This window comes from Helianthus annuus, chromosome 2, assembly GCF_002127325.2.
Source record: "Helianthus annuus cultivar XRQ/B chromosome 2, HanXRQr2.0-SUNRISE, whole genome shotgun sequence".
In the NCBI taxonomy this organism is placed as follows: domain Eukaryota; kingdom Viridiplantae; phylum Streptophyta; class Magnoliopsida; order Asterales; family Asteraceae; genus Helianthus; species Helianthus annuus.
Genome location: NC_035434.2, coordinates 107,575,828 through 107,627,648, shown reverse-complemented (window position 1 = coordinate 107,627,648; position 51,821 = coordinate 107,575,828). Strand labels below are relative to the sequence as shown.

General features: G+C 37.4%; 2 protein-coding genes and 4 long non-coding RNA genes across 6 annotated transcripts; 5 read left to right on the top strand and 1 right to left on the bottom strand.

The window, feature by feature from the left end:
- Window positions 1-7,911: 7,911 nt before the first annotated feature.
- LOC110918403 (myosin-4) lies at window positions 7,912-17,379 on the top strand. The gene is made up of 9 exons (XM_022162733.2): window positions 7,912-8,160; window positions 8,739-8,779; window positions 10,718-11,053; window positions 11,149-11,271; window positions 11,951-11,988; window positions 12,280-15,427; window positions 16,039-16,134; window positions 16,689-16,831; window positions 16,893-17,379. The coding sequence occupies exons 3-9, from the start codon at window positions 10,775-10,777 to the stop codon at window positions 17,110-17,112; spliced, it is 4,047 nt and encodes a 1,348-aa protein (XP_022018425.1). The 5' UTR covers window positions 7,912-8,160; window positions 8,739-8,779; window positions 10,718-10,774; the 3' UTR covers window positions 17,113-17,379.
- A 1,875-nt stretch (window positions 17,380-19,254) lies between these two features.
- LOC110918420 lies at window positions 19,255-19,844 on the top strand. The gene is made up of 2 exons (XR_002581299.2): window positions 19,255-19,383; window positions 19,458-19,844. It is a non-coding gene; the product is annotated as an uncharacterized LOC110918420 (long non-coding RNA).
- A 504-nt stretch (window positions 19,845-20,348) lies between these two features.
- Window positions 20,349-20,938, top strand: LOC110918414. The gene is made up of 2 exons (XR_002581291.2): window positions 20,349-20,477; window positions 20,552-20,938. It is a non-coding gene; the product is annotated as an uncharacterized LOC110918414 (long non-coding RNA).
- A 451-nt stretch (window positions 20,939-21,389) lies between these two features.
- Window positions 21,390-22,032, top strand: LOC118488873. Its single transcript, XR_004885349.1, has 2 exons — window positions 21,390-21,571; window positions 21,646-22,032. It is a non-coding gene; the product is annotated as an uncharacterized LOC118488873 (long non-coding RNA).
- Window positions 22,033-30,298: 8,266 nt separating this feature from the next.
- Window positions 30,299-30,730, top strand: LOC110904549. Its single transcript, XR_002572609.1, has 2 exons — window positions 30,299-30,424; window positions 30,499-30,730. It is a non-coding gene; the product is annotated as an uncharacterized LOC110904549 (long non-coding RNA).
- Window positions 30,731-34,126: 3,396 nt separating this feature from the next.
- LOC110918429 (membrane-anchored ubiquitin-fold protein 3) lies at window positions 34,127-38,480 on the bottom strand. Its single transcript, XM_022162748.2, has 3 exons — window positions 38,062-38,480; window positions 36,657-36,827; window positions 34,127-34,457 (listed from the first exon to the last, which is right to left on the bottom strand). Exons 1-3 carry the CDS (start codon window positions 38,189-38,191, stop codon window positions 34,402-34,404), a joined length of 357 nt encoding a protein of 118 aa, XP_022018440.1. The 5' UTR covers window positions 38,192-38,480; the 3' UTR covers window positions 34,127-34,401.
- Between the last annotated feature and the right edge of the window lie 13,341 nt (window positions 38,481-51,821).

The window sequence follows — 51,821 nt, the reverse complement described above, 5'->3', positions numbered from 1 at the left end:
CTCATGTATCGTCACAAAAGGATCATGTTGTAAGTACAGGGACACCACAACATGAAGTAGACCTTTCATATGAAAGTATGTTTAAAAGTCCCTCTCCCAGAGCAATCACTCTTTCTACACCACAACCCTCGCCTCAAGTTCCATCAACAATATTACCTCAGTTTGAAGCAATTGAATTTCAGAAAGAAATCAGTTCCTCTAATGCACACATTACTGAAAGTAGATCGCAACAAATGACTGTGTCTGAACCAATTCAATCTCCTATCCTACAAACAGTTGAGGAGGTTATCCCTGTTGAGTATTACGAAACTCTTGGTGGTAGTTCAAGTGGAGTAGCCACTACAACTGTTGAACCCATTGGTGATAAGTTGGACAGTGGTTACATCATTAAGACTCCCTTGAAGGCAACTACTGATGAGGTTACAACTGTAAGCTCTGCTTCAGTGGGAAGTCCCCAGAACGAAGAAAAAGGGGCATCTGTTTCTGATGATATGGAGACTTCTCCTATTATCAAAACAAATACAACCACTACAGGTGGGAATTCAGATGATCCTATTAAAGTGTGTGATGAATTAACTTATAAGAATTTGACGGTTAGAGTGTCTACCATTGAAACAGATGTTGCTTATATGAAAGAATTGATTAAGCAGATGATAGAGCTTTTTAAAAGTTAACTTACCAGACAGGAAATTGCCAATGAGCTTTGAAATTCTATACAACCCATCCTTCAAGCTCAGAGGAATTTTGCTGAAAGTAACCGCAATTTCAGTTTGGAATTTATCAGAAATTTGGTTGATGCCAGGTATAAAGACACACAAGCAGACATTATGAACATTAAAGAACATCTGTTGGAACTTACTAGCTCTACCTCTACATAAATCTTTGAGAAAGATGATGATGATGATAATGATGCCAAAAAGGGGGAGAAAGATTCATTGAGAAAGTTGCCACCAGATTCAAAAGCTAATCCTACAGAAATTGTATCGCCTGCTCAACCTAAATCCCAAGCTTCTCCAAGAAAAAAAACACTACAAAAGAAGGAGAAAATACCTTCCACACCATCATCACCCATTTTGTCAATAGATGTTGGGAACACAAAAGTATCAGCAGATGTTTACCAAACAGCTGCTGAGACACCAGTTGTTTCAGCAGAAGTTTCTCAAACATCTGCCATGATCATTTTCACTACACCAACCACAATCCAATCATATCCAACGTCACAAAGATTTCCCATACATTCATCTTCACTACCAAAACATTCTCCTTCACCAGAAATCATCTCCACACGTAAGAGAAAAACTCATATCGATAGAATCACAAAAATGAACAATGATCCTCTGGTAAAGCCAACTCAACCTAATTGGAAGAAAGTCAAAACAGTGGATTCAGATGAGGTATTGAAGTTTAAAAGAATAAGAGCAGAGCTTGTGGCTGCTGATTATGGTCCACTTAGATCCATTTCCAGATGGTCTAAACTGAAGATAGTTGAGACCTACAAAAAGCTGGAAGAAGTTAGAGCTGAACATTCAAATGTTCTTCAAAACTCAGTCTATCCTACAACTGCTGCTCTGTCTCCAAAAATCGATACTCCGAAAAACCTTCTCTCATCCCGGTGGTTGGGACAGTCTTTGGGTATCCCTGAGAGGGATTGGCTTTGGGTAAATCATGGGTATTCCTGCGAGGAATATGTCTTTTGGGTAAAATGGAATGTTGGATAATATACTCATCCTATCACCATTAAAGTCCCTCCGTGTTGTTTGGTTACCTGAGAGGTAACAAGGTATTAGTTGGTAGCGCTACTTAGGTTTGGCACCCTCACCCCGTACCTGAGAGGACGGGTGTGAACTAATGACCTAGTCATGACCAATGCTTTGATAGGAGCATTAGAGAAATGGCAATGTAAATCACGAGCCGTCTTGTATTCGGGGTATTATCAACATTAAATTCAAGGGATTAAACTAAACACTTGGTAACCAACGTTTTCGTAAAACTATGAACTCACCAGCGTTGTCTGATACACTTGTTGCATGCTCGCAGGTCGGTAGGTACTTTGGATGGGAACTTGCTATCTGGATGGCTGGAGTGGTCATGGGTCGCAGTGCTTGGCTACGCGTGTCTTGTTTACTGAATTCTTATACATTGGGTTTTGAAACATTTAGACAATGAATTGTTATTTGCTTCCGCTGTCACTATTTAACTTGGATTATATTCTATGAACGTTTTATTTAATGAATGGAATTTTATTAAACATATTATGTTTAGTTCAATGTGATTAGTGGCTAGATCCTGGTACGTCACACGCCTGGCGGGGATTACCGCATGTGGTATTTTGGGGGTGTGACACTTAAGGTGAAATTATGCTCTGCTGCTGGGTTGCACAACCCCCCCCCCCCCCCCCCCGCGCGGGGGGGGGGGGGGGAGTTGGACGACTCAAGATTTGGTGGAAGGCTGCTGAAAACAGAAGTCTCTTCCTGTGTGTATGTGGAATTTTCTTCTTCATTGTTATGTTCCCATTCTTTATTGATGTTGCGCGGCCCTAGCCGGCTGCTCAGTGGGGGCTTCCTTTGTTGATGAGTATGCTCTTCATAATTACTCTTCGTCTCTCCATAGGTGTCGCGGGTGTCATACGCGCTTTGCCTTCTTAAGGTAGATGACCTTTCATGTTGTTGGGTACGCGCATGCGCGTCCTGTGGAGTTTGGTTGCTCACCTGTCGTGGAGCTGGTGTTACGAAAGGAGACAGTTGAGCTTGCGCTTGGAGGAACGCTTGTTGTGCGCTTAGTTGCGCATATATCAAGTTCAGTGTTGCTTGTGACTTGGTTTACCAGGAAGTGAAAGTTTCTTCTTCTGGTAATCCCAGTAATGCAGAGACATTTGGTTGTGCTGGTGCCGATGGTGCTGATGGGCCAGCACCATGGTTTGCGTTTTGTGTGTCGGGATTCGTCTGTTGGATACCCGGGAAGCACTTTCAAAGAAATTGGGGATTCCAGCGCTTGCGGCCTCTTCTCTGACGGGCTCATCCCTTTGGTGGCCTTGGACGTGCATGTTGTCCACTGCCAGGCCAAACGGAGAGTCTCCTCCGTCGATATGAAAAGAGGGATTTGGTTCAGGCACTGATGAGTGTTGTCATAGAGAAAAGAGATGAAAATGGTTGTAAAAAAATACGGTGGGCGCCAATGATGAAACACTGGTTAATACTAGGTTATCCCAGCTGACTGTCTCGTGAAGTAAAGGTTCAATCTCTTCCTCCACTCATCGTTGGTTGATACCCTGCAAAACGGAATACCGGTGACTCGCCACAAGGAGAGGAATAGGGGGTTTTCCTTGTGACCACCATCCGGCGTGAGAATAAGTACTGCTCTGAGTAGAATAGTGTGTGTTAAGAGTAAAGAGTGAGAAAGCAGAATCCTTAAATCTGAAGGTGGAGTCCTCTATTTATAGCCGAAGGATGAAGGAGGAGGAGGGGACCTGCCAGCTCGCCAGTGGGTGCCAGTTGTCCGACCAAGGGGAATACTCTCTTTGTGCCATCTGTTGTCGTCAGTGTAGTGGATGACGTGGCGCGCGCTTATTTATCCAGCTGGGCGCTCACTGGTACTGCCGTACTGGTTGTCGGCCTGCTCTCTAGAAATCTTGCAATGAAGGCTAACGTCCATCTATAGGTGCCACGTGTCGTCCTTTTTGTCTGAAGGAGCATCTTCTTTGTCACCTACGATTCCTTCCAGAAACTTCTAGAAACTTCTGGATGCACTCGGACGATGTAGACGTCACGCTGGAAAAGTGGTGTAATCCCCGTGCCATGTAAACGCTGATTTGGAACCATACCTCTTCGTCTAGCAAAATAGGAAGTGTTTTAATGTTATAATCCACTTATGTTGTAAATCGTGAGTGATGGTCCTTACCAAGCCAAATGAGAAGATATAATGGAACATTACCAAGCCAAATGAGATAAGAAGAGGTGATCACTATTTTATTAGTGAGATGTCACAACAGTGATATATAAAGACTAGATAGATGTTTTGATGAAGATGAAACTCTTGACAAAAACCCAGAAATGGACAATGATGGATTAGTTAAGATCCATATAAAGCATTATAAGCCATTGTGTTTATTTAGTGATTTCTTTATACTTAACTTTTTACCTATTATTTTCTATATAAGTGAATTACTTTATTAACAAGAGTTTTAAAAGTGCTAACAAAATTAACAATCTATTCACTCCTCTAGGTCAGTAGTGCACCCTTGTAATGCATCATACTAAGTACGAGTAATTAGAAACCCGTGCGTTGCGACGGAACTAGTAAAATAAACCAAACCAAACAAAATAGACGTAAAAAACTAAATCACACATGCGTATTACACTATTAATTCATCAAATTTAGACCGAAACATATTCTTTTCATATTAATTTAGTAAACATAACTTAATGTTAATTTTTCATATTAATTTAGTAAAACTAATTTAATGTTAGGGAAGTAAACATAATTTCATATTAGTGAGATAACTGTTGTTGGGTTTTTTATACAATAGAGAGAGAGAGAAAAAGAGTAGTGGAGTGTGGTGGTATGTGGTCCCCAAGTATGACCAATCACAACCCAAAAAATTGAACAGTACTTTAGTGAGTAGAAGAAAATTTGCAAAATTATATAGGGAAAATTATATAACTGATAAAGTTAAAGTTGAAGTGCGTAATTTTGTGATACATACATAAAAATAATGAGACTTATTTGCTCAGTTGGAATTTTTAGGTTGATTGAATGTGTAACATGGTGTTAAAAGCAAAAATTTATGTTACTGACAGTCTGGACACGGCCCCGTGGGGATCGGGTGTGGCCGTGTGGTAGGAGCTTTAACACGCCACTTTATCGTCATGTCATACATGGGGTTTTAAAGTTTCTTCCTTTAACGTGCATCTAATGGTTTAAAGCGTCCATAATCATTACCTGGTTATTTTTTTATTTATATCCCCATTCGGGGAAGGGATTCGGCGTGTATTCACCGCGTTGAATGGCACGAGTTTTGAGGAACGGTCGATTTTTAAACGGCCGAATTTAAAAAAAAAAATTCACTTTTTAAACAAATATAAATAACCACACCCACCACTAATTTTTTATACTCTCAAACCACACCCACTTCACTCATTTTTTATACTTTCAAACCACACCCACTTCACTAATTTTTTATACTTTCAAACCACACCCACTTCAAACCGAGCAATGGAGAACCAACCCCGCGAAGCCAAGAAAAAAACTAAGGGACGGGGCTCGCAACCGTCTCGTGGTGGTTCGAGCGGTGCAAGTGCACAGCCACAACCCCCTTTCTGATATACTTCACAACCCCCGTTTTTTTTTCCAACAACCTTCACACCCCTCCTTTTACAACACCCAACCACCCAACCTTCAACCCAATTTCGGCTATTTTCAAAATTTGTTATCAATGGATGCTCCTCCTCAATCCCCCGCCTTCGACCCATATGGTTTTCGTTCCCCACAAGTTCCATCTACACGAGGAAATGTTGAACGTCCTCTACCTATTTACGACGACGAGGACGATGAGGTAGTGCCCGAAACTCAAAATTTGGGCGACGAGGACGAGGACGATGAATATAATGCGGATGAAGACGCGGGCAACGAAGAAGATGACGCTCGGGATAAAAAGGGAAAAATGGCGAGCGAAAAATGGACAAAGGTCCAAGAAGAGGCGTTGGCGAAGGCGTGGGTACATTGCTCTACTAACAAAAAGAAGGGCAATCAACAAAACCGCGATAGTTTTTGGCGTAAGATTTTAGATCATTTTAACGCCACCGTTGGTGGAAGTAATCGGACCGTGCATCAAGTACGGTCTAAATGGAACCCGATGCTATCGAAAATAAACTTTTTCAACGGCCTATACCAACAAGCGGTAAAAATTATATTTTTTAACATTGTATATTTTTTAATTTTCTTTACTAAGTTCATATTTTTTTAACACTTATTATTTTATAATATGTAGGATCGCACACGAGGAAACGGATGTAAGGATCTCGACGTGATGAAAGTCGCTTTAAAAGAATTTAAAGAGAGATTTCCGAACGGTTTTCAACATGTCGAGGCGTGGGAGGTCGTTCGAAAACACGACAAATGGGCCCAAGTCCCATTGTTGGGTGAGGAAGGGGAAGGTTCGACACAAAAAAGAAAGCCCGTTGACGTGGACCCTTCCATACCCGATATGAACGAAGACCCCTCGCCACAAAGAACACAACGGCGAGACAAGCGTCAAGCGACATCGTCCGAGGGAAGCTCGGCCGAGTTGGCGGCACATTTTAAAGAGTACACCGCCATGAAAGAAGCGAAGCACGCGATGGGATTGGAGGCGATTGAATTGAGGAAGAAAAGAGAGTCGGAGGCTCGCGAGCTCATATCGGAACAACGCGAGACGGTGAAAAACTACAATTACGATCGAGATATGAAAACATTCCTCAAGCCGCACGACGATGCTCCGCCATATATGTTGCCGTTCATCCTCGCCCGAAAACGCGTCATCGCTAACAAGTACGGGTGGCCGTGCGATTTCTAAAATTTTTATTTTCTAGTTTTAATGTAATTTTTATTTTCTAGTTTGAATGTAGTTTTAATTTTTTAGTTTGAATTTAATTTTTATTTTTATTTTCTACTTTGAAATGTCTTTTGTTAAATTTTATTTAATTTTTATTAATATTTTTTTATAAACATGCATAATTACAACAAATAAAAAAACAAAAAAAAATAAAAATAAAAACCAAGTCCCCTAAGAGGGAAGTGCCGCATCAATTTAGGGTGTTAGGGGAGTTTAAGAGGGGAGTTGACGTGGCACACGAGGATTGGTTATGCGTAAGAGAGGGGACTCCCCTCTTAGGGGAGTGCCCCTCTCACCCTAAGGGGTTGGTTGTTTACCTCTTCGTGAGGCTCTTAATGGTTTAGATCTCTTACTGGTTCAGCAGTTAATGGTTCAGACTGTTTGTTTCACGACCAGATGTCTGAATGTTTCAGACATTTGCCTCTGAATGGTTAAAATTTATACAGAGTCTGAATGGTTAAGGCGTCTAATCTGAATTGGTCAGACATTTGCCTCTGAACGGTTAAGTATTATACATGCTCTTAATGGTTCAGCACTTAATGGTTCAGACATCTTACCGGTTTAGCACTTAACCCATTCAGATGTTGCCAAACAACCCATAAGATAATGACACAAATGTGGATTCTCTGTTGGCGACAACATTGACACAAAAGGGAAGGTGGCAAGGGAAACCCCGAACAAAGAAGGCAAATCTCATCAATTGGGGTGTCGAATGGGTGTTCCTAATGCATATATAGTAACAATAACATTGATAATCCTAACAAAAAATGTAAATCAATAATATATTTTTGTATGAGAAAAAAAGTGAGTTTATTTATTTTACAAGTTACAAGAATAATTTAACTAAATAAATAAAAAGTGAAAAAAAAAAATCCAAATATCATTTTCGTAATAATTACACAGTATGGACCACATTTACATCTTTAACAACCAAAAACATAAAAGAAAATAAATTTGGAGTGGTTGGGGAAAGATTTGGTGTTACTTGTGACCCAGGTTCGACTCTCACTCTCTTTATTATTTTCTGCGACATCCAGGTGAAGGGTGAATACGGGTGGCGCCGGTTCGTTTTGGATGGGAGACGAGGTTTTACCGATTTTTCCATTGTCATGCCTTCGGCGCATGGTGGTCAGGTTTCCGCACATCTGGGAGAGCTAAGGGTTGGCAACAATCGAGTAGTCAATCTTGACCACAACGTTTGAAGTCACTGTGATTGACACATCGTTTCTTGCCGTTAAAAAAATAAAAGAAAATAAACAATTCGAAATTATGTAAAATATACCAAACACAAGGTTAATAGACCAATGCTTTTTTCTAGTCATAAATAGAGTGATAACATTAATGACCACATTCGGTGCATCAGTAATCAAGCTTTCACGCTGTCATTTTGTCCACTCCATTTCTCAGTGGCTCCTCTTTTCCCCCTTTTCATCCCCATTCTTGAGCTCTCAATATTAAACAATCCATAAAAAAGTTATAAACCCAGTTGTAGTTACTGTTTCTTCACGCCACATTCCCCCCAAATGTTGCTTCATTTGCAAGTTTCCTAACTCAGATCTTGCATTTTTCAGGTAATACAGTTCACCTGTCACTTCAGTTTGATTATACTTTTTGTAACTGAACTTTGGATTTTATGTTTAAAGATTGAAAACCCAGTTTGATTTACTGATTTTAATCATTTTTTGAAGTGGGTTTTGTTTAATTTGATGTAAAGGTTTGAACTTTACTGCAGTTCATCTGTTTCTTCAGTTTGATTATAGTTTTTGTTACTGAAATTTGGATTAGATGTTTAAAGATTGAAAACCCAGTTTGATTTAGTGACTTTCAGCATTTCTTGAAGTGGGTTTTCTTTAATTTGGTGTAAAGGTTAGAACTTTGATTCTTTTTGTTGATGATTTTAGCAAATTCATTGATTTTTCAACTGGGTTTTCAGTTTTAATAGTGGGTTTTCTGAATCTTGAAATCTGTGGACCAATATGTGATTAATGGTTATTACTTTTTGATTTTTTTATACTTTGAGAGCTCAATCACTTTCTTTCTTAGTGCCTTTTTGGGTGTTTTAAGGTTGTTATTATTATTATTAATATTATTATTATTATTTTTATTATAATTGGTTTTTTAATCTGTGTTTACTGTTCATGGTATTTAGGGTTTCAGACCAGAGTCGTCTTCATCATTGAATTGGAGAAGGTAAGCGTTGACTTTTGGTCAAACATTGACTTGGTTATATAATTTTTTTATATGTGATTGATTTAATTTAGATGGTCTTATTCAAATGTGTCATGCATATTAAAATGTTGATTATATGGGGAAACATAAGAGCATCAGGCATGATTAAACTTTCTTTATAAGTTATTTTTTGTCTTCATTGATGCTGACACATGAAAATCTAAAACATTTTTGTTCTAGCAGATTTGTAAGCTAAATCCATAATTGCCTCTGTTTATTGTTATTAATTATTAGTTATTAATCATTGATATTATTGGTTTTAATTCAAGAAATTACCTTGTTTTCTCATTATTTTTTAGGATCTTTTGGATATTTAGCTAATTTAATACTTTCTTAAGACTATGTCTTTCTGTTGTGATGGCGATTGATATATTCTTTTAATATAATAAATTCTTTAGAGGATATATGTATGCGGGCACGATCAATACATAACCAGTTTTAAGTATTAAACTGCAAGAAGTCAAGAACTGCATAAACACTTATGTGTAGTGCTCGGGTGGTTATGTAGTTACATAACCGTATTATGTATCACAGTTAAAGCAATATGTACAAGTGTTTATGCAGTTCTTTGCAGCAGGACTAGCATACTTTTGGCAAGTTCACACCAGAAATTAGAAACTTAAACTTCCTAAGATAGCTCGTGATTGGCGGACATCCTTAATTTCATGCAACTTACTTAAAGAAGGAACAGAAATAAAAACGTAAGTCATAAAATGAGGGAAGTTCAAATTCAAAGACTTGTATGTAGAAATTTGGGCGAGGTGGATGTTACAATCGACACAAGTAGCTTGCACATGTGCCTAGTGATCTGATATGACCCGTGACCCAAGTAATGGATCTTGATCTTACCTATTAGCTAATGCATTATGATCCGACCCCTACCCAACTATCTAAACAGATAGTGGGATCATGACCCATATTGATGCACCCCTATGCTATACCTTATCCACCCCAACCAACTAAACTAAATACTTGGGTACAGCGGATGGTGAGGGTGGATGATGGTAGTGGTAGTGGTAGGTTGTGGTGGCGCCGTGGCGGTGGGCGGCACCAGTATCGTTGGGGAGGTAGAGATGGCGGATCGTGGTTTAAAACTTTAAATGGATCAACCCATATGGATCTTGGGTTGACCCAGGTATTGATCTACCTAACTGGATCGATCTATTGGATCGGTGGATCTTTTCTTGATCCATTGGGTCATGTAGATGGATCAGAACAGAGTAGATCTAGATCAAGATCCGGCCCGTTGACCGTTCCGTGGGCTGTTCACAAGCATTGTAATTCTTCGAGGAGAAACAATAAATCAAGAATGTGATTATAGGTCCATTTAGATTTTCAAGTAAAAATAAAAGGGGCCCACAATTAATATTGTAGGACCAGGAAACATAAAATCCAAACACAATCTTTATTTGGTTCAACATCATCATCATAATCAATAGCAAAGCTAAGGTAGGGTCTGAGGAGGGTAAGATGTAGACAGCCTTACCTCTACCCCGTAGGAATAGAGAGGCTGCTTCCAGTGAGACCCCCGGCTCGACAATTTCTGTAAATACCCACACTTGTTGCTAGGACTTCTATATAATTTGTGAGTTCAATTATAGTGCTCATATACTAAGAAACCCATCCTATAAGAAGAAAACCATCATTCTTAAGTGTCTTTACCCATATAACTGATTAATTTTTTTTGTAAAAGTTGGATTTGCCAAGTCACAAGGATGGTTTTCAATTGGCATTGTGATGATCACATAAAATTAAACTGAAAATGTTTTTGCAATAGTTTTGAATTCGACGACACGTTCTTGAGTCATCTTTTTAACACAAAACCGGCTTTCGATAAGATATACATTTGATGTTCAAGATTATAATCACTTTTTGCAATATGGGTCTTTGATTTTGCAGAAATCTTGATTTAGTAACAGGCGGAACCGAGGATTTAGCAGTTCATGTTGTGCAGTAATGTTGAGGAATACCAAATGGAAGCTTGAGAAAACTAAAGTCAAAGTTGTTTTTCGGCTGCAATTTCATGCTACAAATATTCCACAAAGTGGATGGGATAAGTTATTTATTTGTTTCATACCTACCGAATCCGGAAAGATCATTGCAAAAACGAGCAAAGCAAATGTGAGAAACGGAACATGCAAATGGGCGGACCCTATCTACGAAACTACAAGACTTCTAGTAGATTCTAGAAACAAACGATACGATGATAAGCTTTACAACCTCATTGTGGGGATGGTATGTTTCATTCTCCTTTTCAGTTAACCGTTTTGAAAATTTTATTATTTATTTGACACAAAGTTTTCGACTTTGGGCTTTAATATGGATTTCAGGGTTCGTCACACGCAAGCATACTTGGTGAGGCTACCATTAATCTTGCTGATTATGCAGATGCGTTAAACCCGTATGCTATTTCTTTGCCTCTTCATGGATCTGATCAAGGAACTATCTTGCATGTGAGTAATATTCTTTTATACGTTCTTTTAAGTGATAATCTAGATATTTAATTAATAGTCAACATTTTAGCTGAACCTGACTAAAACCGAAAAATTTGACACAAACTTGAAAATCGTGTCACACATGAACCCCGACATGACACGAGTTTTCGACTTTCGTGGTCTGACACGAACACAACCCATTGAACCTGGAATTTTATTTTATTTTATTATATTTATTTGCATATTAATAGTCTAAAATTAGAAATTTACAACAAAAATACAAATCTATGTAAAATGTTTACATTTAAACTATTAAACTTGCTTCTCTTTTTTCTATCTTTTAAGTTTTGGAATAATATATCCATACATTTTAAGTTACGCCACAAAACATGCTTTAAAAAATTAAGTATAAAATTAAACAGGTTAAACGCATCGATCCATCAGTCGATCCAGATATGCCCTTCTGCTAAACGTGTACACGGTCCAACCTGCAAATTTCGTGTAATGTTCGTGTCGTATCAGAAATTCACATCCGTATAGTATGTTCTAGTGCTATTAGTTTGGGATATTGGTCTTTCAGATAAAAATTCAAAATTTTGCTTGAATTAAAAAAATAATTTTTAGGGATAACCTAGATATTTAATTAAGAATCTTATAGAACAAACACTTATTTTTCACTTAATCTTTTTGGTGTCAGGTTACAGTTCAGTTGCTGACAGCTAAAACTGGATTCAGGTATGCCAATCTTGAAAACTGCAATATTTAATTCTTCAAAAAAATTATATGTTACTTAAATTCTGCATCATATTAAAAATACCGATATCCCACCGCGATAACCTATATCTCAAATATCGGTCCTTGACCGATATCCGATTGTTTACCGCATTAACTACATAGATTAAAAGTAAACCAATACCAAGGATATGGATCTAGAAATTTCCATTGTTTTTTCCTTATTTAATTAAAGGGCATTTTAGATATTTTACCACATTCAAACATTTTCTTTAACTTTAAACTTTGGTGCAGAGAATTTGAACAACAGTTCGATAAAGGGTTGCAAAGCAGCAGCAATTATGGCCGAGAAGTGGAACCTAGTATCACCACCGCACCTTCATCTTCGGAGTTGCACATCTCTAGAGAGCTCGTACCAATTATGGAAGAGACAGATATGCATGAAGAATTTTCAGACGCGACGCCTGTTGTTGAGTATAACGGCCAGTGTAACAACTCAGAAAGTTATAATGCTGCCAAAAACGATTCATCCGGCATCCCTGAATCCCGGGCCTTAAACGGGCCGGTCCGTAGTCAAACCCGGTCAACCGAAAACGCAGATTATTCAAAGGACAATAAGTTAGCAATTGCTCTTGAAGAGAATCATCGACTCAGAGGAAGCTTAGAAACGGCCGAATCTTTCATTTTCGAGCTTAAGCAAGAGGTCAACACGTTGCATCATCAGGCTAACGAGATGAATATGGAAACACAAAAGATTGCACAACATCTAACTAACGAGATTTCTTCCGGGTTAAAGCTAGAACGAGAGGTTATGATCCTCAAGTCGGAATGTTCAAAGTTTAAAGATGAGCTAAAACAGTTAAACGAAATAAAGTTACGGTCGCAATTTATGGAGAAAACGCAAGATCAACGGGTAAATGGGCTTTTTCTTGTGGAGGGTCGAATACGGGAACTTCAAAAAAAGATTCTTATCGGGTTCCATGAGTCGGATCTAAGCTTTATAAACTCGGATTTGGAAATGTTACTCGGTATCGTGCAGAATCTTGAAAAGGGAACGGGGCTTACAAGAGTTGTTGACTTGGGAGAAAGTCAAAGTTTGGAACTTTTATGTCAACTAAATGAAGCGAAAGCCGAAAGGGGAAATCTTATTAAAAAGATGAATGAAATGGAATGTTATTATGAATCACTTGTGCAAGAGCTTGAAGAGAATCGGGACCGGCTTCTAGTAGAGTTTCAGAAGCTTAGATACGAACATTTATCGTGTATCAACACTATTTCAACGTGCAAATCGGAAACCGAGACGATACGCCTCTGTATGAAAGATCAAATCTTGAAATTCGACAAAGAAAGACTTGCGTTAAGTTGTGTTAACGAGGAGCTTGAAAAACGAGTAATGGTTGTGGAAGCATATGTGCAAGAGCTCGAGGAAAACCGGGAACGGATCGTTAAGGAATTTGAAAGCCTTAAGAACGAGCATTCGACATGTGACGACACTATTTCGTCCTGCAAATACGACACGGAATTGATACGCCATGAGTTGAAACATCAAACGTTAAAGCTGACTAAAGAAAAGCAAGAGTTGGAGTATGTTAAACGGGAACTCGAGAAAAGAGTTTTGACTGCTGAATCACTCGTACAAGAGGTACAGAAAAACCGAGAACAAGTTTTGGGAGAATTTCGATGCCTTAAAAACGAGCATTCGACATGTGCTGATACCATTTTGAGCTTGAAAGCCGAGATAGAATCGATACGCCGTGATATGGAAGATCAAGCGTTAAAATTTGCTAAAGAAAAGCATGATTTCGGCTGTGTTAACGAACAACTTGACAAAAGGGTTACGACAGCAGAAGCACTTGTGCAAGAGCTCGAGAAAAACCGGGAAGAGATTTTAGGTGAGTTGAAGAGCCTACAATATGAGCATTCGACATGTGGCGACACTATATTGACCCACAATAATATGAACAACCGAATCTTAAGACTTGAAAAAGAAAGACATGATTTGGGCTGTGTTAACGAGGAGCTCAAGAAACGCGTCGTGACTACCGAAGCACTTGTTCAAGAACTTGAGGAAAAACAAGAACGTATTTTGGGTGAGTTTCAAAGCCTACAAACTGAGCATTCGACATGCGGCAACACTATTTTGGCCCACAAAAGTATGAATGACCAAATCTTACGACTTGAAAAAGAAAGAAATGATTTGTGTTGTGTTAACAAGGAGCTCAAGAAACGGGTCGTGACTACCGAAGCACTTATTCAAGAACTTGAGGGAAAACAAGAACACATTTTGGGTGAGTTTCAAAGCCTACAAATCGAGCATTCGACATGTGGCGACACTATTTCGGCCCACAAAAATATGAATGACCAAATATTAAGACTTGAAAAAGAAAGAAACGATTTGGTTTGTGTTAACGAGGAGCTCAAGAAACGGGTCATGACTAGTGAAGCGCTTATTCAAGAACTCGAGGAAAAACAAGAACATATTTCGGGTGAGTTTCAAAGTCTAAATAATGAGCATATAACCTACAAATCCGAGACCGAATCGATACACCATGTTAATAAGGAACTTGAGAAAAGGGTTTTAGAGCTTGAGGAAAACCAGGAAAAGATCCTCGAAGACTTCGAGATCTTAAAAACCGAGCACTCGACATGCGGCGATACTCTTACCGCCTGCAAAACCGAGACGGAATCCATACGCGTTGACATGAACAGCCAAATCTTAAAACTAATCGAAGAAAAACACGCTTTAGATTCTATTAACAAGGAGCTCGAGAAAAGGGTAACCACTTTAGAATCCGCACTCGAAAGGGGCCGTGTGAATTACGCAATCGCAGTAACGCAGTTGCAGAAAAACCTCGACATGCTAGCTGCGCAGGTTTCTTCGTTGTTTGAGACCAATCAAAACCTTATTAAACAAACGTTGTCCTCCGAAAATTGCGCAAGTATAGCTCATGACCGCCGTGAAAAACCGCTTTCGGGCGGTGATGATCTTTCCGATGAACAAATTTACGAAATATGTTGTGAAAGATTATACTTTGACGTGTACTCGGTGATTCTGGAAGAAAGACTATTAGAAGTGAGTAGAGATGCACGGAAGATTAAAACCGATCATGAAAAAAATGTGCCGGAACACCAGTCGGAATCGTTACGGATAGCATTTATGAAAGAACAATGTGAAACTACGGTGCAAGAGTTAAAGCAACAACTTTTTGTTTCCAAAAGGCATGGTGATGATATATTGATAAAGTTACAAGATGCGCTTGACGAAATCGAGAGTAGGAAGAAATGTGAAGCTTCTTATTTGAAAAGGATTGACGAGTTGTCGTTTAAGATCGGCGGATTGGAAGGTGAGTTACAGTCGATACAGGCGGAACTCGATTGTGCTCTCTTGAACCTCGAGTGTTGCAGGGAAGAAAAAGAAAAGATTATTGCACAAATCACTGAGGTAAAACAAATAACTTCTTATGAATCTATGATGATATTATTTAGAATAAAGTACACTGATGGTCCCTGTGGTTTACCAAAGTTTTGGATTTGGTCCCTAGATTTCCAAAAGTAAATGGATGGTCCCTGTGGTTTGCACTTTGTAACGCATTTAGTCCCCAGCCAACAAATCTAAAGGTTTTAGCATGTCTAAGTTAGGGACTAAATGCGTTAAAAAGTTCAAACCACAAGGACCATACCATCCATGTACTTTTGGAAAAAGATGGGACTAAATGTGTTACAAAGTGCAAACCATAGGGACCATCTATGTACTTTAGGAAAGCCAGGGACCAAATCCAAAATTTTGGTCAACCACAGGGACCATCAGTGTACTTTACTCTTTTATTAAAATACTTGAAGTTTATATCTAATATTTAAGCATAGGAATATGTTAGGTGAGTTTTGACCCATTCAACGTGTTTAGGTTTTAGCTAATTTTCTACATTTGATCGTCACGAATGAAATACGGCTCGAATTTTCCCATTTCTATATAAACACGTTGATTTGTCACCTATAGTTTTTACAATCTTAAACATGGTAATCGACCTTTTTGTTTCTTTTATTGTAATGTAGTTCGAAAAGATGAAAAACGAGAGATCGATTCTTGCAATGATGAGTTGTGGCTCAAGTTTTCAAGATTTGCAGAGGGAACTTATGCAACTACACAAGGTAATTAGAGCTATGATTTTCAATATACATAAAAAATAGGGGTGAATCTTTGTCGGGACACGAACCTAGCACCAAATTTCGGGTTTGGGTTTTGTTTAAATGGGTTCCGTCAGTTTCGAGTTGAACTCGCGGATACCTTTAGCTAAATGGACGGTGTTCGTGTTGACCCAGTGGGTTCACAGGTTGACCTGTTCATCCCATATATTTTTTTATACATTTTAAAAAAGTATGTTTTATTATATCAAATGTAATAGATAAAAGAGAATTAAATGTCATATTTTATAGTTTAAACGTAACAGTTTTATATACATTTGCATTTTTGGTTGTAAATTTGAAATTTTAGAGCATTGATATAAAAATAAAGTAAAAATTTCAGGTTGATGGGTCGTGTGTTCGCGTCAACCTACGAAAACTCGTTATTAAAAATAAATGATAACTCAATTTGAACCCACCAAACCGTGAACACGGCCCATTAAACACCCCTATGTAATACTCGTTTCCTATAGGACACGGGCCATAAAAATGAAGTTCTAATTATTAGTTTGTTACAAAAGGCAAATGAAGAACTCGAGTGCATGTACCCACGATTTAAAAATTTCACGGGAGATGGAAACACATTAGGGAGAGTGCTGGCGTTAGAGATCGAGCTCGCCGGAGCACTTATGGTGAAGAAGAAATCGACTATCCAATTTCAAAGGTAACTTTTGTCATTCATATCGAACACTTGTCACACATGACAATCTTTTATGTTTTTGCAGTTCTTTCCTTAAACAACATAGTGACGAAGAAGCAATTTTTAGAAGCTTCCGGGACATCAATGAGCTGATCAAAGACACATTGGAGATCAAGAGCAAGTACGTAAACGTAGAAACCGAATTGAATGAAATGCACGAGCGCTACACGCAATTAAGCCTGCAACTTGCCGAGGTTGAAGGGGAGAGGCAAAAACTTATGATGAGCGTCAAGTATGCGAGATGATAGTCTTTGGTAGAGTCAATATTAGTCAACTGTATCGTTAAAAGGTCAACAGAATCTGTGAATAGGTTTGGTGTTAACTGCAGGGATGTGGAGTTGAAGATGCAGGTGGTGTAAATGGCTTTAGTTACAAAAGGGTCAAATTGTTTATTAAAAACATGATCTAACCATGTTTTTTTGGTCTTTTAAGTTTTTCTTTGCCTTTTGGCTTTGGTATTCATGTTGTGATGTATGTTTATAAAAATAATATAATATATATTCTTTTATTAATTTTTATGCCCCCAACAATTCATAATTTGTTTATTTTTACCAAATTAAAAGTGAGAATGAATTTTAGTCATAGTTGTTAAAACAACATATCATGATGGTTCTCAATATGTACAGTAATACTGCTTAGCTAGCAGAATACAACTAGCGAGATTTGGTCACGAGCATAGGCGAGTACTACGATCAAATTCTTATATAAAAAAAGTTATTGATGCATTTGTAAAACGAAACATAGTTATGTTTAAGTATATATTCTAGAGCAGGGTATGCAAATATAAAAAAAGTTTTTGAAACAGAAAGCTCTTCAAGTTTATGTTTGTGTATCTTATTAGTCATGTAATTGTGGTTTCATAGTTTCACCAACTTTAAGGAGAGTTGTCATAAAATTTAAACAAAATGAATTTAATTGCGTTTCACACCAAGTCAGTAGTTAGAAAACACTTTTAGCAGCTCTTTATTTAGCAGTTAGTAGGTCAAATATAATATTCTTCACAATACTGATGCTTGATCTGGGATTAATTTGGTGGCCAAAGAGAATTATAATATACATCAAACAAGTTAGGAGGTGCGGGAGTGTACGCTTGTTCAAGTTGCTATAATTCCAAATATACGGGCGGAGCCCCAAATGGGGGTTGCAAAGGGGCAACCCCCCCCCCCCCCCTCCCCCGGCGGGGGTCCGGGGGCAACGCCCCTGGGAGCAGGGTCCAAAGGGCAGAGCCCCTGGCTGGGGTCGAACTGTTTTTATGAAAAAAATTATTTTAATTAAATTGCTTTATGAAAAATCCTTAGAAAATTATTTTTCTAAGAAATTCGTCATAATTTTTGTGACGAAAATTTAAGACAGATTATGGAAATTTATTTAAAATTTGAATTATAACTTTTCCCAGAGGCAGTTATCTGCAATTCAATCCTCAAATTTGCATACAGTTTTTTGGTCGCTCTCTCTGGTTCAATGACGAACTCGTAATTCACATACTGTTTGTTTGATTTCTCAATCAGAGCTGTATCCGATTGAATATTCGGTAGAACAACCAAAATAATTTGATCTGATAGTGATTACACGCCTCTCTGATTATCTATGGTATTCAGAATTCCCCAACAACGATCAAATTATTTTCTGTGAAGATGGCGAGCAGATCGGTGAAGGATATGACAAGCAAGTTTGACAAAGTGGAGAAGTTCGAACGACAGGATTTCCGACGATGGCAAAAAAAGATGCACTTTCTTCTCACAACCCTGAAAGTGGTGTACGTGTTGAGATCCCGGAGGTACTGGAGGATGGTAATGTGGAACAAATCAGGAAGCGGTCAAAGTGGGAAAACGACAGTTACATGTGTTGGCCACATCCTAAATGGTATGTCTGATTCCCTGTTTGATAGTTATCAAAACGTAGAAATTGCAAAGTTACTGTGGGACACTTTCGAAGCCAAATACATGGCAGAAGATTCTTCTAGTAAGAAGTTACTTGTTAGTAATTTCAATAATTACAGAATGGTTGATTCGAGGCCTGTCATGGAACAGTATAATGAACTGTTGCGAATCCTGAGGGAATATGCCCAACATGACATGAAGATGGATGAATCCATCTCGGTTTCAAGCATCATTGACAAGTTACCTCCTTCTTGGAAAGATGTTAAACATAATCTGAAACATCAGAAAGGAGAGTTACGTTTGGTTGAACTTGGAAGCCACTTCATAATCGAAGAGGGCTTGAGAGCACAAAAAAGTGTTGGTCAATGATGAAAAGAAACAGGTTGCAACATCGTAAGTGAATGTGGTTGAGACGGGTGAATCATCCAAAGGAAACAATAAGTTCAAAGGGATATGAAAGTTTCAAGGGAACAACAATTCAGGGTCCAAACAAAAAGCTGAATTACCCTTGCTGGAAGTGTGGTAAGGTTGGTCACTTTAAGAGAGACTGTAAATTGATGAAGAACAACAACAAGTTTGGTTCAAAGAACAAGAATGAGGCTGGTCCTAACGGGTCCAAGGCCCCGGGCAAACAAGGTCAGAATTTAGTATAAATTAATAATTCGGTTTAGAATTATGTATCACTAATTTCTGAAGCATTTTATGTGCAGGATGATGATATTGCTTGGTGGGTTGATTCAGGTGCAACAAGCCATGTATGCAAGGATATCCGTTGGTTTAAAGACTTTCAACCAATTGAAGACGAATCTTTCATCAAGATGGGGAATATTGCAACTGAACCAATTAAAGGAATATGAACCGTGCAGCTTGTTTTTACTTCTGGAAAATCTTTACTTTTGAACAATGTTTTGTATGCGCCCGAAATTCGAAAGAATCTGTTAAGTGGCATTGTGTTGAATAATTGCGGTTACAAACAAGTGTTGGAAAGTGACAAGTATATCTTGTCAAGACATGGTACTTTTGTTGGTTTTGGTTATATTTGTAATGGCATGTTTATGTTTCTTTTATGAATGAATCTACTTGTGTTGCTTCAACTAGTAATGTTAATTGCATACCTTCAGCTAGTAATAGTAACAACTTGACTGACTCGGAAATACATGGCAGAAGATTCTTCTAGTAAGAAGTTACTTGTTAGTAATTTCAATAATTACAGAATGGTTGATTCGAGGCCTGTCATGGAACAGTATAATGAACTGTTGCGAATCCTGAGGGAATATGCCCAACATGACATGAAGATGGATGAATCCATCTCGGTTTCAAGCATCATTGACAAGTTACCTCCTTCTTGGAAAGATGTTAAACATAATCTGAAACATCAGAAAGGAGAGTTACGTTTGGTTGAACTTGGAAGCCACTTCATAATCGAAGAGGGCTTGAGAGCACAAAAAAGTGTTGGTCAATGATGAAAAGAAACAGGTTGCAACATCGTAAGTGAATGTGGTTGAGACGGGTGAATCATCCAAAGGAAACAATAAGTTCAAAGGGATATGAAAGTTTCAAGGGAACAACAATTCAGGGTCCAAACAAAAAGCTGAATTACCCTTGCTGGAAGTGTGGTAAGGTTGGTCACTTTAAGAGAGACTGTAAATTGATGAAGAACAACAACAAGTTTGGTTCAAAGAACAAGAATGAGGCTGGTCCTAACGGGTCCAAGGCCCCGGGCAAACAAGGTCAGAATTTAGTATAAATTAATAATTCGGTTTAGAATTATGTATCACTAATTTCTGAAGCATTTTATGTGCAGGATGATGATATTGCTTGGTGGGTTGATTCAGGTGCAACAAGCCATGTATGCAAGGATATCCGTTGGTTTAAAGACTTTCAACCAATTGAAGACGAATCTTTCATCAAGATGGGGAATATTGCAACTGAACCAATTAAAGGAATATGAACCGTGCAGCTTGTTTTTACTTCTGGAAAATCTTTACTTTTGAACAATGTTTTGTATGCGCCCGAAATTCGAAAGAATCTGTTAAGTGGCATTGTGTTGAATAATTGCGGTTACAAACAAGTGTTGGAAAGTGACAAGTATATCTTGTCAAGACATGGTACTTTTGTTGGTTTTGGTTATATTTGTAATGGCATGTTTATGTTTCTTTTATGAATGAATCTACTTGTGTTGCTTCAACTAGTAATGTTAATTGCATACCTTCAGCTAGTAATAGTAACAACTTGACTGACTCGGAAATACATGGCAGAAGATTCTTCTAGTAAGAAGTTACTTGTTAGTAATTTCAATAATTACAGAATGGTTGATTCGAGGCCTGTCATGGAACAGTATAATGAACTGTTGCGAATCCTGAGGGAATATGCCCAACATGACATGAAGATGGATGAATCCATCTCGGTTTCAAGCATCATTGACAAGTTACCTCCTTCTTGGAAAGATGTTAAACATAATCTGAAACATCAGAAAGGAGAGTTACGTTTGGTTGAACTTGGAAGCCACTTCATAATCGAAGAGGGCTTGAGAGCACAAAAAAGTGTTGGTCAATGATGAAAAGAAACAGGTTGCAACATCGTAAGTGAATGTGGTTGAGACGGGTGAATCATCCAAAGGAAACAATAAGTTCAAAGGGATATGAAAGTTTCAAGGGAACAACAATTCAGGGTCCAAACAAAAAGCTGAATTACCCTTGCTGGAAGTGTGGTAAGGTTGGTCACTTTAAGAGAGACTGTAAATTGATGAAGAACAACAACAAGTTTGGTTCAAAGAACAAGAATGAGGCTGGTCCTAACGGGTCCAAGGCCCCGGGCAAACAAGGTCAAAATTTAGTATAAATTAATAATTCGGTTTAGAATTATGTATCACTAATTTCTGAAGCATTTTATGTGCAGGATGATGATATTGCTTGGTGGGTTGATTCAGGTGCAACAAGCCATGTATGCAAGGATATCCGTTGGTTTAAAGACTTTCAACCAATTGAAGACGAATCTTTCATCAAGATGGGGAATATTGCAACTGAACCAATTAAAGGAATATGAACCGTGCAGCTTGTTTTTACTTCTGGAAAATCTTTACTTTTGAACAATGTTTTGTATGCGCCCGAAATTCGAAAGAATCTGTTAAGTGGCATTGTGTTGAATAATTGCGGTTACAAACAAGTGTTGGAAAGTGACAAGTATATCTTGTCAAGACATGGTACTTTTGTTGGTTTTGGTTATATTTGTAATGGCATGTTTATGTTTCTTTTATGAATGAATCTACTTGTGTTGCTTCAACTAGTAATGTTAATTGCATACCTTCAGCTAGTAATAGTAACAACTTGACTGACTCGGAAATACATGGCAGAAGATTCTTCTAGTAAGAAGTTACTTGTTAGTAATTTCAATAATTACAGAATGGTTGATTCGAGGCCTGTCATGGAACAGTATAATGAACTGTTGCGAATCCTGAGGGAATATGCCCAACATGACATGAAGATGGATGAATCCATCTCGGTTTCAAGCATCATTGACAAGTTACCTCCTTCTTGGAAAGATGTTAAACATAATCTGAAACATCAGAAAGGAGAGTTACGTTTGGTTGAACTTGGAAGCCACTTCATAATCGAAGAGGGCTTGAGAGCACAAAAAAGTGTTGGTCAATGATGAAAAGAAACAGGTTGCAACATCGTAAGTGAATGTGGTTGAGACGGGTGAATCATCCAAAGGAAACAATAAGTTCAAAGGGATATGAAAGTTTCAAGGGAACAACAATTCAGGGTCCAAACAAAAAGCTGAATTACCCTTGCTGGAAGTGTGGTAAGGTTGGTCACTTTAAGAGAGACTGTAAATTGATGAAGAACAACAACAAGTTTGGTTCAAAGAACAAGAATGAGGCTGGTCCTAACGGGTCCAAGGCCCCGGGCAAACAAGGTCAGAATTTAGTATAAATTAATAATTCGGTTTAGAATTATGTATCACTAATTTCTGAAGCATTTTATGTGCAGGATGATGATATTGCTTGGTGGGTTGATTCAGGTGCAACAAGCCATGTATGCAAGGATATCCGTTGGTTTAAAGACTTTCAACCAATTGAAGACGAATCTTTCATCAAGATGGGGAATATTGCAACTGAACCAATTAAAGGAATATGAACCGTGCAGCTTGTTTTTACTTCTTGAAAATCTTTACTTTTGAACAATGTTTTGTATGCGCCCGAAATTCGAAAGAATCTGTTAAGTGGCATTGTGTTGAATAATTGCGGTTACAAACAAGTGTTTGAAAGTGACAAGTATATCTTGTCAAGACATGGTACTTTTGTTGGTTTTGGTTATATTTGTAATGGCATGTTTATGTTTCTTTTATGAATGAATCTACTTGTGTTGCTTCAACTAGTAATGTTAATTGCATACCTTCAGCTAGTAATAGTAACAACTTGACTGACTCGGAAATACATGGCAGAAGATTCTTCTAGTAAGAAGTTACTTGTTAGTAATTTCAATAATTACAGAATGGTTGATTCGAGGCCTGTCATGGAACAGTATAATGAACTGTTGCGAATCCTGAGGGAATATGCTGTAACAACTGTCACTAAAATCCCTAATTAGGATAGTAATTAGCTATTAAGGAAACTCTAATTGAGACACCCAAGTGATTCTACACAAACCCTAAAATTTTCAGAATTTTCAGAATCAGGATCAGGGCCCCTAAAACTCAGGGGGGGATAAACCCTAGCCAACGATTATCTTCATAACTAATTATAAAAATCGAATTTTAAGAAACTGACAACACAGCAAGCCTACCTGCACGAAGGGCTACCCTATGAAAATAGGGTGGTCACTCGCGTAGCGCGACGGCTAAGGGGGTACCCCTCGCGCTACGCGACGGTGTCAAAATCTCAGTATAAATAGCAGGGGTTGGGACTTGAATTTTGGCACTGAAACGACGAAAAGCGGAGTTACATAGGTCGAGTTATAAGCAAAACAGTCCAACACACACACAATTATCGAATCGCTGCCACAGAACAGGGTAATTACTCGATCGCTATTACGATTCAGTTTCCGGAATCAATACATTCAAAGAATGTCTAAGTGCCGCCCACATTGGGCTATGCTTTATCGTTGTCGATAATTCGATAATGAGCCGAAGCATTGTACTTTGTCGTTGTCGATAATTCGATATACGAGTTGAAGTACTATACTTTATCATTTGTCATTTTGATAAATGAGCCGAAGTATTGCACTTGGACATTCATTGTCAAAATTGATCTCGGGGAATTATCGTAACTGCTGTATTGATCACTAATCCTGTTTTGTGTGCATTATTGTTAGATTAGAAATAATCAAGGCTAATCAGTAGGCTTATACACTGCTCGTTAAATCTGCAATGTGAGTCATTCTTCTTTTTATCAATTGTTTTACAATACTCCAAATTATTTTCAAAAGTGTTATAAATACAGGGACTAAGTCGTGGATATCTTGATTTATTGGTTAGTGGGGTATTGTGCACATTACTATTTCTCTCAGTTAGGTTCATTGACCTACTAGGGAGAAACGTCACTATTAGAGTTCATTAACCTAATAGTGGTATGACCATCGTCACCATTGTGACTTGTCACCATTGTGACAGAAAGCCAGAATAAAATAAGATATGAACCATTGTAATCGCTCTTATGCTGTAATTTATAACTATGAGTCATTTCCTAAAAACTGAATGAACTCACTCAGTATTTCCCCGCTGACAAAACCTTTTTCAAACATGTTTCAGGTAATCTGTTGTGAGCAAAGAAAAGTGCCAGGAAGCACTACCAGCTTAGAAAAGTGGCTCAGTGTAAATAAATAAAGGAACATGTTTTAAAAATAAAGATTTTCATGGAAATCACAGTATTGTAAATTACTGGGTTTTATCCCTAAATTATATAATGAGCAGTTTAATACTAAAGATCCTGTTTTAAAAAGACTTCCGCTGTCGCCTAAATTAAATACCGCGGGATTTCTGTCCCACGGCTCCTGAAACGGGTCAAACCGGGTCGGGGGCCGTGACAGAAATAAGGTGGTATCAGAGCCACTTCTCAAGCCACTGATTTAAGCCAATTAAGTATTTAGAAAATACTTAATTTCCATTAATTACTATTTTGTGATTAATTGTTTATTTATCTGACTAATTGTGTACAGTATGAGCAGATCTTTATATGCTAATCAATGTAGTAAGTCATGCAAATTCTTAAATAATTTGACTCAAGTATTAGTACCTTTATTATCTACAATCTAGAAGTCTTATCAAGAAAATCATAAAATAAAACCTCGTATGATGTAAATTTCAATAATACCCAGTAGGGACACAGATTTAAAAGATTTTCTATAAATTTTATGAATTCTGACTATGTCTATTTTTGCTAAACAGCATGAGTAACATGTCTGAGGCCCTTCAGAATTTAAATCTCTATCCAGTAAGAGTAGAAGTTTCCAGAGATTTCAATAGGTATATACCAGATATAGAAGAACCTATAGAGTTCGATGCTTTACCTCTCGAGAAACCCAAGCCCAAGGAAATAGAAATTGGGGAAAGTTCTAGGCAAATTGAAAAGTTACCATCTCAGGAAGAGTTAGATTCTATAATGGCAAGCCATAATACTATTAAGCCTGTTAATGAAAATATTTTTAATTGCTCTCTTGAAACACCACTACCAATGAACTTAGAACCATCTATTCCAAACCCTTCAATCCACTCGCAAATAGACGAATGGTTAATTAATGAAATACAGTTACAAAACTATCCCTATAAGCTTTTTCCTCAAGTTCCATCTAGAACCTTTACCAAATCCACCAATGAGTAACAAGAATAAGACTGAACTTCGCTTTGGTGAAGAACTAATGGATACTGGGAATAGGATCCAAGAGATTGGGGGACAAATCTCCTGGAACTATGATAAGAGGGAACACAGTTACTAGAATATCGTTGACAAAAAGGATAGGGGATTTATGAAACTGTTATTGTGTAATAATAATAGTAAAATCAGTATGTGTAAGATAAACAGTTGTATATAGAAGCATGAAATTTTAGAAAATTTACAAATTTTGTTCGTATACATGATTATGTGCAATTAAGTGTGATATTGGATTATTTCTTGTATACTAATTATTTATCTATAACTTAGTTGTCAAATGGAAAACGCTAATAATGAACCAGTTAATGAGGTTAATGATTCTGAGCAACAACCGGGGGATCAATATATGACTAGGCAGGATATAGAAAATATCGTTGCTCAAGGGATAGCCAACACTATTCCAACAATGATAGCTCAAGGGATAGCCAACGCTATTCCAGCCATCGTTGCTGCTGTTAAAAATCCAATAGAACCACAACAACCCGTTCCTAGCAAACGTATTTCTGAAGATAACTTCAGTAATAGCGTAAACGGAGGCAATAATCATGTTAATCATGACAATGAACCACAACCAGCGCCGCTCCCTAAGAAAATGAAAGTTGCAACGCCTGGTTGCACTTACAAGGAATTTCTTGCTTGTAAACCATCTGAGTTTTCAGGCAACGAAGGAGCGACTGCGGCACTACGTTGGTTAGAGAAAACTGAGGCAGTAATTGCCATAAGTAAATGTGCTCAGGATGATCAGGTCATGTACGCATCAAACCTTTTCAAAGAAGGAGCGCTAGAATGGTGGAATACGGTGTTACAATCAAAAGGAAGAAGGATGGCGTATGCTATGAACTGGGAAGAATTTAAGAGCTTGGTAGAAAGAAAATTCTGTCCCGAATATGAAAAAGAACAAATGACAAACAAGTTTTTAACCCACCGAATGGTTGATGTAGATTGTCGAAAGTATACTACGACATTCTTCGAATATGCTCGAGTAGTACCAACCCTGGCTTCGCCAGAGCCAGTACTTATTTCTCGATATATTTGGGGATTGATTTCTGAAATCCGTAACATCGTCAAGGCTGCGAAACCTCGCACGATTGATGATGCGGTAGATTTAGCCAATACTCTGACTGACGAACTAGTACGGACAAGAGAAGAAAATAGAAGGAAGGAAGTAGCCCAAAAGATTACCCAGGTAATCCGTTCGGATAACCATAACGATTTTAAGAAAGGAGGGAATGGGCAATCTTCTACTAGTTCATTTTGCAATTTTTGCAAAAGAAAGCATTTTGGAAGATGCAAAGGATACTGCAATTTTTGCAAAATTCCGGGGCATCAGGAAGAAGACTGCAGGAGGAAGAAATTTTCAGTTTGTTACAACTGTGGAGAAACTGGACATCTTAGGCCAAATTGTCCAAAACTGAACAAACCATCTGACACTAAAGCCAAACCTGCAGAAGAAGCAAAAAGGAATGCAAGAGCCTTTCAATTGACTGCTCAGAAAACAGAGCTCATTCCAGATGTAATAGCCGGTACGTCCTAGGTTACAACGTTTACACAAAAAGTATTAACTGACTCTGATACACACTAAAGTTTTATAAATACTTCATTCTGTCAACTTAAGACAAATCTTTACAGTCAAAACATGCAAAAAGGAAAATATAACTCTCAGGTCATATAATTCTTCGCTAACCTAATTCCTATGAAATTAGCCGAGTTTGATGTTGTATTAAAAATAGATTAGTTAGTAGCCAACCCTACTCGAATTCTCTGTGATAAGAACTTTATAGAAAATCCAGGTAACCGCCGGAGAAGTATTTATGATTATAGGAAATAAACCACGTAAGGTCACATGATAAATCATGAAGATATTCACTTAGATTCTGCTAAGATAGCAATGGAAGAGTTCGCAATCTTTAAATGGAAAGTAAGTATTTTGTAAAATTTAGCCGGATACTATAGGCAGTTTATTAAGGATTCTTTTAGATAGATACATCCTTAACTAAGTTAACACAGTTAATTCTAAATAAGAACCTAAACAAAAAGAAGCCTCTAGCTAGCCTTACCAGAAGGAACAGAAGATTTTAAAGTATACGGTAATGCTTCAAAGTTAAAATTTGGATATATGGTAATGCGACACAAAAAGGTAATTGTGTATGCATCAAAGTAATTGCAAAAGCACGAAGAAAGCCTTACCACTTGTAAGCCTAAAAATTAGAAACCACAAGTTATCCTTAAGATTAGGAAATATTATCTAAGCAAGCTTACTATCCATATGGGTCATAAGATTTTAAGATACATATTTGAGCAACAAGAATTAAACATGAGGAAAAAGGGAAATCCTCGATGACTACGACTATGATATTTAGTATCACGAAGGAAAGGCTGAAGACAGTTAGAAGAACTATACAAATAATAAACAAAAGCCGTCGAAGTCCAAGTTGGAGACAAAAATGCTATTGAAAGTATTTCCTTGGAAAGGAATTTATTCGATAAGAGAAGAAGCTAAGTCTCTTATACGTAGGACCATTACCAGTAATCCAACACATAGGACCAGTAGTTTATCATTTACAACTACCAGAAGAATTAGCTGAAGTACATGATGTGTTTCATGTATCCAATCTTAAGAAACGTCTATCAGACGAATCCCTGGTAGTACCTCTTCAAGATATAGAGGTAAATGAAAAGCTAAAATTCATAGAGAAACCCCTACAAATAGAAGATCGGAAAATTAAGTTTCTCAAACACAAACGACTAGTGCTAGTGAAAGTCCAATGGGAATCCAGAAGAGAACAAGAGTATACTTGGGAACTGGAATCAGAGATAGAGTGAAAATACCCTCATCTATTTCAGTGAATCTCGAGGACGAGATTTTTCTTAAGGTGGGGAGGATGTAACAACTGTCACTAAAATCCCTAATTAGGATAGTAATTAGCTATTAAGGAAACTCTAATTGAGACACCCAAGTGATTCTACACAAACCCTAAAATTTTCAGAATTTTCAGAATCAGGATCAGGGCCCCTAAAACTCAGGGGGGGATAAACCCTAGCCAACGATTATCTTCATAACTAATTATAAAAATCGAATTTTAAGAAACTGACAACACAGCAAGCCTACCTGCACGAAGGGCTACCCTATGAAAATAGGGTGGTCACTCGCGTAGCGCGACGGCTAAGGGGGTACCCCTCGCGCTACGCGACGGTGTCAAAATCTCAGTATAAATAGCAGGGGTTGGGACTTGAATTTTGGCACTGAAACGACGAAAAGCGGAGTTACATAGGTCGAGTTATAAGCAAAACAGTCCAACACACACACAATTATCGAATCGCTGCCACAGAACAGGGTAATTACTCGATCGCTATTACGATTCAGTTTCCGGAATCAATACATTCAAAGAATGTCTAAGTGCCGCCCACATTGAGCTATGCTTTATCGTTGTCGATAATTCGATAATGAGCCGAAGCATTGTACTTTGTCGTTGTCGATAATTCGATATACGAGTTGAAGTACTATACTTTATCATTTGTCATTTTGATAAATGAGCCGAAGTATTGCACTTGGACATTCATTGTCAAAATTGATCTCGGGGAATTATCGTAACTGCTGTATTGATCACTAATCCTGTTTTGTGTGCATTATTGTTAGATTAGAAATAATCAAGGCTAATCAGTAGGCTTATACACTGCTCGTTAAATCTGCAATGTGAGTCATTCTTCTTTTTATCAATTGTTTTACAATACTCCAAATTATTTTCAAAAGTGTTATAAATACAGGGACTAAGTCGTGGATATCTTGATTTATTGGTTAGTGGGGTATTGTGCACATTACTATTTCTCTCAGTTAGGTTCATTGACCTACTAGGGAGAAACGTCACTATTAGAGTTCATTAACCTAATAGTGGTATGACCATCGTCACCATTGTGACTTGTCACCATTGTGACAGAAAGCCAGAATAAAATAAGATATGAACCATTGTAATCGCTCTTATGCTGTAATTTATAACTATGAGTCATTTCCTAAAAACTGAATGAACTCACTCAGTATTTCCCCGCTGACAAAACCTTTTTCAAACATGTTTCAGGTAATCTGTTGTGAGCAAAGAAAAGTGCCAGGAAGCACTACCAGCTTAGAAAAGTGGCTCAGTGTAAATAAATAAAGGAACATGTTTTAAAAATAAAGATTTCCATGGAAATCACAGTATTGTAAATTACTGGGTTTTATCCCTAAATTATATAATGAGCAGTTTAATACTAAAGATCCTGTTTTAAAAAGACTTCCGCTGTCGCCTAAATTAAATACCGCGGGATTTCTGTCCCACGGCTCCTGAAACGGGTCAAACCGGGTCGGGGGCCGTGACATATGCCCAACATGACATGAAGATGGATGAATCCATCTCGGTTTCAAGCATCATTGACAAGTTACCTCCTTCTTGGAAAGATGTTAAACATAATCTGAAACATCAGAAAGGAGAGTTACGTTTGGTTGAACTTGGAAGCCACTTCATAATCGAAGAGGGCTTGAGAGCACAAAAAAGTGTTGGTCAATGATGAAAAGAAACAGGTTGCAACATCGTAAGTGAATGTGGTTGAGATGGGTGAATCATCAAAAGGAAACAATAAGTTCAAAGGGATATGAAAGTTTCAAGGGAACAACAATTCAGGGTCCAAACAAAAAGCTGAATCACCCTTGCTGGAAGTGTGGTAAGGTTGGTCACTTTAAGAGAGACTGTAAATTGATGAAGAACAACAACAAGTTTGGTTCAAAGAACAAGAATGAGGCTGGTCCTAACGGGTCCAAGGCCCCGGGCAAACAAGGTCAGAATTTAGTATAAATTAATAATTCGGTTTAGAATTATGTATCACTAATTTCTGAAGCATTTTATGTGCAGGATGATGATATTGCTTGGTGGGTTGATTCAGGTGCAACAAGCCATGTATGCAAGGATATCCGTTGGTTTAAAGACTTTCAACCAATTGAAGACGAATCTTTCATCAAGATGGGGAATATTGCAACTGAACCAATTAAAGGAATATGAACCGTGCAGCTTGTTTTTACTTCTGGAAAATCTTTACTTTTGAACAATGTTTTGTATGCGCCCGAAATTCGAAAGAATCTGTTAAGTGCCATTGTGTTGAATAATTGCGGTTACAAACAAGTGTTGGAAAGTGACAAGTATATCTTGTCAAGACATGGTACTTTTGTTGGTTTTGGTTATATTTGTAATGGCATGTTTATGTTTCTTTTATGAATGAATCTACTTGTGTTGCTTCAACTAGTAATGTTAATTGCATACCTTCAGCTAGTAATAGTAACAACTTGACTGACTCAGAATTATGGCATGCTAGACTAGGACATGTACGTTATAAAAAGAATTAAAGAAATGCCTAAAATGAGCTTAATTTCAGTTATTAACATTAGCAATGATAAATGCCATATGTGCAAGGTGAATAAGATAACTAAAAAGCCTTTCATGCAACATGTTCATAGGGAAAGTAAAATGTTAGATTTGATACATAGCGATCTATGTGACTATCATGCTACACCATCACTAGGTAATAAAAAGTATGTAGTAACGTTTATAGATGATGCTACTAGATTCTGCTATGTTTATTTGTTGCATGCTAAATATGAAGCTTTGGAAAAGTTAAAAATTTATAAACAAGAAGTAGAACTTCATCGGAGTGGGTTGATCAAAACTATACATACGGACAAAGGTGGTGAGTATATTGATCCAGTGTATTTCCAATCAACTAGAATAATACATCATACAACTGCTCCTTACACACCGGAACAAAATGGTGTGGCAGAAAAGAAGAATAGGACTCTAAAGGAAATAGTCAATACCATGTCGTCCTATTCGGGCCTAAGTGAAGGCTTTTGGGGTGAGGCTATGTTGACAGCCTGCTATTTGCTACGTTGGATTCCAAATAAAAGGAACAAAACCACCCCTTTTGAGCTTTGGTATAAAAAACCACCTAAGCTGCATAAACTGAGAGTTTAGGGTTGTAGAGCCGTGGTAAGGCTCATTAATCCAAAGATAAGGAACTTAGAGGAAAGAGGTATAGACTGCATTTTCATTGGGTATGTTGAGCATTCATTTGCTCACAGGTTCTATGTTATAGAACCAAATGACTACGTGTCTCCCCGAAACATATTTTCTATCATTCACGTCTTCAAAACCATGTTTTTCCTCAAAAACATAACATATCATTTCCAAACCATATTTTCCACAAAAATATATTTATAATTCATTCAAAGGCATGTTTTATACAAAAACGTATAATTATCCTTTTTAAGGCGTGTTCTTCCCCTAAAACGTTATATAAAACAATAAAAGAGGGGTTAGTGTCACTCACCTTAGTGCCGCTCACCTTTGGGTGCGTTCTCTACTAGCGCAATCCCACAAATTGGTCTACATGTCCTAATTTAAGTAGGAATGATTTAATAACCAATCATTCTACAAATCCCTAAGTTTCTCCAATACTTAGGATTTTCACTTAACTTTGAGATTTTCTTGAAAAGTCTGTATTTTGGTTATGTTTCCGTGTTCATATATATATTTTAAGATTTTTGCGACTTGAACAATTTTATTGCTGATCCTTATTATGTTATATCAGCTATCACACCCGTTTACGTACAATGTACCTACCGAACAAAAGGTACTTCATACCTTGTAAAACTGCACTATTTGGCACTTTAACGAACCGATAACCGGACGAATAACCGGACACTACCGTAGTCTTATCAGCATCTAATGTTCCAGAATCCATACAGAGTGAACTAGGGTTAATTTAGTGAGGAGAAATGGCTAATTTGGAGGAAAATAGAGATCAAAATTGAGAAGGAACTAGTGTTTTGCAGGTTGTAACATGATCTTGATTAGTAAGGAAAAAGGGAGAGTGAATTTGATCTGGTGAGGAGAAAGGGTTGATTAGATATGAAATGACGATAGTGCCCTTCCATTTATAAGTAAAAAGACACAAATACCCAAGTCAGCTGACAGTTAATTAACATAAATTAGTGAAAGAGACTTGATTGAATCCAATCGACAACTACGTGTCTCCCCGAAACATATTTTCTATCATTCACGTCTTCAAAACCATGTTTTTCCTCAAAAACATAACATATCATTTCCAAACCATATTTTCCACAAAAATATATTTATAATTCATTCAAAGGCATGTTTTATACAAAAACGTATAATTATCCTTTTTAAGGCGTGTTCTTCCCCCAAAACGTTATATAAAACAATAAAAAGAGGGGTTAGTGCCACTCACCTTAGTGCCACTCACCTTTGGGTGCGTTCTCTACTAGCGCAATCCCACAAATTGGTCTACATGTCCTAATTTAAGTAGGAATGATTTAATAACCAATCATTCTACAAATCCCTAAGTTTCTCCAATACTTAGGATTTTCACTTAACTTTGAGATTTTCTTGAAAAGTCTTTATTTTGGTTATGTTTCCGTGTTCATATATATATTTTAAGATTTTTGCGACTTGAACAATTTTATTGGTGACCCTTATTATGTTATATCAGCTATCACACCCGTTTACGTACAATGTACCTACCGAACAAAAGGTACTTCATACCTTGTAAAACTGCACTATTTGGCACTTTAACGAACCGATAACCGAACAAATAACCGGACACTACCGTAGTCTTATCAGCATCTAATGTTCCAGAATCCATACAGAGTGAACTAGGGTTAATTTAGTGAGGAGAAATGGCTAATTTGGAGGAAAATAGAGATCAAAATTGAGAAGGAACTAGTGTTTTGTAGGTTGTAACATGATCTTGATTAGTAACGAAAGAGGGAGAGTGAATTTCAGATCTGGTGAGGAGAAAGGGTTGATTAGATATGAAATGACGATAGTGCCCTTCCATTTATAAGTAAAAAGACAGAAATACCCAAGTCAGCTGACAGTTGATTAACAGAAATTAGTGAAAGAGACTTGATTGATTCCAATCGACAACCATAGGGACTTGATTGTTCGTTTTTTTTTCAAATGAGGGTTGAAAGTGTAATTGGGTGTAAATCCCAGGGACTGAAATTGTACTTTACTCTATAAAATGATTTAAACGAGCGATGCTTTGAGTCAATTAAACCCGAAATAGCCCCCGCTATTTCATGTTTAGCGATAAAGTTTAGAAAATTTAAAAAATATTTTACATGTATAATTGCTATTTTTACATGTATATTTCATCTAAATACGCTTCTTTTTTCAATCGTGAAACAAAAAAAACCTATTGGGCATCGCTGTTTATATATTTCAAGAAAAAAAATACAGAGAAAGTCGCTATTGGTTGTTAAACACCTTATAGCGCCATATGCGCGCATCGGTAGCAAGCGCTATAGTCGCGAAACTGCGGTTGGACAACTCTTTATTTTCACTGCTGGATTCATCATTGTTCTTACAACATTTACACCAACTCTTGTTTAATGTCACAATACATCAGTGAAGTCACAGATTTTTAAGCTTTTGATTTAAAGATAATATCATAACATACTTTATATTGGTGTTCCACATGGAAAGATGAAATTAAAATTTAAAAAAAAAACATGTGTTTTTGGTCTACAAAGCTTCTATATACACATTCAAACATATAACCAGACATTCTTCTTTCTTTACCCTTTTAAATTTCAAGTCAAAGTTCCAAGCAAATACCAAAAAAAAAAAAGTCAAAGGACCACTGACCCATTTTCATATTTTATCCGCAGCAGGAAACACCGTAAATCTACTTTGAATTTCACATAACACGAGCCTAAACCAGCTCGGTTCGTCTTACGGTCAGAGAATCGCACACGGACAGCTGCTCTGTTTTGATGAGCCATCATGCAAGGTGTCTGTCATAAATCCATACATGTTAGCCTCAGACATTTGAAGTCAAAGTCAACAAATTTGAAGTTCAAGTATCATTCTGAATTCTTTAGATGTTCAAAACTATGATTCAGTAATAGAGCTACTGGAACAGACAGCGTAAAATAACATGCCGATACCTTTTTAACGAAAGACGTGTATTTTGAGTTAAGAAGAAACTTATTTGACTTATAAAGTCAAACCATGCTATCTTTGGGATATTATATTTATATCAACATACTGAGCCTTTAATACAACTTTTCATATCAAGTAGAATATGAAACTGTTTAATATCTTAATAGTTGTTTTTCTTTTCTTTTTAACCTGTTAAGAAAAACTTACGGACCCACCAGAGGGACAAGGTAGGGGTGTTCACGGTCCAGTTTTCGCGGTTTTAGGTTAAATTGTGAACCAAATCGGTAGTAACGGTTTTTAGGCTAAACCATTGGTAAAAAATTTTAATTATCGAAAAACAAACCAATATAACTTTAAACCGAACTAAACCAACCGTTGCTAACGGATTGGTTCCAGTTTGGTTTCACGGTTTACGCTTTATTGCTACTTTATATATAATCCATAAAATAAAAAGAGTTAAATGCCATTTTAGCCCCTGTGGTTTGGGCCATTTTGCTAGTTTAGTCCAAAGGTTTCATTTTTTCGCATGTGGGTCCAAAAAGGTTTCACCGTTGCCATTTTAGTCCACTGGATTAACTTCATCCATTTTTTCTGTTAACGAGAAGGGCAATTCGGTCATTTTATATGTATGTAAAATGACCGAATTGCCCTTCTCGTTAACAGAAAAAATGGATGAAGTTAACCCAGTGGACTAAAATGGCGAAGGTGAAACCTTTTTTGTACCCACAGGCGAAAAATGAAACCTTTAGTCTAAACTGGCAAAATGATCCAAACCACAGGGACTAAAATGGCATTTAACTCAAATAAAAATTATAAAAAAAACAAGCTATTCAAAAACTATGTAATGTCCTTATTTCAGATTTACCCGTGTAATAATCTTATTATAGATCTACCAGGGTAATAACCTCATTTATCTATGCATAAAACTGAATACAAAAATCAAACAAAGATTTGAACAAAAGAACATAATCTATCCATTTTAGATTTAAATAGAGCTATAGAACAGAATGTATTTTTTTACAAGTGTAATAACCTATTAACCTCATTATGTATCCATTTTAGTTTTCAAACTGTAGTTAAAATTTGAATAAATTAAAATGTTAGATGGGCTTGTGGGGTGTAGTCACAATTCAGTTAAACTAATATAGGCCAGTATTGTTTTAATTAAACATGTAATAACATTGTAACATAAAATATTTAAAGAAATTAAAATATACTCAAATTTTTAAAGCCAGTCTGGTTTTATACGACAGGTTTGGGTATAAACCGTAAACCATAGTTATTAAAAGCGTGCGCTTTTGGCGCCTAGGCGTTTTTTTTTTTGGGCGATTCACAGTAAACGTGCTTATGCTTCCAAGGTAATTATAGCGTAACCTAAATCCTAATGATCTTTAATATTTTCTTTATTAATTCATAAAATCCCCTTTTTCTGTGGTATTTATAGGGCTTTTACTAACAAATGATATCACTAAAGATCAAAATCTCGTTTAGTAATATTCAGTTCGTATTAATTCGTAAATTCCACTTTTTCTGCAGTATTTATAGGGCTTTTTCTGCAGTTATTTTTTTGCTTTCAAGCTTTACTCTTTATTACTTTAATGAACTTTTTGGTTTTGAGTATTTTGTTATATGAGACGTTTTAAGTGCGAGTATGAACATTTTGGTTTTGGTTTTGAGTATTTTATTGCTTTAATGAACTTTTTATTTTTTATTTTATTTAAGTGCGCTTTTTTTTCTCAGGCCCACGCTTTTTTTGTGCCCATCGCCTAGCCCCTAAGCGGAGCCTAAGCCTTGAGTGTGCTTCGTGCCTTGGATAACTATGTCGTAAACCAAACCATTCATTACATTTGAAGTTTATGAAACCGACCGACCAAATGTTATAAAAAAACCAACAGCGAAACCAAACCGATGAGGTTGGTTTCACTGTTTAAACCGATCCATGAACACCCCTAGCATATCGTATGAGAAATCCCAAAACGGAACATAATTACATAATTACATATTGTATCTCTAACAAACATCTATTCAGTGCATATAGAAGAATTAGTTACCATTGTTTCTGTCTGGCATAGGAGGGCGCACGACAACAAGCATAGTGATAATACCTCCGGGAACTTCACTGACCGGAGACCTAGATTCCGCAAGTGTTTTATGGTTCTCCAATATCTTTCCGGCGTTGATAAGTTTCATATCGTTTATGCTCTTAGGTCCATTTTCTTCATCTATTAACAAGTTAAAAGATATTTCCATCATGAGAATAGCATATGTTTGAACATCAAGGTATTATATAAATATAGAAAGATTATACAGCTAACAAAATCCCCAAATTTGCACTACTTATAAACATTAATTGGGTACGCCTAACCTAAAACAGCTTTGATTACACTATAGTCAATATAACCAACATACTTTAATATATATCATGTCTTGAATATTTCCCGTGTTTAATTGTCTAATGAACAGAATTTGGGGAACTTTTTCGACTTTTCTCTTATTTTACGGATACGGTGGTCTATTCTAAAAAGGGTAGGCGGTGGTCCTGATCAATACAATTATTGAAAACGTCAATAAGACCCACTTTAGTCGGCGTTAACCGATAACAATGATGAAAAAGGATAAGTTAGCAAAGTAGTATTCTTTTATAGAATTTTATTTCATTTTTCATGCTATTTTGTGAGCATATATTCATCCCTTCTTACATCAACTAAGAAGAACCAATTATGACACCTTAAGCAAATCCCACATCATCCATGATATAAGAGATGCTTAGCCTCAAATATCATCAACGAACATGTGTTGAACGCATTGGATGTGTATTAGAGGAGCAATTCAGGATGGGTACCTCTTATGAAGTTTCCACCTATGTAACCAAAAAACAAATCCACGAGCTCCACATTGGCAAAGCAGACAATATTGGTTGGTATTAGATGTTACAACAATATAATCATACTAATTAAACCCGTAAAACGAAAACTAAACGATGAAAATGAATAAGACGGATAAAAGGCCAGAGTTATCCAATGTACATGTTGAAAGCACATCCTAGGCCATGACTAAATCTATTTTATCCAAAATTTACAAAATCCCCCAAATTTAGCAACATTTACTAATCTCATTTCACATTCTAGTAGCTAGTTCTTGTCTCTACAATTAACATTAACGTAACTCAACTCAACAATCAGTGCAAATGAGCAATTCATAAAATCAAAGGATTAAATACAAACATAAACTTACAATCCACACCAAGCACATAATATTTATACAAAACCCATCACTAAATTAAACAAAAGAATCCCACAAAGATAGAACTAAACAAAATTCAGTCAAAATCAAATCAAAGTTTAGTCAAAATTAAATCAAAGATTAGTCAAAATCCCTAAAAATACTGCAAAACTAGACACAATTCTCACAAAAAAAAAAAAAAAAAAAAAAAAAAAAACAGGATAGAGAATTGACCTTTAGGCAATTGTGAAAGTATCATCTCTTTCAAAGATCCAACAGTGGTGGTGGGACTGTATCTATTTGGTCCAATATCACTGCCATCAGCTAACCTGAACTTGACTTCAATTGATTCTTCAGATGCCATTAAACCCACCTTAATTTCTCATAACCCACCTGATTTTTCAAAGAAAGATTCAAAATTTCCAATCTTTAAACAAATTAAGTGATACCCAGATGAAAAAAACACAAAAAAATCAATGAATTTGATGTAAAGAAATATAAAGATTTGATAGATGCAAAGGATGGATGAATATTAAAGGAATTAAGGCAACAGAATATGAAGGTTTCTTGACATAGAAAGAAGGGAATGAGGAAAGAAAACAACCCCCAGCCTGGTCTTTCCTTTGTTCTCTTCCTATATATATATTTTATAATTGTTATAATATTATATTAATTTAATAATATTAATTTTATTTAAAAAGATATTCTATTCTATCTATAATTTATTGGGTACTCCAATAGTAGTTAATAATTTAATGAAAACAAATTTAATAATTCATATGTAATGATTGCAATGATGATTATAGTTATATACTGACTAGCTAAATGTAAATTATTATCTCTACTTTTACTAAATTTACTGGCTTAGTGTTAATATTGTATCGTGTATGAGTTGGTTTCGACACAAAACCACAACTATAAGCTAGGTCCACTGGTGTGGCATCGGTGAGATAGCCGAGAAGCCGACGTGGCACTTGACGATAAGGAGTCAGCACCTTCGTAGGCATCACCCGACGCCCTCGATTCCTTTCTCTCTCTTTTGATGTGGGCGGCGATTGGTGGTTGAGGGAAGGGGAAGGCACCATACCCCTTGAAAGGGGATGGGGGATGGGTACTGGGTAGGTGATGTGGAGCTTAGGTGGAATGTGGGGATGACACCCATCAGCCTAACCAATATGTTCAATATCTCGGTTAATAGATAACCATATCTGATCGGTTATGATGATTTCTATTAATTAGTTTTGAAGATTATAGCGGGTCAGTTATTGGTTGGTTAACCGGTAATTTTGCCTAGCTCAAAATAATATAATTGAGCATTATTTAGGTCTAAAAGTTGTGTATGAAACTTTTGACCAATAAATAAATTGTTATTACATATTTCTATATATTTTATAGTACATGGCATTTAAAATAAATATGTGGCCGTATATTCAAACCAAATGATATGATATAATCCATAAATTCAAACAATCGCTCAACCAAAATGATATGAGATAACCTGTAAATTCAATCAGACGTTCAACAAAACATCAAATATTGAAAGATGGTGAAAAGTCCAAAATATGATAGATTTTACTACATGTCAGTTCGGTTATGGCATGTATGGAAACATTAATAACCATAATCGACCCGCTACTTTTAGCTTTCAAGAAAAAAAAATTAACCGACCCACTGATTTTTTTTTGTTTTTTTTGTTACTTTGGGTATGGGTTGAATAATTCGATTTTTTGCGCACCCCTAGTTAACACCATACCTTTACACACCCCCCCCCCAAAAAAAAAAAAAAAAAAAAACCCATCAGAAACCAAACTATATATCAAACCAACAGTTTTCTGACTCAACCACCTGGGTATGCCCGAAATCCGAAGCATTCGGGACAAATATACCCGATACCCGACGGGTATGAGAACGAGTATGGGAATGAAAAAAACTCACAGGTATGGGATATGTAGTTAGGTGATACTTGTAACATTTGCAAAAATTTCAAATGTTGTGCACTTTTGATCGTTTCTGTGTTTAATAAAATTTTATATTTTATTTACAAAATACGTAATTTACGATCAACCAAAATGATATTCACGACATATTCGGAACAAAAAAAAATCAAGTTGCATATGCCTTTATACCCTTCATATAGCTTAAATAACAAGTTAGAAGGGTTAAAAATGACAAACAAGTGATAATACAAGTCCGGGGGTCAAAACTACCAAAAGTGAAATTTTTTTGTTAGAAGGCCTTGCAGACCGTAAGACATAATGTCTTGCGGTTCGTAAGACATGCCCAGATGCAGAATTTTGCTTGTTCTTCAAGTTCTGCCACCTTTCACCAAATAATGCCACCTAGAACGATTTTTGCCACACTTAATCTTCTTCAAACACTTGTCTAGACACTAAGCAACATTCATGACACCTCATTATACACTTGGCATCATATCCTTGATCCAAGAATAGAATAAATAGGTCCTTGTTCTTCATAATCTTCACGCCATCTTTTCTTTCTCACTCAAAAACTCATTTGGAGCTTGCTTCTGCATTGAGGCCTCCTTCTCTAAGTCTAATCTTCCCCTTGAAACACAAGTAAGTGTTTCTCCTAGTCTATTTCATTTCTTTTGGTTAGTTATGAGCCAAAAGTCAAGCAAATTGACTTTTTCTTTGACTTCCGGTTCTGAGCGTTTCGGTCGAGTCAAAGTTCAAATTGAACTTTGCTACGTGATCGTGATACTGAAGGTGTTAATCCTTTGCAATTACACCCTCTGATCATCAGGTTTAGTTGGCGAAATGACGAGTCAAACATGTTTTAAATAAAAGTAAAAAACACATAAAATGCATTTTACGACGAATAAGTTTTTGAGTATTAAACTAAAAGTTTTGACACCAAATCAATTTTTATAACATTATAAAACATGTTTTAACATATCTAGCTCGTCATTTCTAGTTTATCACTTATTCCTTAGTCGAAAGTCGAGCGGTTTGACTTCTGCTTTGACTTTCGCATCTGACCCGTTTGGTCAACCTTAGGATCCGACCAAGCCGATTTATATGACCATAGTAATATAGGGAATAACCCTCTGAGGTTATACCTTATGGTCATGTCGTTTGATGGGTTAAATGTCGAGTCAACTTTAGATACTTTTAAAATGTCAAAATTACCCTTTTGCGTAAAAGGGTTTTAAACTTATGTGAGCAATATTTTTGACATATAAAATTATCATACAATATCAATAAACATGTTTTGACATATCAGACTCTTCATAGGACTCATTTGACCATAGAGACCCGTAATTAGGCATACGACCCGTTAAAGTGGCGTAAACCATTTTAACAAGTCGTAGCGGGTCAACACACCATTAGACACTTTCCAATCAGAATGTAAGGTTTAATAAACCATATTATACGAGATCCTTCACTCGTTTGGTTAATAAACCACATTCTATCCATTCTTGTCACACCCTGGCTTTTGTGGAAGCGTGGGTTTATTTTGGTGTGACTTCTTAATACCATAGCACAATCATAACAATGCTATATGAAAATAAAACACATGATAGTCATACATTCATTAAGTTTTAAAAGTTACCACAACATCATTGTTTTAAAAATCGACATATGAAGCAAAATACAACCATGACATAATTACAACGTGTTCACTTGACACAACAAGAGACTTGAATAAAAACAGGGTTTAAGACTTGTAACCCATCCAGGCAAGGGTCACACTTCCTAAACCTGGATGACATCATTATTCCCTACGCAGCTTGACACGATTGCACACATTGCCAGATCCACTAATTTCCTGAAATACATGTAGTTTGAAAAATCAACAAAAAGTTGAGCGAGTTCATGTAAAAGTGAGTATGTATAAACCTTTCATGTATGAATAAAAGTCTCTGGTATGTAGCAATAAGGAAAAAGAGATCACCAATGGGTTGCAAAGCCACTGGTATGTGTGAAAAGGTGCAGGAAAACTCAAACCTAGCAAATTTGTTACCGAGCTTCGGCTGTAAGACACAGTCACCTCTATGGGCCGCCCCGGCCTCACGGGTGTGGGCTCGCTACAACCAAATAGATCTATCATTCTTGTGTCCCTCGGTCCTAACAACGAGGATTAATGGCCTTAAGTGTTGTACCCACCCCTCACATGATCTAGTAGTAAAAACCCTCCCTTCGCTAACCATGCCATGTAAATAATAAATGTTTGTAATAATTGTCGCATGTATTTCACCCCCGAAGTATAAAACTGAAAACAGTAAAGAGAAAAGGGGGACATGAACTCACTGAAGTGCGTATCCTGTAACGTCAATCTCAAACGCGATCAGCTACCAGGCGACCTGCACGTACTAATGTCTATTAGACGAATAGGCCGTGCCTTGGCTTAGGGTTTAATGTTTTGAGTTGCGTTACTTTGATATTATACTTGTTAAAATAATAATAATTATTTTAACTTAACTTTTGTCTTTAGGAAAAATAGTTAGGCAACTATTTCGTATCCACACTTCTTAGGTATTTTATATGTGTATTTCCTTCCCAAGGATGGGGGTATTTATACATGTACACTTGTAATTCCAAAAAATATATTTTAAGTCCCACTTAGAAAAATATATTTAAATTACTTGTCTTAAAACATCTTAATTCAAAATATACATATTTTTCCCAAAAATATTATATTTTACTTCATAGATTTTCCAAAATAATATTTTACCAAAAATATACGTGTAAAAGTATTTTCCGAAATATCTCATAAGTGACGTTTTAGCGTTTCGTATTACAACGATACTTGCGTAACTTAAATATTTATTTTGTAAGAGTTTTGGTATTATTTTGGAGTCGGAATTTTATGGTATCTAATTGTTATATTATTTTATCCTAGAAATAATATATCTAGTTCACATAATAAACAAATAATCACACAAGCGTTTTAGTATAAAATATATATTCTACATATATATTTATCAAATTTCATTTACGAAAATCAACCTCCGGCACTTAGTATTTTTGTAATAAAAATCATGGCGAAGTTTATTTTGAAAACCAAGTTAAAAATATATTTGTAACACTTGTTAGAAAAATATTTTCTAAGTGTTGAAATGTTAGAAAAATTTCGCCAGAGTTTCCTTTGTAAATGGAGGCGTCCATGCTTACTAGCATATCATTTCTTTTTGTGAAATCATTCAATCAATTCTCAATCATCAACATACAATCTCTATTAACCAAACTTGTCAAAAACAAGCATAAACCATAAACTCATGAACTTGAAAGTTTATAAAAACAAGTAGTAACTCACTAGCACATTTAGTAAGTCCTGTTACCTTCCAAAATGTAGTTGGTTCTTTAAAAACTTTATTTTTAAAGAGTTTGAATATTTACAACTTCTAGTCACATTTTCTAAAAATATTTCTTTGTGAAATTTTCTTATTACACAAGTGTTTCTACCCTTGTTTATCCACTTAAAAATGTGTTAAGCTTATGTAAGATCCAGGTTTTATCAAAACTCATACTTTTCACTTGGTTCTTTTGAAAAACCACTCATGGATCTTTAGATTTACAAGATTATAACTTACTTTGATCTTTATTTTTCAAGAAAAGACCCATTTATTCAAGTTCATAGTTCATGTGTGGATGTTTCCATCATCCTACACTTTCTAACTTTCACACCTTGCTAGATCATGTTTTTAATCATGATCTAGCAAGTCCATATGATGATCCATGTTATTTCTACTAACAAGTAATAATGAACAAACATAACAACACAAAAATAACATGATTTCTTCATTATTATAGCACTACTTCATCACAAAGTTAGTTTATGTCAAGACTTTGTTCATGGTTCTTTAGAGTTCTTATCTTCTCATCATTCTTTTAGCTATTAACCATCAAAAATATGAAGAGGATGAAGATCTAAGACACTTACCACTAGCACAAGGCTAGGGGAGTTCAAGAGTGTAAAAGTGGTGGTTAAAAGAGAATGAAAGAGGTCCTTGAGCTTCCGAACACACCAAGCTTGCTTGTATGGTCTCTAGCACCTTTGGATGTATGTAGATTGCTTGGAAAATGAAGTGAGGGTGGTGGTATGGTGGTGGTTGTTCTCGGTCGATCAAGAGGGAGAGAGGAGAGAGTTGAGTGTGTTGGTGATGTGTGATGATAAGGATGAATGATGAACTTGTGGTTAAATAGATAATACTCCCACACTCTAATATCCATTAGGTTAAATGTTCCTTTAGTACAATACAAGTTCAATAAACAAATCAAAGTAATCAAGGGTGGGTCTCCACCCTTGTAACCGGTTTCGAGGGGGGGGTATAGGGTTGGTTTTCAATGGTTAGTTAGAAGTTCTAGTTAGAAACCAAGTGATATAGTTAGGGTGTTATGAGTGTTATTAAATATATAGTGTGTTAGGGTGTTCGGGGACCCTAACTAGCTCAGAAAAATAAAAACAATGTGTTTGACAATATTTTTGTGTTCCGGGTAAAGTCCGGTGGTTCAGTTGGGTGTTGTCCATTAAAGTGCTTAATTAATCCGTAAGGTGTCTTTTATGTTACTTTATGTGACACATTTAATTCCCAACACTTTGGAAAGTATCTAGGACTATTTTGCCAAGTTTTTGCACTTTACTAGCATAGTTAAATGCTGAATTTTGTTATTTAGTGCAGAATTCTGCATTTAAAGTGTGTTTTAGGCACTTCTCGGCACTATAACTATCACCTAGTGACGCAGTTTTATGGTCCTCACTTCCCTACACTCCCTACTAATGTAGTATTCTATCTCTGGCTCATACTGGCCTCAAAAACATTGTCTGTCTAGGTGCTGGCATTGTCAGCATGTTCTCTGGGTTATTCTTTCAGTGTGCTAACTGTGCTTTGTGCATCAAGTTTGTCACTAATGTTTGTATGAAATAAATGAAGTGACAGTATGAAATGTGATGCATATGTATGTATGTAACAGAAAGCAGAAAGCAGTTTAGTCACAGTTGTAATCAAGCACAGTCATTAAGCACAAATTAAGAATTAATTAAGTGTATGGATACCTGTAAATGTGAGGGTTGTCACATTCTCCCTCCGTTAAGAAAATTTCGTCCCGAAATTTTAGGTTCTGCTTATAGTTGCAGGGGTCTTGGGAAATAAATGGGGGTATTTCTCTCCTTCATACGATCCTCACGTTCCCACGTGAATTCTGGTCCATGTCTTGCATTCCATCGAACTTTGACGAGCTTGACACTACTCCTGCGTGTTTTGTTAATCTTCCAATCAGTGACCTCAACTGGTTCTTCAACAAAGTGGAGCATGTCGTCGATATGAACTTCGTCAACAGGAATGACAAATGTCTCTTGAGTTGGACTCTTTTTCAGATTTGATACATGGAATGTATCATGAAAGCCATTGAGTTCAGCAGGTAAGTCCAATTTGTACGCTACAAGCCCAATCCTTTGCAGGATCCTGAATGGGCCAATGTAACGTGGATTCAACTTCCCACGCTTTCCAAAGTGTGCCACACCCTTCCAGGGTGAAACCTTCAACAAAACCATATCTCCCACCTCAAATTCCAGAGGTTTCCTTCTTCGGTCCGCATAGCACTTTTGTCGATCGCGAGCCACTTTGCTCTCGGATCAGTGTCTGTCGTTTCTTGGACCAATTCCGGACCAACTAATTGTCTATCACTCGCATCAGCCCAACAAATCGGTGATCGACATTTGCGTCCATAAAGAGCTTCGAACGGTGCGGCTTGAATACTTGCGTGATAACTGTTATTGTATGAAAATTCGACCAATGTTAGGTGAGTGTCCCAACTTCCACCTAAATCCATTACGCAAGCTCGCAGCATGTCTTCTAATGTCTGAATTGTTCGTTCACCCTGTCCATCAGTTTGCAGGTGAAATGTTGTACTCAGATTCAACTGAGAACCAAACGCTTCTTGAAAGGACTGCCAAATCCTTGACACAAATCTTCCATCCCTATCAGAGATGATTGAGAGAGGCACTCCATGTCGTGCAACGATATTTCTCATGTATGTCTCTGCTAGTTTACTCGTGTTGTCTTTTTCCCTGATGGGCAAGAAGTGCGCAGATTTCGTTAAACGGTCTACCATCACCCAAATCGTATCATGACCTTTGGGCGTCCTTGGCAGTTTCGTTATGAAATCCATTGAAATCTGTTCCCATTTCCATTTGGGTATTTCAGGTTGCTGTAGAAGACCTGAAGGCTTTAGGTATTCGACTTTTACCTTGGCGCACGTTAAACACTTGCTAACATATACTGCAACATCGCCTTTCATCTTAGGCCACCAGAAGAAATCCTTAAGGCCTTGGTACATTTTATCTGCTCCTGGATGAATCGAGTACCGTGACTTGTGAGCTTCATCAAAAATGACCTTTCTCAATCCACTAAACAGAGGAACCCAAATTCGTTTCATGAAGCATAAAGTTCCTTCCTCGTTTGGTACCAACTGCTTCTCCATCCCACGGACATACTAGTCCTCAATATTTTTTTCTTTCAGAGCTTCTCTCTGCGCGACACGAATGCGCAATGAGAGGTCTGTCTGGACAATCATTTCCAAAGCCCTAACCCTTATGGGCTTGATCCTTTCCTTTCGACTTAGGGCATCGGCGACCACATTCTCCTTCCCTGGATGATACTTAATCTCACAATCATAGTCGTTCAGCAGTTCTACCCAGCGTCTTTGTCTCATGTTAAGCTCCTTTTGGTCAAATATGTGTTGCAGGCTCTTATGATCAGTGAAGATTGTACATCGCGTACCATACAAATAATGTCGCCAGATTTTCAACGCAAATACCACCGCGCCTAATTCCAAGTCATGTGTGGTATAATTTTTCTCATGAACCTTTAACTGGCGTGACGCGTATGCTATAACTTTCTGTCGCTGCATCAGCACGCAACCCAAACCTTGACGTGAAGCATTGCAATATACCACAAAATCGTCCATTCCTTCGGGTAGCGATAAGATCGGTGCATTACAAAGTTTGTTCTTTAACAACTGGAATGCTTCTTCTTGTTTGTCTCCCCAATCAAACTTCTTGTCTTTTTGGGTAAAGGAAGTCAAAGGTTGAGCGATTTTCGAGAAATCCTCAATGAACCTTCGATAATAACCAGCCAAACATAAGAACTGCCGAATCTCGGTTGGCATCTTTGGAGTCTCCCAGTTCTTTATCGCTTTGATCTTTGTGGGATCCACATGGATTCCATTTCCATTAACCACATGTCCAAGAAATTGGACTTCGCGTAACCAGAACTCGCACTTCGAGAACTTGGCATACAACTTTTCCTTTCTAAGTAGCTCTAAGATAGCTCTTAAATGCTGTTCGTGCTCATCCTTCGTCTTCGAATAGATCAAAATATCATCGATGAACACAATCACGAACTTGTCGAGGTACGACTTACAAAATCGGTTCATTAAATCCATAAAAACGGCTGGCGCGTTTGTCAACCCAAACGGCATAACCAGGAACTCGTAATGTCCATATCGAGTTCTAAAAGTAGTCTTGGGAATACTTTCCTCTTGAATTCTCAACTGATGATATCCTGATCGCAAATCGATCTTTGAGTAGAAACTTGATCCTTGCAACTGATCGAATAGGTCATCAATTCTCGGCAGAGGATATCTATTCTTGATTGTCAACATGTTTAGTTCTCGGTAGTCGATACACATGCGAAAACTACCATCCTTCTTCTTGACAAACAAAATTGGAGCTCCCCAAGGTGAGAAGCTTGGTCTGATGAATCCTTTGTCTAACAACTCCTGAAGTTGCATCGACAATTCCTGCATCTCTGAAGGCGCAAGTCGGTAGGGTGCCTTAGTCACAGGTGCGACGTCTGGAACTAAGTCAATGTGGAACTCGACTTGTCTTTGCGACGGTAATCCTGGCAAATCTTCTGGAAAGACTTCAGGATATTCCTTTACGACTGGAATGTCTTCGATCTTTGGCTCAGTGGCTTCTTTATCCACGATGTGTGCTAAGAAGGCAACACATCCCTTCTGTAAACACTTTCTAGCTTTCAGACATCCAATGATTCTCAGAGGCGTATCGCGCTTTTCTCCATGGACTACGATCATCTCTCCATCTTCTATTGGGATGCGGATGGTCTTTTCGTGGCAAACAATCTCGGCTTTGTTACTTGACAACCAATCCATCCCTACCACCACGTCGAAACTTCCCAACTCGACTGGTAGTAGATCCAAAGTGAACTCATGTTCTCCCAGCTCAATTACGCATCCTCGGACAACTTCATTCGCTTCAACTAGCTTTCCATTAGCCAGTTCAACTGAGTACGGAATATCTAACTTACTAGCGGTTAACCCAAGAATATTCTTAAATTCTAACGATACGAAACTATAATCGGCACCAGTATCAAACAGAACAGATGCAAAGCGTTGGTTTATAGGGAACGTACCAATGACAACGTTTGGATCCTGGCGCGCTTCCCTTGCGCCGATGTTGAATACTCTCCCACGGGCTTGATTCAGTTTTGGCCATTCCCTCTTAAAGTGCCCAACATCCCCACAATTAAAACATCCTGGTCCACGACCATTACCATTTCCATTTCCACCTTGAGTGTTGTTTTAGTTGCGATTTCCATTCCCAGTTTGATTCGCAACATTTCCACGGTTTCCATTTCCGCCATTTCCTCCTTGTTGGCGGTTTCCATTACCATTCCCATAACCTCGATTACCACCACGCCCAGCACCAGTTCCGGCCCAACACGTATCCTTCGTGTGGCTGTTCTTTCCACATGACTCGCATTTCCTCAATCGGCACTGGCCAGAATGATGGCGCTGGCACGTATCACACTTGGGCAGAGTGCCCGTGTAACCCTTTCCTTTGTGTTCGACACCGGTTGTGGCTCTGGCCGGTGTGTTTAACTCACCCTTCTTGTTCACATTATTGGTACCTTTCTTGAAGTTGGAAAATTTCCGTTTGTTTTCACCAGACGACTCCACATGAGTCTCCTTCTTCCTCGGTTCAGTAAATGAAAACTTGTTGATAAGTGGTGAAATACTCATATTTGTCCCGTGTAAATTGTATAATTATTGTATAGTATTTATTTATTATTTTTAGTTTTTAGTGTTCTATTATATTATTTTGTGTTTTGGCAGGTCCTGGTGTAAATGGGGCAAAAACAAGTAATATGGAAATGACCAGCCAGTTGAGCAGAGTAGGGTGCCAGAGACCGAAGTGAAATTACAGCTATTTTCTGTGATTGGGCCGGGCCCACTATCTTTTTTTCATAAGGTAGAAAGAGCTCATAAATTACACATAAAAAGATCAAAGAGTGATGAGTTCGGATGGCACAAGATAAGATAATCATCATAGAAACATGCTGCATTCTTTTGGAAGAAATCTTATTGGGCCGCCAAAGACTAAAGTCAAGCATCAACGTGAATTATTTCATAGGCCTTGAATTTTATTTTCATGCATTATCATATTATGCATTTGATTGGCAAAAGGAGGCGGCACATGACTTGGGCCGAAGCCCATTTGTGAACAACAGGGGCAGTCTTTATTGGTTGAGTGGGCGGTAGCCCTCATTGGGCCGCAGAGTGGAACGCAAGTTTGGGGGATTAATTTCTTGGAACGAAAACTTTGAGGCAGCATATATTAATTTAAGGAGTTAGTTGCCGCCTTGGATTTTAATTAATTGGAGTCGTACATCAGACGTGATTTTGAAGAGACATATACGACAGAAAAGAGTTTAGAAGGGACAGACGCGATCAGAGGTGACTATCATCAGAGGCGATATACATCAGTTTTGGACGAATATTGGACATCTGAGAGGCTGTTCGGAGGTTCGGGAAGCCGAGGAATCATCGTTGAAGGCTCGGGAACGCACGGAGTTGAAGATTTTCGGGTTTTATCTTCTCGTTTATCATTCGGTTTCGTTTGTTTCTTAGTTCTAATGATGAATTCTGAATTTTTGATGATTGTTATGCTATTTGATAATATGATTCTTGGCTAGAACTTCATTAACTACCTAGGTTATGACAATAGCTAAATAAAGTTTGAATCTTGATTCGATTTTTAGCGTGGTTGTGGATTTTTCTTGTATTGTAAAAGCTTTGGGAATTTAACTTGGTGCGTATGCGTGCTTGTGATTGTTTGATTATTGTTTATTGCTTCATTCGATTCTTGGTGACGGTCTTTATCACATAATAGAGTCGGATTAGGGTTCTTGATTTAGGTGAGTGTCTATATCACGTAATAGGTCATTAATCCTTTAGGGTGAAAACGCGTAAGTAACCTTAGAAACAATATTCGGTAATTAATTAAAATCAAGTGTGTTGCTAGACTCGTCGCGGAAAGGCTCGCGGATATTAATAGGTCTCGGAGTAGTTATAAGGAATTAACCACCCATTGTCTATTAAGCCAAGATTAAACCCATAGTTGCTTTAGACGTTCGCGCGGCAAAGTAGAGCGTCTTACATAAGCACTTTCAAGAAACTAGAGGACGGAAAAGAAATCTAGAAAACCGGTGAGCGTAACATCCTAGGTAGTGCCACAAGAATCGCCTCGAGAGTGCTTGAGGGGCTTAGTGGTATCTTAATAGGTTTAGCATTAGAAGATCCCGGTTCCACACCACAGCATTATCAAATAGAAATCCATTCTGAGTTTAGCCTGCGTCTAGCCTAGGTAGTCTTCATCTTCACTGGTCAGACCCTTCGTTTGAGTTCGTGTCTAGCTTTCTAGTATTATTTTATTATTTTATTTAGGATTTTTAGAACCCCCCCCCCCCCCAAATTAATAAACAATTTAGTATGCCGTGTCAGTTTGAGTCTAGATAGAGTCGTAGCGTAGTCAGTAGAGTTTCGTGGGTTCGATACTCGGACTTACTTTAGCTTTACTACATCGATCGGTTCACTTGCCGGTTGCGTGTTTTAGGGTTTAGGTCGAGTCTTAGTTTTATAAATTTAAAGCTTAGAGAGTCTAGAATTAGGGTAATTTAGTTAGTTTTATTTGACCCATTTTCAGCACATCAAGTTTTTGGCGCCGTTGCCGGGGACTCTTGGCGATTGCGTTGATTACTTTGTTTGGACTTAATTGACACATCCGTGCTATTTGTTCGTGTGTTTGAGTCGTAGGAGTCTAATTGTCCGTGTCTTTTATTTTTCTTGAGTCTTGTAAATATGTGTGAAATTTGTGGAGGACCTCATTTTACTGTTAAATGCCCCCAATATGAGGGGTCCTCTACGCCATATTATGCTAACCCTTTTGTGCAGCCGCAGCCATATTTTTCACAGGGGTATTCTCTGCAAGGTTATGATCATCGGCCATATTACAATGATCTGTATCAGCAGCCGCAACGTAACCTGGTTCAGACGAGCGATAGAGGTTTTGAGGGTAGTCTAACTAGGATTGAGGAGATGTTTGCTCACTTCATGGCGAGAGATCAGGGGTATTCCACATATCAGTATGATGACCCGTATCAGCAGTCACTTCGAGCAGAAAGGAACCTACATTTTGAGGAAATGCTTCGACAGCAAGAAGAGATGGCAGTTGAATCAGCAAAAATACGGAAAATACTGAACGCCCTAGAAGCAAAGGTAGAACCGGAGATTACAATGGATGTCTCAGCCCCACCTCCGGTTCAGCAGGAAGACCGAGAAGAGAATACGGGTCAGTTCATAATTGATTTCTCGTGTAGTAATGAAGAGATAGATGCCCAACTGGCTGCATATAAGAGATGGAAGGGAGAAGACCTTGAGGAAGTAGAAGAAGAGGTAGAAAAGGAGAAAGTGCAGCCAGAGAAGCTGACGACCGGTTATACATATGATGCAGAGGGAAACTACCTCGGTTACATGCTTTCTACTGGGGAATTAATCCCAACATTTCCAGAACTGGGGAAAGAGCTGCCATATGAGGAGTGGTCAGATGAAGAGATCACTTCAGTTACGGAGACGAAAATGGACATTGAAGTCCCACCTCCGGTTCCACAGGTTCCGATTATTAATTACTGGAGTGACTCTGATGATGAAATAGACGAAGAAGAATGGGCG

What these genes read in the sequence shown, in the direction of transcription:
- LOC110918403 (XM_022162733.2), top strand. Translation starts at nt 10,775, where the DNA reads ATGTTGAGGAATACCAAATGGAAGCTTGAGAAAACTAAAGTCAAAGTT. An exon ending in TTATTGCACAAATCACTGAG is followed by an intron (nt 15,428 to 16,038) that starts GTAAAACAAATA and finishes ATTGTAATGTAG; the next exon opens with TTCGAAAAGATGAAAAACGA. An exon ending in TCGACTATCCAATTTCAAAG is followed by an intron (nt 16,832 to 16,892) that starts GTAACTTTTGTC and finishes ATGTTTTTGCAG; the next exon opens with TTCTTTCCTTAAACAACATA.
- LOC110918429 (XM_022162748.2), bottom strand. Translation starts at nt 38,191, where the DNA reads ATGGCATCTGAAGAATCAATTGAAGTCAAGTTCAGGTTAGCTGATGGC. An exon ending in ACTTTCACAATTGCCTAAAG is followed by an intron (nt 36,828 to 38,061) that starts GTCAATTCTCTA and finishes ACTTGTTAATAG; the next exon opens with ATGAAGAAAATGGACCTAAG. An exon ending in TATGCCAGACAGAAACAATG is followed by an intron (nt 34,458 to 36,656) that starts GTAACTAATTCT and finishes GATTTATGACAG; the next exon opens with ACACCTTGCATGATGGCTCA.